Source organism: Phragmites australis, chromosome 18, assembly GCF_958298935.1.
Source record: "Phragmites australis chromosome 18, lpPhrAust1.1, whole genome shotgun sequence".
NCBI classification, from domain to species: Eukaryota; Viridiplantae; Streptophyta; class Magnoliopsida; order Poales; family Poaceae; genus Phragmites; species Phragmites australis.
The window spans coordinates 2,876,353-2,946,210 of NC_084938.1; the positions used below are offsets into that span (position 1 = coordinate 2,876,353).

Genomic DNA, 69,858 nt, shown 5'->3' on the forward strand with positions numbered 1-69,858 from the left:
CACTCTACTAGATATGATATCACACCCTCTATTTTGCCTCGCCCTTCGTACCTGAGTCCTCGCACACCACATGTAGCAGGTGTTCTCTTGTACGCCATCGGTCAATGGTTGCCGTCCTCCCGCCATCTCCCTTATCCTCTTTCTTCATAATCCGATCGGCGCCCTTGAGCTCGCTGCCCCGATCGTGCCCGTGTGCTCAGGTGAGGCCCTCCTACTGCTCAGACACCCGCTGCTCTACCCCTACACCACCACAAACTGCCACCACCGCTCCTCTACCCCCTGACACCACGTACTGCTTGAGACTTGCCAGCCGCCACTATTGTGTCCTGCCATCGTCCGCAGCCTACCCTGCTCCAGATCCAGGAGCAACGGCGCTAGGCACCTAGGTGTCTCCCTGCCCTAGTTGTCACGGACTACGACTCTAAAGGTGAGGTAGGCGCGGGCAGTGGCTGGTGGAATGGTAGGACCGGCGGCACCATGAAGGGAAGAGGAGCGGAGATGGTATTGTCTTCACGAATATCACCCATGGTGAATCATCTGCTAGGTAATAGTTTAATTGTATAGTTGTGATTGTTGATGGTGTAATTCACTTATGGAGCTTGTTCTTCGACTATCTTTGCAAATAAAGGAGGACGATGAAGAACATTAATATCATTATGATACTTCGGTAAACCAAACAAAGCGTGCCAAATCTAAAGATCTCGTGAAGCAACGGCTTCTAGAATAATTATGGGCTTATGCACATAGCTAGTATAGATTCCTTGTCATACTACACAACAAATTTTCCACTTTCAATGCATGCAATCTATGCTCCATAGCATACAACGAAAACCTCTTGCTTCTCCCACTTCAAGTGACCTAGCAGTATCAAGATTATTTGGAGATCTCAGATACTTATCTCCAAAGACTTCCACAACAACTTATACAAACCTTTTAACACTCTTTATAGCAGTACTTTCTCCAATCCGAATAAATTCATCTGTAGCATCTGCTGGTACTCCATAAATTAACATACGAAATGCAATAATAATCTTCTGCAAAGGAGATAACCCAAGAATCCCAATATTATTTCTTTTTTGCACAAAATAGCTATCATGCTCTACCACTATACGAAGAAACAGAGAACAGACCATTCTAAATTTGCACAGAAATAATAATAAAATGAGACGAAAGGATAAAAAATAAGAGCGAACAAAAACATATTCACTAATTACAAACCCAAAAGATAGCTAGGCCTAGGTGGGAGCCTCTAAAAAGTAGAATTGATATAGTCTCGTATGTCCGGCTTCTCTACCGCGATAAATTACTCGATATCTTGGCACGTAATCGCCATGGCGTCGAGCATTCAAGCATTGATCTTCATCCTGCACTTGAAATGCTATAGCAACAATGAGTTTGTCGTCGTCGAATGAGATCGATGACGAATCCATAAGAATTTGCTTGACGATGTTGCAACGCCTCATTGTGATGTTAGAGATAAGATAAAGATATGTAGAAGAGGACATTGAGAGAGCTAGGAGAGGAGACATAACTCAGGAATGTCAAACAGACTTGCATATAAAGACATTAAAAAATAGCCGTTGAAAAAAATATCAGTTATATAACCGTTATAAAAATATAGTCGTTATGAATATATTATTAGTTATAGAATATTATTAAAAATATGGGAGAATATAGAGGGTAAAAATATGAATATAAAGTTAGAATGATGGAGTAATATAGAAAAAAAATCTTTACAGATGATAATTTATATAGAGATATAGATAATATATTGGTGTTGCTCTAAGCTGCTACACAATCCTACTGGCTTATCTTGCTACATGATGGAGAAGCTGCGCTAAACGGATCTACATTCTGCAATTAAGTTCAAGGGCGGAACTAAGCCTATGATAAAGTGGGTTTCAGTTCAGGGCGTAATAATTTCGTCCAGATATATTTAAGAGAGTATTATATAGAGATATAGATAATATATTGGTGTTGCTCTAAGCTGCTACACAATCCTACTGGCTTATCTTGCTACATGATGGAGAAGCTGCGCTAAACGGATCTACATTCTGCAATTAAGTTCAAGGGCGGAACTAAGCCTATGATAAAGTGGGTTTCAGTTCAGGGCGTAATAATTTCGTCCAGATATATTTAAGAGAGTAAAAGCCTAATTTAAGTGATATTTTGATATTTATTTAAGAGTAATAATTTCGTCCATTTTTATTCTTATATCTCGAAAATTAAAAAATATTAGACTATGTACAATAAAATTTATATTTTTATTTATAATTATATAATTAATTTTTGAGTTAATTTTTTTAGAGTTAGATCATATCACTTTACACTAATAAAAAATTTTATAACTATTTTAAATTTTAAGAGTAATAGAACACTTTCATTTTTTATGTTTAAACTTTATTTTTTAAAACTAGGTGCCTGCCGCTTTTTCAGGGGCTAGCTTAATTTTGCAATCTTTTTTAAATGGGTGTTTATTTTTATATATTTTTATTTTCGAAATATAAAAATAAAAAATTCTCCGGAATCGCTATCCAGGCCCATTAGTTCGGCCCATTTACTCCGCGTCGGGGCACGGCGACATCTCGGCCGTCCAAGCTAGGGCTCGCGGTGCGCGTCCCCGTTATAACTTGCCAACCCAACCCTACAACCCCTTCCCTCCATCACGCGCACCCGCCCACGTCCTCTTCGTCCTCCTCCCGCCGCCGCCCCCTCCACAGGTATGGTATTCCGAGCGACGGGTGAACGGCCCGCTCGTTTGTCTGTTCGTTCCGCTGATCAGTCGACGCGTGCAGATAGATCTTGCGACGCGTCTCTCCCCGGAGCTCGTAGCTGTAGGCTGTGTGGGTGGGTGGGTGGGGGTTGCTTTTGATGAGTATTTGCGCGTGTAGGTGAACTTGGCCACGCGTTCTTGATACTGCTGGCATTAGATTGCGCTGCGCTGCTCTAGATGATTTTGCGATGGTTGTTTGGCTTTGCTGATGCGATGTGATTGCGCTGTTGCGTAGGTAAGAAGCAGAGGAGGCCGAAATGGTGAAGCACAACAACGTTATCCCCAATGGCCACTTCAAGAAGCACTGGCAGAACTATGTCAAGACCTGGTTCAACCAGCCCGCCCGCAAGCAGAGGCGCCGCATCGGTGAGCTCGTCGCCCCTCCCCCCTTTTCCTTCATGAGAGTTCATGCTTCAGTACAGCCTTTTAGGCTGCTCATTGTCAACGTTAGATCTCTGCTATGCTCTCGAATGCAGCGCATATGCTCATGCTTTCGTTGTTTGTAGTTTGTAGAAGTGCTCTAGTGGTAGGTTGATGAGCTTATGTTAAAGCTAACAATTTGTTCATTAGAAATCCCACTATATACGTTTTCATTGTGTCAAATCAAGAGCCCAACGAATTGTTTGTACAAAAACTCGTGTAACTGATTTTAGGATAGCCGTTATGCGTGCTTCCCAAGTGTCTGTGTTGTGTCTACTGCATTTTTGGTTCTCCGGTGTACACGAAGCGCCAATCATGCTTTAGTGACGTGCTAATAGGGTTTGCTCTGCATCTGTTTGATTCTTGAAACACATTCAACCTATAGGAATAGGGTTCTGTCAATGTTACTGGTACCCATGGTTAACATAAATATATTTCATTATAAATGCTGCTTTACTGCACAGTTGCGATGAAGGTTTGTATTTGCTATTGTTATCTGCCATTCTTTTCCTTGTGTGTTTCCTTGTGTTTTGCTTGCTGACAATTTCTAAAACAACCCTGGGATGTCCTCTGTACAGCTCGTCAAAAGAAGGCTGTGAAGATCTTCCCACGCCCAACTGCTGGCCCCCTTCGCCCCGTTGTGCAGTGCCAGTCTCTGAAGTACAACATGAAGTCAAGGGCTGGGAGAGGCTTTACCCTTGAGGAACTGAAGGTGATGCATTGCTTCATTGTTCCATGCAACTTCCTCAGATCTTCTAATTAGCTTTCAGTGACATATCATTTTTAATAATCTAATTTGGTACAAGGAATGAATTTGCACTCAATACAATATGCATGATTTGTACTTATTTTGTATTGATTGCTGGCATACATGCTTGTTGCCTTCTGTTGAATTTTGAATGTTTCTTATCATATGACAGCAAGTTTACTTATGTTAGCCAAATTTTGTGGTAGTGGCTTGAAATTTCTATTTCATTCTAACAAAATCATCTGCTTAGAAACTTGATGGTCTTGGTAATGTTATCATGTTGTAATTGCAGGCAGCAGGCATTCCAAAGAAGCTTGCTCCAACCATTGGCATTTCTGTGGATCACCGCCGCAAGAACAAATCACTTGAGGGATTGCAGGCTAATGTCCAGAGGCTTAAGACATACAAGGCCAAGCTGGTTATCTTCCCAAGGCGTGCTCGCAAGGTCAAGGTACGACTAGAGTTCTTTGCTTGAATGTATTATCTTTTGATGATCTCTTGTTTATAACCTTAATCATTGATCATGTTCCTTGCAGGCTGGTGACTCTACTCTGGAGGAGCTTGCCACCGCCACCCAGGTCCAGGGTGACTACATGCCTATTACTCGTGGTGAGAAGCGCTCGATTGAGGTTGTGAAGGTGACTGATGAGATGAAGGAATACAAGGCCTACGGTAAGCTTCGCCTGGAGAGGATGAACAAGAAGCACCAAGGTGCTCGCAAGAAGAAGGCTGCTGAGGCGGAGAAGGAAGAGAAGAAGTGAAGCGACCAGACATAGTACCTGTTTTGTTCTATTCAGTCACTAGTGGATGCTATCATCAAGGACTAGTTCTAAATTCTGTTTTGATGCTGGAAATAGAGACCAGCTGGTCGTTTTGGTGGCCTCATACCCCTTCTGTTTGATACCTGACCCTTTTATGTGCTTGCGAGATTACTGTGCTTCCACGAGGTTGCTTAAATTTCATTAGCCAAGACGTACTGTTGATTTACGGGCTACACTTTCTCTATTTCAATTTTAGGCGATGTCACTGCTCAGTAGTACTGCGGATTAGAATTAGCTGTTGAAGCCTACAAAATCTTGTTTTATGAATTGCGTACGTTTATAATTTGCCAAATTTATGTTGATTTATAATTTATGTAAATTCGACTTGGCATTGGAAATAATGTTTTTCCCCGGTTGATTGTTTTGGTGGTTGCTTGCTTTGTCTGGAAAAATGATGGTCACTGTAGTCTGATGGAGTCTGGCACTGCCGACGCCTCCCTCCGTGGGCTACAGTGGAGTTGCTGTGGCATGCGTGTCTGGACTCTGGAGGGGAGGCACTGAGCTTGGGAGGTGTCCGATCTGGATCAGACCGGTGGAGACTGTTTTGGGTAGAGATACAGTAGATCAGAGATTGAGAGAATCAAAGAACGTTCATCTTGATAGATGTTTTGTGTATATATATATATGTATATAGTGAATGGATGGCTAAATATTCGTTCGACAGTTGGTTGTCTCTCAATAGGTGTCTTTCTATTTATTAACTACTAATTAGATGATTAATTGATAACATACTTATTAAAAAAAGAATATTTGTTCGTAACACTCTCTTATCAATTATTTTGTATGTAAATTTTTCGTTGCAAAACTCTTTTAAAATCCTATGAAAAAAAATACAAGGAGAAATAGGCCGGGAGGGGGAGGGCAATGGGCCCGGAGAAATTCAGAAAACAGCACAGCACCCTTTGGGAGCGGTGTTGAGGAAATAGCACCCCAGAGTGAGGTATTCATGAAACAACACTGGAAGCATCAATCCAATTCACAATATAGCATTCCTCCTTTCCCCCTCTTCTATTTTTTCAACGTTTCCCCAAAAGCGAAGGTAGATTGTATGTGCTTCCAGTGCCAAAACCGTTGATAGAGTGCATCAGCATGGCTGGGGAGAGATAGAGTATGGCCAATGGTCTTGGGATGGAGGATCTGGAGGCAAAGGGAACTCAGAGTTCATGGTGACTACCATGGGAATGGGAGGGAGTGAAAGAGAGTGGTGGTTCCCACCACATGCTTGATGATTGTGTCATTACATCACCTAAAAACTAGCCCATGTGCCAAAACCATTGCCACATAAACACCACCTCGTAGCAAAACCAACTTTGAATAGAATGGTGAGGTACTTTGGCCGGTTTTGATAGTTGAAGGTTTTTGTGTGTTTAGTTTTGTTGTTTAGGATTGGAAACTGGATTTTTGGCAATAGTTCAAGGTGTAAAATGGACTTCTTCGCTCTTACTAGTCATTCAAGTATGCAAAAGTTTGTCATGGACTCTTTATAGCTAGCCGATATGAAGATGCTCGACCCTACCATCATAGCTGTTTGACTAACTGAACGACAGCATATCAGATCGACATAAATTTTCTTTCGTTACAAGATGATTAATAAACCATGATAGCACAACTAGATATCATTTTTTATTTGTATGTACATGTTATTATAATAGTGTGCAAGCCTGGTGGTGTAAAAAAGTTAGCTTTGCTTGAGCTCAACCAAGGCCTGTTTGAGTGAACTATATTGTTTGCATTTTAGACTAAAGATAAAGACTTAAATCATTTTATTTTAACTAATAAACCCTAAATCTAGCATATATATAGGAGTTGGAGCTCTGCCAAATATACATAACTAGCACATGTTTGAAGCTGCACGATCATTGTTTTCAGATTCATGTTGGGGGAGACAATTGCATGCTTGCAATCTACTGTTGTGCCTTGTGGATTGCCGCTAGCATACATGAAAAGAATTGCAATGACGTGGGTTGCCTTGCGGCTCTTACGTATGACGGATTCAGAGCTAAAAAGTAGGTGACTCTTTCTTCTTCTTACTTTTTTTTCTCTCTCTCTTTTTTTTTCTACTTTTCTTCTTTTTTCTCCTCTTCTTCTCTTCTTCTTCCATGCCTAAAAATTATAGGGATCCACCGCTATGTACTTGTTGATGTTGCATGAATGTAAACAGTGCTAAGCAAAAGGTAGTCCCTCCGATCGAAAATATAAGTCCAACTTATATTTGGTGTCTATAATTAGTAAATCACGATCTTACGAATACGTGAATAAAACAGGGATACTTCGTCCCATCAAATTATGCACCAGAAAATAAAGATTTACATAGATTTAGACCTTCCAAAGAATAATAATCTTACGTCATGTGTTCTTGTATTGATCTTCGATATAGATTACAAGAAGATTTTGGCTAGATGAACTTATATTTTAGGTCGAAGAAGTAAGTACCTTAGTCAAACTTTGTATATTTTGATTAACAATTAGTCAAATTATAAGTACGCTTAACATATAAAAATTCTATGACTATATTCATATGTCAAAATGCATTGACACTATATTATTTTTAGCCATAATTGATATATTATGTGAAAAAATAATAGTCAAAATCTAATTTTAAAGACTTCATAATAAAATATGTCATGTGCTTTTGAACTAAGGGAGTACTTATTAAGAATAAGTAGCGAACAACACACACATTTTACATTGGAATGTGGAATAAAAGCCTAGTATATAAGGATGTAAATTTTCTATTTTCTGAAATATTGGATCGATCCAAAATTAAAAAAAAATAAACTAAAAAATCACTCTCGCCCAATTAAGTTTTTTAAAAATAAACTAAGTGCTGACACAGAAGTACCTATTAAATATCCACTTACATCCCTACTTAATACCTTTAGACGGAGAAAGAGAGTACTAATACATTCTCTGATTTCTATAGCATCCGAATAATATGACTAATTCGGCCGGACTGTTTGTTTGATGTCCTTGAGTTTTTATATTAATTTCTCTCTCTCTCTTTCTTTCGTGGAAAGGGAGCCTGCCGCTTTCTACCTGTGATCCTTTGTCCACTTGCCTACACTGCTAGCATAACCACTTTACATATTGAAAATGAGACGGTTCTCTTTCTTTCTTTTTTTATGAAAGTAGAGCCTTACGCTTTCTGTCTGTGGTCCTTTTACACCCTTTGGATATTTTTTTTGGTTTTTTCTTAAAAAAGTTAGAAACTATTTAAAGAGCTAGTTTTTGATCTTGTTTTTTTTTAGCTTTGGGTTAGATGAGAAAATGGCTATGGTTAAAATAAACTTAGGTCTGAAAAGTAGGCTGGAAATAGTTTTTTTTTAATTTTTAATATGCTAAAAAGCTAAAAAAATTTTGTAAAAAATCAACAACCAAAATTCATCAGCTACAACCGCTAACTTAGATGGAATTTTTTTAATTCAAAAACTTTAAAACCACGACCTTCAAAAGTAGCTTTGTCCACTTGATAGGGCTAGTAGCATAACCACTTCGCATATTGAAAAAGGGGCAAATCACTTCTCCATCCTCATTCCTCACCCCGTAGCAGCATCGAGTTCTCATGAGATGAGAAAAATGGCTGCTTAGCTGTTCAGCAGACTGGACCTCACCAAGGCTTTTCTTTCTTCCTTTGCAGCGATCCGGTGCAGCTAGGTGAAAACAAGACCCTTTTTCTCACTATACCGCTGTTTGGTTCCACCTTGTTTTTGTCAGGCATGTGTAAATACTGAGATCAAATATGGTTTTGAGTACAGTGGAGTAAATAGATTTTGTTTTTAAAAAATATCTGCAAGTAGTCCCAAGTTTGCTCAAACAGCTGCTGAAATTCTGCGTACCGTGCTAGCAAGACGGATAGTATGAGTATTTGCTTTCTTACAGGTTCCGCATCCATGGACGGGTTCGGCAACGACTTCTTCAGTCCTCGGAACGCCGACGACGTGTTTCCTGAGTTATTTGGCTCGCGTTCAGGTGAGGCTCAGAAACCGATAAAATTGAATCTTTGGGTGTTTGAATGAGTTATACCTAGGGATGGCAACAGATATGATACCGTGGATGATATCTAAAAATTTAGTATGTCTTATTTCTATAATTTTAGTGGTACATGTTGGACAATAGAAGTGATATTCTTTGGATCTTTCGAGATATCCAATAAAATGGTAACTAATGATCTTATGGTCTAATTTTTGATGCATAGATTAAATATCTTAGCTTCAGTAGGGCAACCCTACATAGGTAAATATTTTAAGCTCGGTTCCCTCTCAATCCATCATAAGATGTCTTAGGTACTAATTTACTAGGAACCTAATTAAATACGTGCGAGACTGTCTTTAATGCTTCTATCCACAAATTAATTGGCAAACTGGAATTATAATCATACTCCATACCATACCCATAAGTATATGGTTACATCTTTCAACTACTCCATTTTGTTTAGACTTGCCAGGTGTTGAGTATTGAGCAATTATACCATTTTATCAAATGAATAAAGCAAAGTGACCAGGAATTTATCTATAAGGTGCATGTCCCCCATAATATTCTCCTCATCGATCTAATCTTACTACTTAATCTTTAAAATTATGCTAATTTTCTACTTCTACTTTAAGATCTTAAATTTATCAAACGATTCAGATCAATCACGAATTGGAAAAAATTTATCCATAATGAGAAAAATCATCAGTGAATATGATAAATAAGTCATGTCCATCCACAAATCGTAATAGGGAAAGGTCAACAGATATTAGTGTGGATTAATTCTAAAATCATGTGCTGTGGGTGGCTCTTTGTTAATTTGTCTCACATATTTTCCCTTGATTCTAAAGTCAGAGAAGTTAAGGGGATGGAGTATTTGTTCCCTAATGAGATATTCCATTTCCATTCTCGAAACCACCGCTTCAGTCCTCGGTTTGCTGGATCCGGATCCCCTGACTTCAGCGGGATGAAGTCACGAGTGAACAGTAATTCGTGAGTAGATGAACAGTTCTCTGACGTCGATTTACTGTAACATAAATACTGTAGCAACAGTTCCGTTAATTTAATGTACACATTTTTACTGTTCCGTTATACTGTAGCAGTGCATCTGATCCATCCATCTGTGATCCAACGGTCTACAGGCATTCGAAGTCACCTGACTTCACCAGTGGGTGAAGTCAGTGGATCCGATTCCCGGTTTGCTGGGTTCTTTGGCTCCCGTTCAGGTGAGGCTCAGAAACCAATAAAATTGATTTTTTTGGTGTTCCAATGTGTTATGCCTAGGGATGGCAACCGATATCATACCATGGATAAAAGCTATTTAAACTTGTATTCGAGAGCTGATTCTTGAACTCGCAACCACATTCATAATCCATCATAGGTAAAAGCTAGCACAAGCATTATATAGTATCAAATAATTTGATCTCACATATTAGATATTTGGAACGGATACGAATATGACTATTTTATGTCTGTTTTTCTCTACCCATTGAGTTTAATATCAAACCTACGTCTAGACCAACGGGTAAAAAATGTATCCTAAACCGCACCTGTTAGAGTTAAAGTGTGCCTATTGTCATCACTACTTATGCCTTCCGAGTCCACTAAAATTGAAGAAATTCAGACATACAGTCCAGGTCACACAATATTTGTTTCTTGCCACATCAGCACGGGGATCAAATTGGACCAAATGTATAAGTTCAAACTTCAAAGACCTGACCGGCCCTTTTAAAGTTGGAGGACCAAACTGAGCAAACCAAGAAAGTTGAGGGATCAAAGTGATCACTAACATACGTATGCGAGTGTGTCTGACCTGGTGGTAGCAATGCGTGTCTCTACCTTGCGGACAGGTTCCTCGTCGTCCAGTATTTTTGGCACAAAGCCACCGGCCGTGGAAACAAAGCTGCCCTGCAAACTTGAAGATCTATATGCCGGTGCAACGCGCAAGATGAAGATATCCAGGAGCATTGTGAAGCCTAACGGGTAAGCATGTTTACAGTCAAGGTTTCAAAATTCGATTCGACCGATTGCCGACGGGTGATTTCTTCGATATTCACGGTTTTTGACAGTAATTTGGTAGAAATCGATTGAATTTCGTCAAGTTTTTATTTTTTTAAATTTGAATTTAATAAAAAATCGGTCGATTTCTGAATACGAACTGTAGCGAGTTGATCGGTAACTATGAATATCGAGTGATTACCGACACATTTTGAAACCCTCGTTACATTTCATAGCCCCATAGGTAGATTCTTCTTGGAGCAAAATTTCTTGTCCGCCTGTAAGGCTGGAACCCCCTCTACGTGGAAATCAATTTTTACTTCCTTCTCGTCCTCTTAACAACCTCAATAAAAAAAAAATTCCCAAGTCCAAATCAAACTTTCAACTTCGATCTCTCGGAAAGGTTTAGATCGAATTGGAAGTGTTCAGCTTGATTTCAAAAATGTACAACACAAATCGAGTTAACCTCGTTTCCACGTGTGTTCAAGGAGTTCATAAACACTAAATGGAGATTTTAGGAAAATTTGATTATATATCCTAAATTTGATCATTCTTTAGATCATTCTTAAGTTAACCTCGTTTCCACGTGTGTTCAAGGAGTTCATATGTCTGAAGTTAGATCATTCTTAGATCATATGACTCAAGTAAACTAGTTTGTAACAAAATTACAAACTAATCTCAGTGAGACATATGATTAAAAAATAATTAACTTCGAATATATTATCAAATGTTGATCAATTTTAAGATATATAATTAATTTTTCCTAGATTTTAAGAGCAACATGCATTCAACGATTTCCTTTCCGCCTAACTTGCTTTTTTCCCCCTTTCTAACCTGCTGGATTTTAAACAGGCAACTAGGGACCGAAACAGAGGTTTTAACAATCAACATAAAGCCTGGCTGGAAGAAGGGGACCAAGATCACATTCCCGGACAAGGGCAATAAGCAGCCGAACCAGCTCCCTGCCGACATCGTCTTTATCATCGATGAGGAGCCCCATGATGTGTACACAAGAGAAGGCAATGATCTCCTGGTCTACAAGAAGATCGACTTGGTGGATGCCTTGGCAGGAACCACTGTTAATCTGAAGACCCTCGATGGGCGTGACCTGGCGATTCAGATCATCGATGTGGTGACGCCTGGGCATGAGCTTGTGATCGCAAAGGAAGGGATGCCTTTTTCCAAGGAGAATGGGAGAAGAGGCAATCTGAGGATCCAGTTCGACGTCAATTTCCCCAAGAGGTTATCGGCAGAGCAGCGGCGCAACATTAGGAAGGATCTTGGAGGTCAACCTCAGCAGCAGTGAGCACATTTCAAAACAAATTCGCAGACTAATTCAGATGTTCTCCTCGTTCGCTCTCTTAAGCTGGCTTGTATGTGTAATTATTTTTGCTATGTGTTTGGTCTGCGATCTTCCCCTCTGTTGGATAAATAGCAATTCCAAAGTCTACATGTGTAATAGGGGAATGCTGTCTTTCTCTCATCCTTCCCCCCCCAAAGATTAAAACAGTTATGCTATTGTATGAAAAGATTGGGTTCCTGAAGTTTATCAAATGCTTGCTATGTTCTAAAATTTGTTTTGATGCTGGAAGTAGAAACCAGGCGATCGTTTTGGTGTCCTCATCATACCCCTTCACTTTGACAGTCATTGGATTCTATCCTGCTATGCGTTTCTGAATTTTTTTGGTCTTACACGAGGTTGCTTGAAATTAGGAGCTCTGCATATCAGAAATTCAGAATTTATATCACGCTTACCTGAATCTTATAGTGATCACACATAGTGCCGGTTTACAAATTGTATCTACGTATCGTATTCAAGTCCTTTTGCTAGGAATTAATCTTTATTTTACGCTTGATTGGTTATTGTTTTAATGTTGGCATAATTACTTTTGTCAAGGAAAATTAAAGGATGGTTGCTGAAGGCCGGCCCTTATCGAGTATGGGCAATGGAATCTTTCGCTGTCGCTAGATCATTGCATTCCAATTTCCACGCACTTAGAAATTGTAGTATGGGGTCGCTGGCATCTGATCTGATCTTTGCAGAGATGTGTGATGAGATTCGATGCCCACTATTACCATCATATTTTGCAACCACTTAGAAAAAAAAGATGGATGGATGGATTTTCTGCCGTTCTTTTCGTCCTCTGACCGGTGTCACTTGAGCATATGCTAGTACCAATGTAAGCATTGTACTCCGGAGTTTGCTCCTGGCTCTACTTATGCTGGTAACAGAAATGTAAGTGGGTATTAATAGATAGTTTTAGATCACCACTCTAGGTCTCTTTGGAACAAAGAAAAAATGTAGGAACTTCTTAGGATTCGAATCCTATAAAAAAAATTCCTATGGAGCCCTTTAGAACAAAGGATTGAACCTCTAGAAATCCTATAAAATTCTTATGAAATGTTTATTCCATAGAAAATTTGGAAGATTTCTAACATGAAGTCCAATCTCTTGGAAAAATTACTTTTGTGTCTTTCTCTCTCTTTTGATTCCTGTATTTTTCCTACACTCCATTCAAATGGTCATTCCTGCAGTTTTTCTGTGTCTTTCATTCCATAGGATTCCAAACGCTAGACAACTCTAATCATTTGTTTTTCCTGTTCCTGTGTTTTGAGAATTCCGCGGTTTAAAAAGACCCTTATTTCATTTATCTTTCCAGCTTACGTAGGTAAAGTGTACTTTTAGTTTAATCGAATGAGTTTTAAATCAATTCAATAACTAAAAAATATAAAACTTGCATCCCTGGCTGGCAGCAGAAGTAGCTAGCTTTGTACAAGCTATTACAGTGCGTGTTCGTGATGGTGCGTCTGACGTGTAAAGAGTAACTGGTTTTATAGTACTTAGTTACTCCTATCGTTTCAGCTCAAACCAACAACATGTAAATGCTTGAAAAGATGGAAAACTCCATTCTGGAGGTAGCTTGAGTGAGCGGCACTATTCAGCCTGATCCGACTGGGAAAACAGCTGCGTGTTTGCAAGCTGCTGCTGGTTTGATGAATGCTGCAGCCAATCCTTTCCTTGCCCGCCATGTGCATGACCTGTTTGGATCTTACTTCTGCAACGCTCCAAATTGGAGGCTTGTTGCTGCCCTCCAAGCTCCAAATTTTCTTTGCTTTTCTTTGAAATGAAACCCTGAATGCTCCATGGCCAAACAGTTAGCTACCATCGGAATCTTGCACTGTACTAACTTACTCCCAATGCTTCCTCTTGTCCTTGTCAAAATTGTACATTTCTTCGGTTAAAAAATATTTGTTGCTCACTCGCAAAAAGATATTTCAAACTTACTGGCAAATAAATATTTGCAACAGGCCACGGAAGACGGAAAAACTGTGTAAAAGCTCTTCTTCCATCAGCAGGTCTGAATGAATAACAATTTGCATTCACTTCATTTTAGCATCTGCTTTTGTGTGTGTGTGGGCACTAAGATCCGATCTGGTTTTTTTTTTTTGTGTATTAGTTTTCTGATGGCTGTTTTGGCAGCTTTCTTTGTCAAAACTCCACATTAGTCCTGACCTAATATCTGGTTTTAAGCATTGATGAATAAAATCGGTCGATCAGCTGATTAATCGGTGATATTAGCCTGTTATCGGTTTTAAAATTGACTGACCGATTAATCGGTCTGACAACTCGATTAATCGAGTTGACTGGGTGATTAGTCCACTGACTCAATCGCAAAACAACTCGTCTAGCTTTACACCACAGCTCAGCTCCAAGTAGTCAGATCTGGAAGGACACTGCGCACCATTTGGTGCACCACACCACCTCCAGCAGCAGGCCGCCCAACAGAGCCCCTCCATAAGCCGGCACCCCTCCAGAGAATGATTGCTGCTATTTTTTTTAATTTATTGTTTATATTTCAAGCACATTTATTTTACAAATCAAGCATTCGTCATCAAAACTACAATATCAAACTATCAAGCTAACATCTTGATGTCCTGATCAATTCTTAGCATCTTATACATGTTTACACAAATACTTTATACCAACTAATTAATAGTCAATTAATTTAGTTAATATCTAATTAACCGATTAACCCTACTCCTCCGATCGATCGAGCAACTATCGATCACCGATTTTTTGAACGTTGTTTTTAAGCCACATGTTGTGATGGGAGTTTTCTTGCAATGATTTGCGAGGGCCTCCCTGCAAAACTCCCCCTACGAAGGGGGTTTGGTGCTGCACAATTCCAGTTCCGCGCTATATAATGGGATCTAAATGTCCAATCTTGTCACTCACTCCTGATCGGACTCATCGTTGAAACCAAGAAAAGAAAGGAGAAGACGATCCTAAACCCCCAAAGGCATGGGTCTGAAGGTACACGAATCACTCGCTTAGAATCCCTCAATTCTGGCATTTGGTTCTGTCTCTCCTGTTCCTCTGGAGTGTCGGAATGTGCGGGCGTTAGATTTCCTCGTGTACGGACCTAGGGTCGGGATCCGGTGCCGCGTGGTCTGTATTCCCGTCCAGATTTGTGTGATTAGCCAAGATCTGGTAGATGGAGAGTGTTGATTCGCTGCGACACTTCGAATTGTAGGTTATTGCTGTTCATGCTAACAGGAGATCTAATGCATTTGGACAGTCTTTAGCACTCCTTGTGATTTTAAGATGTAAGATGGAGAATCCACTGTAAGTTTTTAGCACTTTGGGATATCTGGATGTTGCTTCGTTCTATGATTCTGTCGAAAAACTGGGTTAGAAGTCTCATGAGTCTTCGAACAGGTTGGCATTGTTTCCAAGGAGGTAGATGTTGAATGGTTGGAATTTGTAAAACGATTTTATTTGAAAGATTGATCTTGTAAAACGGTTGAGTGTAACATTGCTCAGAGGAATAACGACTGATTTGCAAGCGATGTCTCTGTTGCAGGAGGATTTCGAGGAGTACGCCGAGAAGGCGAAGACCTTGCCCGAGAACATTAGCAATGAGAACAAGCTTATCCTCTATGGACTCTACAAGCAAGCCACTGTTGGAGATGTGAATACCTGTATGTATATTTGACTATTTGTTAATGGCTGGCAGCTACTTTTGTTTTCTTTAGTTCTTTTTGCCGGGTGTATGATTTTTTTTAGTTCGCACATTTTGAGGGTGCAATTTAAACGGATGATTCAGTACTGTGTCTAACTTGGGATCTTAGGTATCATCATGAAAAATTCTCTAAAAGTTTAGCAATTAGTTACTTGAGAGATCCAAACCTTGGAAAAAATGCACTGTTGAAACTGGCAGACACAAGAACATAAAAATGAGGAATTAATCTAGCAAGCAAACTGACAACAATTAAGAAGATGATAAACCTATATTTGCCGGTAGTGCTCTTTTCACCTTTTTTCCCCTTTGTTTGTACTTCGAATTTTAACCATGGCCCTTGGAGATACTATTTAGGTAGGATATATCTTGCAAAGCAACAAAAGGCTTTGCAAGATAGTAGATTGCCCAAGCATGCACCTCCTCAATTGTGTTCTTCAGATTCTTTTGTGTTCAGTGGGAGTACCAAATAGTATGGATGTATTGGATACTCATCCAACCTTGTAGAGTTCAACTAAGATTAGAAATACAGTATTCTCTGGCCTATGTTGCGATAACTATTTAGTGAGGATATTTGCTTCAGCTGGCTTCTAATGAACATTCAAGTTCCTAGCGCTATTGTGAGTAGCTGAGTATGAACATTTATCTGTTTTTTTCCCATGCAAAAGAAGCAACCACCGATAATATTTGTGCTAAATCAGCCCTCGGATTCTTCAGTTTCATTCTCAAAAACTTATAATCGTACTGTTCCTTTCAACCTTTTGATTCTCTTTATACCAATATACGGCCACGCAGCCGATGCCTCACTCATAATTCATAACGATGCTCTGCCCATGTAGCATTGAAAGCACTTCTAGTCAATTATCTGTTTGAATGTAATCCACCTGCCATTAACTCTGCATGTCTGTTGTCATTGTGTGCTTTTGTGTTTACAATAGTACTTTTCCACCACCACTATGCTTACAAGTTTCTTAATAATCTTCTGAAGCTCGGCCTGGCATATTCAACCAGAGGGACAGGGCCAAATGGGATGCATGGAAGGCTGTTGAAGGTTCATATACTTACCCGGTCCTTGTATTTTGGACAACTTAATTTTCTTAACTACCGCTGTATTTACGAGGACACATATATTATTACAGTACAATTGCTTGGTTGCATTATACTTGTCTAAAACTTCTGCAATATTTGCAGGCAAATCAAAGGAAGAGGCAATGAGTGACTATATCACCAAGGTGAAGCAGCTCCAGGAGGAGGCTGCTGCAGGCGACTCTTAGGTCTTACAAGTTGAACCAAACAGCTATTGTCAGCTGGACTCTATGCTACCTGATCATGAGAACTAGATCATTAAATCAACTGGGGATGTGAACCATGTACCTGTTCATGTATTGTTTACCTAAGGTATCCATTTATCTATGAAGACTTTAGTCTTTTAAATTGTGATCTGTCTTCGTAATGTTGAGTTGCATAAAACACTGGTTTGCAGACTAGTTAATTATAAAGGCTCTGTTTGGATCTCTAAATTGTCAAAATCAATATCCAGGTGGAAATGGAAATGGGCTGCAATTTAATTGTTTTGTTTGGTTAGTGAGGAAATTGTTGAAATGGAAATGAGATAAAATCAATTCCAAATATTATTTGGCTACCAACTTTGAGAAAATTGAATCTGCACACTCCAGATCCAGATCTAAGACCCTTAGGCGATGGGCGACTTTGACCGCCGCCTCCAAGCTTGTACCCTTCCCCACCTCCTCTGCCACCTAGGTGTCGCCTCTGCCTCCTCCCTGCTGCCGGCCTCTTGGCCTTGCCGTCGCCGCCGACGCAGAGCTTGGCTCGGTAGTAGAAGGCGTCGCCAACAAGGATGTCAGGGATATGGTCGGCAATACGAACATCACGGTGGAGCCAGTGGTCGGCAGAGAGCATTCTGCTGGAGGTGGGGTCGTCATTGGGGGACGGCGTGAGCACCTGGCTTTGGGACTTGGGGCCGGAGTTAGAGAAGAAAGAGGTGGTGTTTGACGGCGAGGTCGTGGGTGGAAGGGGTGGAGCTTTGAATCGTGCAGAGCCTGGGCCAAGTGTTATCCAATTCCGTAGAAATCGACTTCCGATTTCGATTCTGATTCTGAGAACATCCAAACAGCTGAAATTGACAAAACTAAATTCCAATTCCGATTCTGAGGTCCTAATTCTGGGATCCAAACGGGGTAGGAGAAATCTAAGCAGGGAAAACAACGGTAGGTAAGTCTGCAAAGGAAAAATGACAATATCAAAACTATTTATTAAAAAAAGACAAGAAGCTTAATCTGATGATATATTAGGTTAATAGCACTGCAGCGCTCATATACTTTTTGTAGTAATGTTATTTTTTGTTCCATCTGGCATGCCCGGAGAACAACATGTTCAGAAGTATTCATATCCCCAGACTTTCCCGCCTGAGAAGACGTTGAGACACAGCACGCATGCAACCAGCAGAACACCTGGTATCCACCAGCTGGTACCCTCGTCGGAGAACATGGCGCACAGCACCAGGCACAGCAGCAGCAGCATGTAGAACCCCAACCCGGTACCGCCCCACTCACCGCCACCAGCGATGCCGACACCGCCGCTGTAGTACCCGCGGTCAGGCCGGTAGTAGTATATGCCGGCGACGTACGCCGCCAGCAGCAGCAGGAGCGCGGCCACCATGATGTTCTGGATCAGGAACATGACCACCACCAGCGCCAGCGGCACGAGGACCACCTCGCTCCGGTTGCCGACGACCGCGGCGGCGAGCAGCAGCAGCCCGGCGCCGAGGACCAGGAGGGCGGCGTTGTCCGTCACGGTCTCTTTCACCTCGGTCACCTGTTCGTACCACCCCATCAGGGTCTCGCTGCAGATGACCCACCCCAGCGCCACCACGATGAGGAGCGGCACCACCGGGGACGGCCCCCGGCTCGCCGCCCACGCCGGCGACGGGCCCGCGCTCCCCCGGTAGCTCATGATCACCTCTTGTTTCAGTAAGCTCCTTATGCTACTACTGAATATCTGAAGATTTTCTGTTGTGATTTTTAAAGCACAACCAAGCAGTACTCTCAGTAAGTAATGGCAGACTAGTTGTAGCAAATGGCAATGCAGGTTTGACAAGTTTCTGATACATGTGGATGTTGTTCATCTTGTTCCAACTAATTTTAACTATCTGCTTTTTGCTGATGCCTACTGTCTTGGAGTGTAGCTGAGACAGGGGCCAACTGTTAATCGGTAGATGAACTGATCCTAGAGAAAGGTGACATTGAAAACAAGGACTTGCAGGTCAGGTCATTCTCATGCTTGGGTCACATTCTCTGATTAGACTTGGGTTCAATGGGGAAAATATTTTCTATTGCCTCCATTTAGACTTAAAGCCGGTTAAGTGGCTGAAAATGATGGCTGATATCATGAACTGTACCAGGGATCATTCAACCACAGACTGATCAAACCATAGTGGTAGTAGTTATGGACATCAGTACAGTTGATCTTATAGTAATAGATATTAGAGAAGGTGGTGGCAAAGCTTATGTAATCGGTCACACGCGAAAAATACATCAATTCAGATTGCGCACAAAGTTCAGTGAATTCTAGCAAATCATTTGCTACAAGTCACGAAAAAGATGCTTCTGTATGGTTCTAGAATGTGTGCATGACAAGGTGTTGTATATCTTTGGAGTTCGGATCGGAACTTGAATGGCAGGGACTTTTTGCAAGAAAACACAACATACTGTTGAGAGCAACATGACAATGGAAGCATTTCTGAGAAGTGCATTGCTATTCAGTAGCAAAATTGAATAATGGTTAAAGAAAAGAGGGATTGATTGATGCCCAGGCATATAGCAGGGAAATTAGACTAGTCATTAGGCTCAAACATAATATATTTCCTTTCCCTTTGATATATATCACTCAGATTCAGAATGTTTTGTGAGGTAGAGTACAGGTACAGCAGCAGTTAGCTGAGCTTCTTGACGCACCGCAAAAATGTGTCTGAAGAGACGAACAGCCTATTGCAGGCCATATACAAGCAAGGCCCCTACTCCGGCAATGCCGATTACCAAACTGATGATCACTGCAATAGGCGGCAGAGCGCCACCGATAGCCTTTCCGGTTTTCGCGTCGTACCTTGCAAATCGCTTCTTTGGCGCATTGCATTGAGGACAGCCGTACTCATCAGGCTGAAAACATATATAAAATGGATAAAAGTCATCAGAACAACTCTGAAACACAGTACTTACACCAATTGTACAATCTGAACACCGTTTCTGTAAAGGATTTAGGGAGAGCTGTGCATATCTAGTTATCTTACCTGTTCGTCAAAAGGCTTGGGTAGGAAGTATATGTATCCACAATCAAGGCAGACGTGTGTTGCTCTCTCCTAGAAAAAGGGGATTTCCATGTTATAACATTCGGATTGAGGCTTCAAGGTGGAAAAGGCAGATGAGTAGAAGCAATGGAAGCACTCTGAAGCAGCCATGGCTATGCTGATCTTGCCTTTTGTGCATCAGTTAACTTCCGTCCAAATCGAGGTGGCGCTGGCCTTTTCGGTAGGCGCTTCACATCGACGTCGGTACCTCCCCTGAGATAACTCAAAATGAGCTTTGGGGGAAGATACATACATGAATAGTTCACAATACAATCCACAGCAATCAGTTCCTTCAAGTTCAGCATCAGAAATTGCAAATTGCATATGCAATCGTGATGCTAACCATGTAGACAGGATAATCTGAGGGAAAAAAGTGCTTAGCTGCTCACTACAAAGTAGACAGAGTCTGGCTTTGCCTGGATGGCTGTCTTGGTGAACCCCAGCTTATCTGCAGGCCACAGCTCATCTCCAAAGAAGCTACTTGTGTACAGCACTTGGTCACCGGCTTTCAGACCTGCTTTTGCTGCATTTCCTCCAGACTCCACAGACTATTCCAATGACAAACCAATAATCTCTAGTTAGAAACTGGAACCTTTCTGAATTTCCAGTTTCAGCCAATCGTACTTAACATGTTGTTTAAACAGAAGCAATTAGCAACTAGATCTTCAGTTTCAAATCGTTTCTAAAATTTTGATCACATTTTTTTTATGAAGCATAGTGACTCTTGGAAACATCGATTCAATTCTGGAATACCCATTCCTGGATGCCGAGAGACAAGAACGGGAGGCATGCGTGGAATGGAAGCAAGTAAAGGCAAGAGAAGAGTGTGAGCTGGTACTGACAGTGACGACGACACCACCACCGGGCTTCTGGCCCAAGGCCAGTCCGAGCGGCTTGTCGACCTCCACCTCGATGTTCTTCGCGGTGGTCCTCGCGTTCACCTGCAGCAGCTTCCGCCGCCCGGTGCCTCTCCGGTGGCCGGCAGTGGCCGCCCACCTCCTGTCCACCAGCGACAGCCCATGGAAGGCGGTCCTCTGCTCCACAACAGCATCAACTCATCAACAATAGCGATGATCACAGCAAGAATGGACGCATGCTAATGGCGTTGAGCACTCACGGTTGACGATGAGAGGATGAAAGGAGGTGGCTGCTGCTGAGCTCTGACAATGGAGCTGTGCTTGGAGAGGGAGGGGGCAGCCACAGAGGAGAGCGTGGCCGCCGCCTTTTGGTGTTTTTTTGCTTTTTTAAATGCGCCTCTCGAATGCAAAAAGCGACCGGATGGTTCGCTTTTGAACCGCGAAGGCGTCCCCCTCCTCAAGATGTTTTGGTGCCATTTTTTAGGCTCAGCACTAGTTTACAGGTTGCAGTATCTATTTCAGAAATGAATACAGATACATATATTTATATTCGTATTTTGGCGGATATGAATATCGGGTAATTCGGATATCTGCTATCTATTTTTCACCCCTACTTAGGGACTTGCTCAATCATCGAGACTTGATGAGAGGATGGCGCGGGTAGTGGTGGCCTTGGGGTGGTCACCGCGGCTCCGAGTTTTGGGAAAGGATATTCCCGTGTAAAATGCCTGACGCGCCCACAATTGTAACACTGGCCGTCGGGGTCACATGTCACACTTCCTTGAGAACCGACTGGTCTTGGAGGCTGCCCTTGCAAAGAAAGATGGGCGTCACACTATTCACATTGGCCGAGAAGCAGTCGAAGATGACATGTGTGATGTAGGAGGTTGACTATCCATCCGTGTACATTGAGAGCTCCCACCCATGGAAGGCAACATAACCCTTTTGCGTTCTCCTCCTCCTGGTGGTTCTTTAGCTTGAACTCAACAGTAAGGGAGGTGCTCACCAATTTGTTGAAGTCGGCGAACTCATGAACTGTCAAGCGATCTTGCATCTTGGAAGAGAGGCTATTCACAAAGCGGTATTGCTTCTGCTCGTCGGTGTTGACCTCATCCGGTGCATACTATGCAAGATGGTTAAACACGTGCACATACTCCATCACTGACTTCCCTCCCTGCTTGAGGTTCAGAAACTTCCGCCTCTTGATCTCCATTATCCCCTTGGAAATATGATAACCACAGAAGGCTTGGCAGAACTCCACCCAAGATACCCGGTGGTTGGCGACGTGCATGGCCAGAAGGTTGGACCACCATGTCCCAGCAGCACCCTAAAGTTGATGGGCAACGAAAAGATCCTTCTTGTGGTCCTCACACCGGAGAAGCACGAGCTTTTGCTCGATGGTTCAGAGCCAATGGTCGACATTGAGAGGATCTTCAGCCCGTGTGAAAGTGGGTGGCTGAGTCCTAAGGAAATCTAAGAAGTCGTCTCAGTGTCTGGCTCCTCCTCCTCCGTGAGGGGCCATGTTACATACGCGAGCTTCGAGGAGCGACGCTTGAGCTTGATGGTTTTACTCAATTTGCATTAACACATCCGCCATACTGGGCCATGGAGGCGGTACAGGGTTATTCTCATTGGAACCCTTAGGAAGATCTTTCAGACTTTGGCGGGTTTTCATCCTATTAGAGACGACAAAAAGAAAAATGGTGAAAAGTTAAACTCCGACTTGATGGAAATGGCACCAATCGAACCAAGGAAAATGATGCACACTAGAGCACCATAGTATAAGGAGAATGCAGGACCAAAAATGTAGTGCAACATATGCGAGAACGTAGCCTAGTTCACAACTCACAACGAATTATGCGCAAGTGTTAGCAGTTAGACTATCGCTTGGCGGTTAGACCGCATGTAATGTGGCGGTCAGACCGCTGTGAGTCTAGCACAAGCAGCAGTCTGCGCCACCGCTTTCCACACACGACGAACCCTTCCAACTATAAGAGTGATTTGATTCGTCAACCACGACCTTCACTTCGATACGTCTCTAAATACAATACACTTAGGGGCATAATATAGCAAATTTAGGCATATTAGTAAGAGGAGGTATGAAAGAAGCTTTAGTGGGTTACTTTAGTGGATTTAACATCTTACTAACACACATCTTAATCATTTTTATGCTACTTCATTAAACCAAGCTCTAATACCATGCTGCGAGGAACTAACCAAATAACATTTCAATTAATCATCGAGACGATCATTTGCTTAATCAAGACCACGATGATTAACCGAAATATCATCCTGGTAGTCCTGACAAATATTTTGTGCCCAAGATCAGAACACATGCCTTTCTAACGTATAACATCACAACAAAGCTTAAAAAAGCAAGTAATTAAATTATATTACAAGTTCTAAAGTATTTAACCATTTACAATAATTTACATCAAAAGGAAGCTAGGAGGATAAAGAACAGATCATCTCCTAACCAAAACTAGAAACTACGCAGTGAAAGATTTACACCTATGAACCAACAAAAGCTAGGTGAAACCATAAGTGCCCTTAGGCTCCACCCAAAAGCCTCGCCACATGAGTAATTTGCACTACTCATTCCCGTCATCTACATCGGCGGACGTGAAGTAGCAAAACACGAGCTCCTCCTCACCCGTAGAACTTAAAAGAGCAGCATGAGTACAAAAGTACTCGCAAGACTTAATCCACAATAGGTACCTATAATAGCCTGACTCCAAGGATTATGCATTGAGCCATTAGTAAGGAGTAGGCCACAAGGTTAAGTAAATTCGCATGCCTAAGCAACCTTAACACCTATGTATGAGTACCTAAACTTAACCACATATACCTTTCTACTCTGTAACCATTGACTTGCATATAAACATAAATGGAACCATCTCATGAACATAACTGAAAAAATAAACCATCTCAAACCCATCTCATCCAACCATACCATACAACCCACATTCGCAACTCTACGATTGCTGCAAATGGACATAAGCATACTCATGACTGAGAGCGTGACAATTTGGATTATTCTTATACCCTGCAGGGGGCTACAACTTTACCCACATGACTCGAAGATCATTGACTTGAGTGAACACATAGACCCACCCAAGGGGGTACTCATGCCAACCATTTGAATCAAGTATCGCTTGGTGCGGAGCCCATTTAGGTTAACTCCCAGAGCAACCACAAATGTATCTACAGGCCTGCCTAGTCACACCGTCGATGTGTAAGCCCAAATGATCATAGCTACAGAGATATTCAACTTATCTTACCATTAGATCAACATGTGGTTAGTATGAAAAGTACTAGAGCCAACTGCAACAATGACCAATGCTTAAACGATGTAAGCTGTTTATGGCATCCGGGTTCCTCTCCTGAACTACACCGAGGAACTCCTCCAGTGTAGAAGATACACCAATCACTGCCCACATCTCGCCTTGTTCTCACATCCCATACAACCCACATCATTGTTATTGTGTTTGTAAACAACAAGTAAGCTCTAAGCTCGTGAACAATAGTTGCATCATCTCTTAACTTCTACCAAGGACCTATACATTGATAAGAATTTCGAATAACTCTTAAGTTAGACACTAATAATGTTATCAAGGCAACAAGAATACGGATAATCAACAACTCAAGGTAGAGGTAATACAATTCATCAAGATACGTTCTACCCATCAAAACCTGATAATGGACCCACTACTCATGCAAACATACATAAAGCGTATTTTATTAAGTTATACACTACGAGATCCAAAATAGTAGGTTGAGTATGCTTAGATACTTGCCTTGCTTCTCTAGAGGTTGCCTGATACTCTTGGCGCAACACTCACAAAATTCTGGGGGTCTGGTGTCACCCTCAACCACTTGGACCAGCGGCGTAACACACTCTAATTGAATCAAGAATGCATTGTATAAACAAATGAATGATGAGAAAGTGTGCACATGATGCATGCTTGGATAACAATAGAGCATCATGTTTCAAAAATATTTGCAAAAAATCGTCAAAATATTAGGGTTTCAAAGTTTGAAATCCTGAACACGGTAACCTAAATACATACAACCTTGAATGGCTGGCGGTTAGATCGACGTGGAGGTGGCGGTCTGACCGTCGGGCTACATAAGGTTTTGGCGCCTAGCGGTCAAACCGACGGTATGTCGGCGGTCAGACTACTGACTCTGTTGGCGCCACTTTGCGAGGCCACCAAAGCATTCGACCACGAAGGGTACCAAAATGCTCTATTAGACCGGTGGAGTGCTTCTAAAGTGATTTGAATAGCATTCACTAAGCTAAACTCAAAATACCCCATAGATAAGCCCTAGGCTAGAGTTAAGCTTGGGTCTAAATGACTTGGGGATCGACTCGAGCTTGGAGATTACCTTAGTGTAGGGAAACTTTCTATTAGAGGGGTTCACTCCAAGGAAATTCTGGTTTGGAGATTGGACTCTGGGGCGGTGTAGGGACTTAAGGTGGATGAACACGCATAGGAACTCCTTCGACGAAGAGGATGAAGGGGAGGAGCTCAAGGAAGCCTTCGGAGAGCTCGACGAAGTTCCCTCTGTCGATCTCCGGTCGTCATGGACGTCAAGGTGGTCTCTCCCTCTCTCCTGGTGTGGGTGAAGGGTGAGCGAGAGTGAGTGTGAGAGAGTTGGCCGGTCTCCTTAAATGGAGCATATGCACTATGGTGGTCAGATCACGGGAAGGGTCAGTCAGGCCACGGGAAGCCCACGTGGCTACCCCCTGGCAGTCAGACCACGGGGAATCCCGATCAGACCGCGAAAGGGATCCTTTGCTGAGTTTTTCTAAATTTGCCCCTCTCTCTATTCTTCTTCTTCCCCAAAATATTTAGGGCTTTCCTAAGGAGCTCTAGACTATCTCCAAATTATTTTTAAAACATTTTATAACTTAAGTTATCAAATGAATACGCATAAACATAATGCCATACTAATTATGAATACTTAATCATGTGATTAGCATGTTGGGATGTGACAATACCTCTTTTGCGTTAATTGTTTTCATGCTTGGAACTTTGTTGCATCATATTTAGTTGTTGCTGCAAATATATTCTTTTGTTGCATTGTATCTTCTTGGCAATGTTATATAAAAATTCTATTGTAGACGGTGTACCGATTTGTTACGTCTTTTCTTAGATCAAGGTAATGTTATTTTGCACAAATATGAAATTCACCTGTTGCATCCTCCTCTCTCACATGATCTATCCCTATTTGTTGCACTCATTTTTCAATTTGTTCTAGTCAGTCTTTAATTCGTTGAATCATCGGCTCTACAAATGTTGCGAGTATTGTCGATGGTTGGTCCTTGATAATATATCCGAGTATGACAGACGATAGGTACATGATCAGCGTTTTCAGTGGCTATTGGTGAGTATATGTGTCAAAGGAACTCAAGAACACCAATGTTTATTTAGGTTTAAGCCTCCCTCAAGATAATAACCCTATGTGCTGTGAATTTTCTTGTAAGTTGAATAATGAACTTGTACTTCTTTACATGCCCGATCCTCCCCTTTTATATAGTAGCAGGCGAAATTTACAAACAAGCATATTGTGCCAAAATACGGAGTCTGCCTTATACCTGATAAAGACAGATACTCCTAGTTCATCATTATAGGTAATGGGCACACTCGTCCCAGCTTGTTTGTCTTGCACGTCATGTCCCATTCGTCAACCACCATCACGCCTATTGCGCGCTCATCACTCCCGCCTGTCAGACTGTTCTGTAGCATTAAATGCTACATAATGGGTCACACTATCTATGTGCCGACCCACAACTACGCTCCCCTAAAAGGTGACTATGAAAGGAAAATATATAGGTGGATGATATTAAATACGATTATATTAGTTAGATAAGTACACGCCCCCTTATTGGTCGCGGGATTTCCATCTGCAATCAACGGACTGGTCACGCGAGCCCCATTCGATCACATAGGGGTCATGATTTTAAAAATATCAACTGCTAAATGGTATTTGCTGACCTAAACCCTCGTAACAGTGGATCACTTATTCTTTACCACGACAAGTATTATTTCCCAGTGTCACTATTTATATCTTGAAATGTTGCATCTTTTTATCATCCTAAATTTGTTTGTTTTGGGACTTGTGATTTCTTATGTATCAAATAAATTTGTCCAAAATATTTAGCATCAAAGCACAAAATCTTTTGGGTAGAAAATAAATGGTTTCCATGCTATATTACCGGCCTCCAGCCAGGTTTTCTTCACACAACAAAAACAAAGGAAGAAATAAAAACCCAGCGGTTCTCCTCTGTTCCTCCCTGCCTCCGCTCCTCTGGCCGCGGACTCGCATTCCAATCCACTCAGGCCGCTCCCGATTCTACCAAAAAAATCCCCAAATCCAAGTCTCTCCTTTCCCAATCCCTCCTTCCATATGATTCAATCCCCGAATCAGCTTCCCATGCCCCTCCAGCGATCTCACACAGCAAGAATTGCTCATGGTGCGTGATAAAACCCCCCTAAGTCCTCCAAAATTTCGGCTGATCGCGTCCGGCGCCGCGAAGTCCCGTGAAATCTCTGTAGGTTCGTGTTAAAGATTCGATTTTGTTCAGGCCCTTTCGGTCCTATGCAGATCCGTACGGTCTTCCTGCTGATTCCGCCGTTCCGGGGGCAGCAAGCTCGTTCTTGCTGTTCGTGGATTGGTGTCTCCTTCCGTGGGGAGTTTTTGCAGGTGTACAAGTGTGTGTTGCATCTGATTGATCGGTGGAGAGCAAGCAACTGCTGGCAGGCGAGGAGACCGCCGAGGGCAGCCGGAGCAGGAGGCGGATGGATCTAAACCTGTACCTCGGCCTCCCTCCGTTGCCACGGCCTCCTGGCCGGCTCGACGCCGCGCTGGATTGCCCGGCGTCGTTGCCGAATTCGGACGGCTCTGCGCCGGATGCCCCAAGAACGAATGAGCCGGCCTCGGCGGCGGCCTACTCGCCGTCGAATGCGCTCTCCACCCCGGAGGAGCAATCGATGCTAGATCCTATAGTTTATGCGTGGCTCGACGGCCACAGCACTGATAGTGAAGAGGGCACTGATGCTGTTGAGCCGGCTGTGGTGCTTGGCGCGCCCATGGGCGGTGACAATGTCTCACCACCGCCGCCTGCTCCTCCTGGTTTGGGAAGGGATAATCTTGCACCGTGGGTGGAAAGGTTTGTGCACCCTGGTCGGGTGGCTGTGGCTGGTGGAATGGAGATGGTCAGCACGAGCTTATTGAGGGGGTCCATTCAAGGGGCAATTGAGATTGAATCAATGACTCCCGAGTTCCGCATTCAGAGGTTGATCCAGGTCAGCCAGCAGCACAGCGGTATGAGGTCAGGGTTGGCGAACCACAGCCAACGGGCAGCTAGTCCGGAAGCGGATAGGCTGGTCTGGGCCATCCGACGCTCCCATAGCTCCCTAGATGTGGCAAGGCGGCAAAAGCTGGATGGCGATGACAAGGTGGGAGGTAGGGGTGCTGTTAAGAAGGATGGGTGCTGTGGATGCAACTCCAGCTTTGAGTGCAATATCTGCCTCGACGCGGCTAAAGAGCCCGTGGTTACACCATGCGGTCACCTCTTCTGCTGGCCATGCTTGTACCAGTGGCTTCATGAGCATTCAGCCCAGTCTGAGTGCCCTGTTTGCAGGGGTGAGGTGCTTGAAGTGAATGTCACTCCGATTTATGGAAGAGGCGGCGATGAGCGGGATCCCTCCAGCCTTGATATGCCTCCCAGGCCGCGTGCAAACAGAATGGAGAGCCTGAGGCAGCAGCTGCAAATGGCAGACACGAGAAGTATTGCAACAGTGGTGAGGCAGTTGATAGAAAATCAGGGTATAGTGAGAGGCCAACCAAACCCATCTGGAGGGGTTGAGGTGAATTTAGTTCCTGCAAGCCGATCAAGGGCTAGGGCTCGGAGACAGCAAAGGCAAGATAGCAATGTCTCACCTTCCATGCGTGCAATAATTGTGAATATGGGCAATGTTGCCCCTGAGAGCAGCAATCAGGTCCCATTGCCGCCATCTAGTGTTGATAATGCTGCACTGGCAGTTCCTGCAGCACCTCAGCAGTCATCATCTGTGGAGCAACCTTCGACTTCAAGCACCACAGCTGTTATAGTGGGGAATCCAGGGTCAAGTAGGAGGTCAAGGCCTTCAGGATCCACGACCCCAAGAAGAACAAGGAGGAGGCAGCAGTAGGTACCAGAGTGCTGTCATTCTCTCCAATAAAACCTATAGACCATATCCGAATGCTAGTTGTTACCTTGATTAGGTTCAGAAACACCTCAAGGTTATAATGTAGGAACGTACATGCCATCGCTTGTTTCCTCCGTTCTCTTACATATCGTGTATGTACCTCCATGGCAAAGGAATCGAAATGTCAGTTTCAGTGTCCATGGTGAATGCTGTTGTTCTGTATGCTGGCCTGCTGGGATAAAATTTTCTGATATTGCATCCATTTCTGGTACAGTGAGATTACGAAGTGTTTAGAGTTGTGATTGTGTCCATTATACCATTATGATCTTCCTGTTACTGAGATTATGTAGTTGGGTGGGCATTCGTTTGCTCAGCTACGGTTCTTGATTATTCCAAGTATCTCTTTTTCCAAGTAAAAAGTATCCAGAGTCTGGCAGTCCTTGTTTCTGATCTGAAGTGCCAGTGCCATTGTGAGTGAGGCAATAAAAAATTGAAGCATATGAGTAGTGTAACCCAACAGTGGCACACGCAGATTTGCTCTGACAAGGTGGATCAAGTCTATCATTAAAAAACCCAACTTACTAATATATGGCATTGCAAAAACATGTTATGATGTCTTGTGCCACAGTGAATTAATACATGCCGCTGCAGAAGATGGAGATTTATACATGTATAATGCTGCAGAACATGAGTACATGACAGCTCCTGTTGCTTTTGTCACTGCAATTAGCTATTTTTGTACTAGCATTCTATATATCACACAACCAGGTTAACATGTATTGCAGTAAGATGCCAGCAGTTGTCTATGTTTATGCTAAAAAAAAGGCAGTCATTTAGTTTGAGCCGAATCTTTCAAGCAGCCTCTCCATATCACTAACCAGCTCTATTTTGCAAATGAAAACAATCAAGTTGGTGCAAACGCATCGGTATCTCTTATTTACATTTCAGCTGAACATTCAGAAAGATCACAACATAAATCCCCATGATAATATTGATGGACAATTCTTTGTGACCTCCGAACTGTTGTAACATTTCTGGACTTTTGCACAGGGAAAATGTCAGACTGCTGATATGCAACTAGCTCCTTGAGTCAGATGTGCTCAGGTTTGCCTATCATAGAGGTGCAGAATAGCACTTGACTCCTTAGTTTGGCTTCGTCAAAATGGATAGTGCTTCTACTGTTTTCTCATCTGTACATCAAGAAGCTAAAATACAGTGTGGTGCAGTGTGGTGATATGCTGACTATTTTCCTTCTTGGTTGGGAGTATTTGTCCTGGACCCAATGTAATTTTGATTTGCCTCTTCCCTATTCTGAAATCAAATGTGGAATTGTGGATCTCCTGCAATGTCCACTAGGGGGAAAAAAGTTGGATTACAATAGTATTCTGGTTCATGGTTCTTTTCCAACATACAGATGAATAAGTAGATCATTTTACATACCTTACACACGGAGGAAACAACATTTTCAATATTTGGATCGTGCAAGTTTTACAACAGGAAAACTGTTCAGGATAGCAAAACCTGCACCTCACCATTAGGATTGTGCACATGTAGATATTACTATGCAACAAATCCACTACCAAATGACAACTGGGCGCAACATGTGATTTTACAAGTTCTCTACTGATCTTTGTATGGTTCAGTTCAGCACGGTTTCATTTTTCCCTTTTAATCCCTGAACTCCTTACAACAGCAGACGGTTTGTGTACAGATAGCATTATATCTTGAACTGCTCTATCAATCTCAGAAGGCTATATGTCTCCGCATCAGGCATTGCCCCTCTCAAAATCATTGCCCTTACCAAATCCGGCTCATGAACTTTTGCCTTCACGTAAGCTTTTAGAAGGGTATTATACACAAAGGAATTCCTACAATACTTTGATTCATTCAGTTCTTCATAAACCATCTTTGCATTTTCCAGGTCACCAATTTCTGCAAAATTTTCAAGCAACATATGTGTAGTCTCCAACCATGGTGTTGAACTTCTCACCTTCTTCGTGACAACTTCTTTCTTTCCCATATCCATTGTTTTCAAAGCTTCTTTAACAAGACCTGACTTCAAGCAACCCAATGCTAAGTGTCGATAAGTGATAGCATTCGGCTGACAACCGTTTGCCCTCATTTCTTTGAACACGGCGGATGCTTTATCCATGAGGCCATGCCTGCAATAAACTGATAAAATTGAATTGAAGTGTTCTGTAAGGCTTAAATTCCTTGAAGATTTGATCTCCAGCCATATCTCTTCTGCCTGTTCAATGAAGCCAACCTTTCCAAATGCTTCAATTGCTAGTATGAAACTTTTAGATCGAACATGGGGGAGCCCTTGCATGATCTCCCATGTTCTCTTTAGTTCCTTTTCCTTCCCAAGGTATCCGTACAAGATGAGAAGAATTTCCAGTGTAGACCAGTTAGTACCTGTCATGGAATTCTCGATAGCTTCTACATATGTCTGGGAAACAGTATATAGCCTCGCTACGGCATGTGCGATTGCTAGAATGCCATAAGTGATCTCATTGGGCTCAATCTTTGCTCTTTTCATATCATTGAACACCCTTGCTACTCCATCAATGTTGTGCTCATTGGCCTGTATTTTCAATATGATATTGTAAGTTGATGTGTGAGGGGTCACACGATCTGCTTTCATCTGAGAAAGGACCTTGGATACAGTTTTCCTGCTCCCAGGTGAAGAATGGAGGATGATCAGTCGGTTGTAAACGTATGGAGAAATCGGCAGGGACAATTCCCTCATCTTCCTCATGTAAGCGTATGAATGCTTAATCAGACCCATATCCAAAGCAGCCATGACAAGGTTGTTGTAGAGCAGCTCTTTCTGGTATTGCTGGGGCACGCGGAGGAAGAGGCTTTCGGCTTCAGAAATGCCATGTACTTTAGCTGTGAACTCCAGGAAATATGAGTAATCAAGCTCACTCAGCTTGTAGGGCCTCTCTCTCATGATCCATTCCATGACCTGTAGCAAGAAAAAAATTGCAAAAAATCAGTGTCACTTCCTGAACAAATACTAGAAGGTAGGGGGCACCTTATACCCACATTTAATTATCACTACTCGTACATTGTTCAAGATTAAACGAAGAGACGCTAATTCCATGGTGATGAGTTAAGTAATCATGCAACTAAAAGGTAGAAACTAAATTACCATTCAAACAACGCCAAAATTTGCTCATCTCTACACAGATAACCAATAGATATGCAAGGAAGTTTTAGAGTCTGTTTGTTTCAGCTGGAGATTGTAAAAAACAGCCTGTAGATTGTGGATTATAAAAAGATGGATGGTACAATTTGCATAAGCTGGTGGAAGAGAGATTGCTGGATTGTTATAATTTAGGAGCTGAATTGTTATACTCTGGAGGTTGGATTGTTAAAAGCTGGATTGCATAATCTGCCCGTTTGTTTCAGCCTTGTAGGGCCTTAAGCCTTTCCACCACATTCGTGCCCAAGTATAGAAATCACTGGAACATCAGAAGAATACTCATCAAAGGGAGGAGGACAAGAAAGCTGCATAGTTTATCTCACTGCTCAGATTAACTCGCATCAATCACCAAGGCAAACTCTCATGGGAGGATGAGGGAATCTAAGACAAGACCGGGAATGCGATAAACGGGCAGGAGGAAGAAGGGGAGAGGGGCCACCTGGAGGGCTGTGCGGTGGAGGCGGTGGCGTCGGAGGCGGTTGACGGCGTGGAATACGTGGCCGCGGTGCACAGCGCGGCCGTCGGCCATCCAACCCCGCATGGCCGCGCCCACCGACGCCGCCCGCTCCAGCCGCCGCGCCAGCGAGCCCTCCTGCTCCGGCTCATAGTGGGGCCACTCCAGTACAGGAGGACGCGGCGGCGGAGGCGCGAGGGCGTCGCTTCCGGAGCTGGTGAAGAAGCCTGTGGCGGCGACAGGGAGCGGCGGCCGCCGGCGCCGGAGCAGCGTCCGCACCAGCAGCATCGCGGGCTCGTGGAGCGTCTTGGCCTGCAGCCCTGACGCTTCACGCGTCTCGGAGCCGTCGGATCGGAAATCGACGCTCCGGTACGCACCCAAGAAGTCTATCGCGGCCGTCAGAAACACTGCTGTCGCTTGATCTGGGCCGTCCAACGAAATCTACCTTTCACTCTTGGGTGATGCCTACTTACAATCTGTTCAGCACACAGATGAAATACAGTGATGCTACGATGGAGCCCTAAATTTGCTGGCACTGAAATGCTCGTGACACGATACAAGAATGCATGACCTGGAATCAGGGCTAACCAAACCTGGCGAACCGATGGAATCAGATCCATCATCCAATGAGAAATGGCAAACATTCAGCCATCTTAGCAAACCACATTGTGTCGCTAAATGTGTCGAATCTTAAATGACAAATTTAAGCACATCGAATTGAAACATTTGAAGCCCTGAACAATGCAATACCTGAATGATTTGCTGAATTTCACCCAGTCTCCCATCATTGGCCGTGTAAATATCACCAATTCACCATGTAACGTGCCACCATATCTTACGCTACAAATACCTGTCCCAAAGGACAGAAATAAAATGCATCTTGCAAGGCCAAAAGCTTTACAAAAGATTCCAATAGCTCCAGTACAGAGTCCAGAATAAACCAAGAGGCGACTAAGGAGCTAGAAGCGCACCTCTTGGGGGCACTGCAGTGTCAATTAACGAAGAGAGACAATAGGATGATCACAACAATCAGTGTAACCACTCAAAGGGGATATTGTAAGTATTCACCGCATGGATAAGTGATACAGGTAAGGCACAATGCGAATATGGTAAGTAACACACCTGATGCTACAACAATATTCACCAGTTGAGAAAATGTCACTCCAGTGATCTTTCGCTAATGGCTCTTGGACTTACTTTCAACCTGGTGCAATTTGATTAAGATACATAAACATTCTCCCTCAGAAAAAAAAAAGATAAAGAAATATTCAGAAGCAGCATCAGACCAGTAGGAGTAGAACACAGATGCTCTAGTAATTTACCCGTCAAGTATTGTTGTTGATAGTGGTAGGTACACCTTTCCGAATGGAGAGGCCAATGTCACGGTTAAAAGCTTTGCAGCAAATACCTTCTTTAAACATGATTCCTGAAAATATAACAAGACATTATAAGCAAGCTAGCTAGTGTTCTCAACCTCTGAAAAAGATTCTATTCATCACTTTATCTACTGATTTGTAATTTACGTCATACATACAGCTTGCAATAGAGGACAGACAATTCACTGTTACATTTCTGCAATAGTACTGAGAACCGACTGTCGCATGCCAGCAAAAGTTCTTCCAGAAATAAGAAAAGCCATTGGAAAACCGGTGACAATGTCCAGCGTGAATTTGAAATGAAAGGATAACCTCCATACTATTTACAACAGTCCATACTATTTACAACAGTAGCTAAACTCAGTGTGATTTTTTTAAATGTGTTGTTATTTAACTATTTCAAAAGGTGTTGTGCCTAATACTTGACAATAACTGTCTTTCTACATGTCAGTAAGCAACTCTTCAGAATACCCACCATTTTTTCATGGGCAGCTCTATGGACAGAGCAGCTAACATCAGTTTTCATAGCTAAAACATAACTGCAAGTAAATTGTTATAGGTACAGGTAACTCTATGCATAGAGCAATTAACATCAATCATAGAAGGCACAAGACATTACATAAGTAATGAACAACTGCAGAATAAATTGTGATAGATACAGGTAAGTCTATGCACAGAGCAACTAACATCATATAAGGAAGGTACAGGACATTACATAGCTAATGCACGACTGCAAACTAAATTGTGATAGATACAGGTAATTCTGTGCATAGAGCAATTAACATCCATTATGGAAGGCATAAGGTCATATATACCTAGCTCATAATTGCAAAGTACATATACACATATACTTGTGCAAAAGGTGACGGCAACAGATCCAATCATGAATTTCCCAAGGAATGCTTAAACTTAACCAGGTAGCAAAGTTGCAAAAGGGCATCTCTAATGGAGCGTCCACATCATCTAGAGAGAACATAAGAGATAGTCTCCCTTAATGCATTGCCTCTAACTTGTCTATACATCTCTTTTTCCTATATTCTTGTGCCTAAGCCATGTTCCTCCTCTCTTCTTTAAATCGCCAAAAAAAATTGTGACAAGGCTTAAAGATAGCTGAGGTATAGCATTACACATGCCCTAAGCTCCCAAGCAGGACCCGTAAGAACAACTGAATCCAATCTTCTCTGAACCTACGTAGAGAAGTCACGAAACATGACTGGTGGCATTGACTCCCCACCTTGTCAAATCTTAGTGCCCAAAATCTGAATTGCATGTCGATTTGTCACCCAAGTAACTGACCTAATTGATCAAAATGAGTACGATAAATAGAATGGATTTACACGACATGCACCCAGCTACTCCCAGGCATCTTACTCAAACCCCTTTCTGCCATTATCTTCCTTAACCTCTTAACCTTGTCCCATTCTTTTGCTTGTGCATATATGTTGCCCAACAGAATGTAATATCCACTATCTTCAGGCGCCAGTTCAAAGCACTTGGAAGCAACAACTTCCCCGAGCTCAACATTGTTGTGCAACCTGCAAGCAAGAAGCAAGGCACCCCAAACACTAGCATGTGGCCGCACTGGCATCTCCATGATCAGCTTGAATGCTTCATCCAACTTTCCGCTACGCCCAAGAAGATCAACCATAATGGTGTAGTGTTCCACAGAAGGAGTGATCCTATATTTGCTTGACATGGAAGCGAAGCAAGCACGGGCTTCTTCCATCAGTCCCGCATGATTGTATGCAGACAACAACCCCACAAAGGTCACTGCATTAGGATCAATCTTCGCGTTGGACATCTCCTTGAACAAGCCAAAAGCTTCGTTTAACTTTCCATGCATCCCGCAGCCCACTATCATTGCGCTGTAAGACACCACATCCCTCGTCCTCAAGCCTCTGAACAAGTCGAATGCCCTATCCATCCGCCCGCTCTTGGTGTACAAATCAACCAGAGCGGTGAGCAGGTGATCATCCAGTTCAACCCCCACAGACTCCATAAAGGTCTCTACCCATAAGCCGAACCTCAAGTCCCCCAGCTGTGAGCAAGCCGAGATGACAGAAGACAAAGTCTTCTCGTTGGGCAGCACCCAAACATGCGGCTTCAGCATCCGGTTAAAAATGCCAAGTGCCTCCCGCGCGCAGCCATTCTGCGCATAGCACGCAATCATCGCATTCCATGCATAAAGATCCTTGCTTTCCATCCGTTCAAACAGGTCGGCAGCGGCATGGACTTCCCCGGCCTTAGCGTACCCAGAGATCATCGTGATCCAGGAGACGTTGTTCCTGACAGGCATCTGGTCAAACAGCTCCCTAGCTCGGTCTAGGTAGCCCTGCGCTATGAACCCGCACACGAGGGCATTCCAGGACGCGGCATTTCTCTCGGGCATTTGGTCGAACATCTCGATGGCCCGGTCGAGGTGGCTGGCCTTGGCGAGGCCGGCGACCATGGTGTTCCACGACACAACGTCCCGCACGGCCATTCGGTCGAACAGGGAGCGCGCGGCAGGGATGTCCCCCGTACGGAGGAGCGAGGCGAGGCGCGAGTTGGATGCGACGAGCAGGGAGTAGCGCGGGGGCGCTCCGGCGGGCGCCCCGTCGAGCAGTTGGTGGCGCGCGGGGTGGAGGCGGGAGTAGAGGTGCGCGAGCGCGGCGTGCGGGTACGGGTGGGAGAGGAGGCCGAGGCGGAGGAGGTGCGCGTGGAGGGAGGCGGCCGCGGGGATGGCGGCGTGCGCGGGGAGGCGGGGCACGGACTTGAGGACGGCGGCGAGAGCGAAGGGGCAAGGGCGGTGGGACGAGCGTAGGGACGAGAGGTAGAGCGCTATGGCGCGGTGGGGGCGGCCTTGGTCAGCCGCGGCGCGGATGGCGAGCGTCCACGGCGAGTCGCAGCCCGCGGCGGCTGTGGCAGCCGGGGCACGCATAGCCAGCGACACGGCGTCGTCCGTGCCGCTGCCTAGCCCGCACAAGCGTCGCTTCTTGTCATTGCGGACGCTCGGGGGTGGTGAGGCGAGGAGGGCGGCTTCCTTTCCGGCACGAACGGAGATGGCCGACGACGAGGTGTACGCGCCGGGGAAGACGGGTTGCGGTGTGCAGTTGTGCACTGGATCGATGGTGGCAGTGGAACATGCTCTGGTTCGACCAGGTTTTCTTTGATTCGGTTGGGCCATCCTCGATCGTATTTATTTGATTCATTCTCTTTCTAATTTTTCTTCTTATTTTTATTTTCTTTATTTTTATTCTATCTCTGACTGCTTCCTTTTGAGGAGATTTATAAAAAAAATAAAAGAGAATTTCAGAGTAAAAGAAATAGATATGAGATCTCTTCATAATGGGAACCACGAAAAAAAAAACAGAACCCTAAACAAACACTCCCCTACCACACTTGCCTACAACAAAGATGAGCTTGGATTTCATGTCAACTTGTCAAGCGTCAGTTCCCCTCGACTTTGGTAAAAGCATGGTGCCCGGCTATTGATGTGCGGATCCAGAAAATCACGTCACTTATGTCACGAAACAGTAATCCTGCTAAAATCGTGGTATCATCTTATCACTGGTTGACCGAGCAGTAATCTAGAAAATCGTGTTACTGATATTATTAAGATATTTGATCAAGATCATTGGTGTCACAGGACACCAATGCTTACACTATGGATCTGTACCCAATGAAAAGTGAATGTAGAGATTTCTTGGGCCAAAAATGTAGATTTGGATAACCAATTTAACTACTTTTCTCTTTTACCATAATTGAGGGATTTACATTTTATATCGTAAAATAATGTCCTATCTTGTTGTAGCACGCTTGTATGCTCTCCTCTTGTTAACACCCTTCTGTCTTTTTGCTAAAAAGTACATTGAAATAACCTAATGATGGTATATAGTCTAGGGCTTTATAGGCATAAATTTCTAGATTTCCTAGGAATGTCTGTCCAATATCGAACCAGAAATCAGCTATTCCATACAAATTCTTACTATCAGATGAGAAAATACTCCAAATATTCCTACCAATTGAACCTATAAACCCAGACTTCTAACCTTGACCATTTCATACAACACATTTCACTCACCATCGTTGGCTCGTTGATCAGGGATTCGGAATTTGAGGGCGCATCCAAGTCAGGGTGATGTGGCCATGCGGCACGGAAGTGAGGCAATGTGAAGGATCAAGATGGCCAAGAGGGGATAGGGTGAATTAGGCTCTAATTTATATATTTACGTTCTTGTGATTTCTTTTACTATGGTTGTTTTGCTAAAATATAGATAGTGCTTAATTGAGCTTACATGTTTTCACCTAGAAATTAGTGTATATTTAGGTTAAAGTTGTTATTTTCTTTGCAATAGTTTCTGTGTGTCGTCACAAGTGCGTGCATGTTGGTGTGGGTTGGCGTGTGTGGGACCCTAAGGGCATGTGAGTGTCAAGGGAACCACATGTAATGTTCACTCATGACTTTGTTCCTTCAAGTCAGAGGATCCGTTTTCCAAGGTTACCTAGGTGGGTATTCTCCTTTGTGAGAGCATGCTCGGTAGGATGAATTAGGTTCTAAAACTTTTCTACCTCTAAAGACTATTGCAAAGAAAATAACAACCTTAAACTAAGAATACACTAATTTCTAGGTGAAAACATGCAAGCTCAATCAAACACTATCTATATTCTAGCAAAATAGCCATAGTAAAAGAAGTCGCAAGAATGTAAATGTAGAAATTAAATATTAGAAGTAAATTGCTCAAAGTAAAGAGAAGGTATAGGGAGACTCGGTTTTTTCCGAGGTATTGTTGAATATAGTTACATGTACAACAAAAATACCGCAAACACATAGTTCAATTTTAGTACTTTCACCTAAAGTATTTCAAGGTTATCGTATCTACAGAGATCAGCAAATAAACTAGATAGGTGTTTACTTTAAACTAATAAACTAATACTATTGATGAAAGCAATTGCATAGAAGACTAAGGTTGTTGATGGTATAAAACATAAAGATTAAATTACAGATAGATCTCCAAATCTTAGCTAGATATACAATAAGTACTATCTTGATAGCAAATAGTTATGATTTGTAGCATAAAGATATAAATACATAATATAAGATATGCTTCCTTAAATTCTATAATTCCCTTTGATTATCACCTACTAAGCTCTATTAGTTTGTTGAATATGAACTTGAAAATAACCAGAGTATGGCCAGTTTACCTAGCTCAGCTCATGCCTTAACTACCATGCTAATTTTGAATAATAGATCTAATCACCTACCAGCTAGTCGTCTAATCGCGAACTAGACAAAGGATAAAGAACACACACGATAATAAGAACCAAAAAGGAATACAATATCATAGATCTTTAATATAAAAGCTATTGATACTTCATAAAGCATAATATAAAATCACAATCATAGCATACTTTGATGGTGGCAGTTCCAGCTCTGAACCCCTATCTAAATAGAGTCTCAAGGTCTAATTAGATCGTCTAAACTAGTCTAGATAACTAAAGCTAAAGTTAAAGACGTTTTGCCAAGATCGGCTCCAAACTTGGGATCCATAGTGTGTAAGAATAATTCGAAATGCCGCGCTCTCAGTCATGAGCATGCTTCTGTCTATTTTCATCAGTCATATAGTACCAATGTGGGATGCTGGTATGGTATGTTAAAAAATGGTTGGTGATGGCTATTGATGAGATAAGATGGTTCTGTTTATATATATGTTTGTGTTATGGATTTCAGGATAGAAGGATATATGTGGTTAAATGTAGGTGCTCACACTTTTGTGTCGAAATTGCTTTTTCATATGAATCTACTTAACCTTGTGACTGATTCCTTGCTAACTTATCCAATTATAATCCTTGGAGTCAGGTTATTATATGTACTCATTATGGATACCTTTGTACTCACACTGTTTTTACAGGTGTTACAGGTGAGGAGGAGCTAGTGTTTGGTTACTTCACGCCAGCCGATGTAGGTAACAGGTAGGAGTAGTGCAAACTACTCGAGTGACAAGATTTGTGCTTCAGGGCAAATGGCTTCACCTGTCTTTTGTTGTTCATAAATTTTGTTTTTTTGTTGCGTAATATCTCTAGGTGGCTAGGAGGTAAGACAGTTCATTTATCCACCTAGTGCTCATATGTTGTAAATTGTTGTAAATAATAATCCTCTAAAGACTTGTAATATAATTTCATTACTCGCTCTTTATTAAACTTTGTTATGATGACATATGTTGAAAATGTGTGTGTTCCGATCTTAACGTAAAACACATACCGGGACTACCGGGATAGTATTCTGATTAATCATTATGATCGTAATTATATAAATAATCGACTCAATGATTAATTAGAATATTATTTGAACAGTTTCTCACAGTACACCGTATCATACGATGACCTGATCACCGTATCATACGGTGACACTACTTAAAACTCACTCTCCTCTGACCAAAAACTGCACATTCATCTTATTATACGGTGTTCACACCGTACCATACAGTAACTCTAAAATATCAGGGACTTGTTCATTTCATTCCAAACTTAGTCATGTCTTCAATCTTTTATTTTCTAGGCTTCATTTGAGCTATCTAGTGTTAGATTTGACTAGTATGCATCACAACTATCTCTCTAGCCCAAACTAGGTCAAGATAATATCCCCAAATTCCCTTAATGGTACGACCAAAAGAAAAACAATGGACTTATCTACTCTACGTGTAATCCATCTCTTTGCGACACATAGAACTAAATAGCCCTTAATCTTCGTGTATATCATTTGCCGATAACCATGAAAATCAATATAAGGACGAGAACACCCAAGAATCATCATGGCGACCTAACTTTCAATTTATCCTACAAAACACATGTTAGTCACAATTACGTTGTCATTAATCATCAAAACTCAAATTAGAGGTCTAGATGTTTACACACTGAACTAGCGCGTCGAATAGGGTGCAGTGCATCAGCAAAGCACCCCATATGACTCAGAAAGCAATTCTTTTTTACCTCTCATATTCATTCAAATTTTATTCCTAATGTCAATACAAAGTAGGAAAACTTCATCCCTTGGCTTCTAATCGGTACTCTATATGAACCTTTTTTAGTTTTATTTCCTATCTGTTCAATCATGATAGTTAAAACATGATAGCTTGAGCATATGTTTAATGATTATTTATGTTTGATGTTTAATTATGTCACATCCAATATTTTAATAGTAAAAGTTTATCTTGGGTCCTCGAATTCCTGGCTGCACCACTTTGAACAGATCATGTCATCATCCTTTTACCATTCTAGAGAGGCTTCTTTGATGTTACATCACACCGTGATATTGTCACTTGCATGTAAAATCTATTGAGAGTTAGCCTATATGTCAGTGACCATATCGCAATGACTTAACATCAGAGAATCTCAGTTCTTACGGTACCACCGCCATGCCACCCACCGCCCCTCCCTTCCTCTGTAGTATTTCAGTGAACCAAAGCCCTAACTTATTGGATCACTACCAGACCAAAATGGAGGTAGGCTGGAGCATGAACCATGGCACAAAACAAAAGTGAGAAATTGGTCTGATTTTGCAGAAAAAAATTAGCCGAGGTAGCGCTCCGCATCGTCCCACGCGCCGCATTGCACGAGGCCCTCTAGAGGTGCCTCGCGTCGAAGTAGAACCCCAACTCCTGCTCCAAACGGAGAGGAGAGGAGGAGCGTCAAGAACCCCGAGTCACCAGCTCCAAAACCCCGCCATTTCGATCGTCTCACCTGCAAGCCGTCTCCTTGAACCCTCGCCCGTGTAGGTCCTGCAGGACGAGGAGCTGCAGCTCTCTTCCCAATGGGCAATGGTGATGTGTGCTGCTTCTCAACCGGGTCGGAGCTGTGAGTCTCCATGGTCTCCCGTTTAGGGAATTTCGGTGCCTTTTTTTCCTTCTTTCGTGTAAATATAAAGAGTAAGATTACCTACATATCAATATAAATATGGAATAGTTGTATTTCCTTCCATCATAAATACATATCATTTTAGAAAAGTTTTGACCAATCTTTTAAAACTTTAATTAATAATAGTTTTTAAAATATTTAGTTTCGAAACCTTGTATAGATTGTCTTAAAAAAAGATTTTCATAATATCACAAAATTAATAAATTTATAAATACATTCTAATAGAAAATACTCTCTCTGATTGTAAATATAGGTCGTTTTAGCCTCCTCAACTATTCTCTAAATATAAGTTATTCTTGAACTTCTATATACTTTTTTCTCTTTCATTCTCTTCTTACCCTTATTCAATAAATGTTACCACTCTCACAAATAAATAAGTTATCTTTTCCAATGTAGAATAAATAAAAAAACAACAAGATTATTTGATCTACTTTCTTAATCCTTGTGCACAAGTCTAAAACGACCTACATTTGCAATTGGAAGGAGTAATAATCAAAGTTATGCATTAAAGATTATACCGTATCTAAAACGACATGTATTTACGATTGGATGGAGTATTAAGATTATCTACATACTAGTATAAATGTCTTTTATGGTGACCGAACTTCATTTTCACTAATATTACTAGCCCTTCGATTGTCTATATCTAGTGGCTCATAATAATTTTATATTTTGCTATTATTGGATAATTTAAAACGTTGATATTTAAAGTTTAACACTAAAAATTTGCAAATTCGTCAACAACCATACCAAGAAGCTTTCAACAAATTTAAATTTTGGACAACTTCGACGAACCCCATATCATCTGACAATACTTACGTATTTATCTCTTATCATCTTACATTTACGTCTCCAATACTCACACATCTCTCATGTTATATATCACCTGACAATACATATTTATATCTTACCATCTCACAATTACATCTCTCATACCAAACAAATACAACATTACTATCTCATATTTTATATCAAAGAGATTATAATATAAACATAAAAAAATAATCATATAAATTATATCGTGTATCTTTCATACCATAAGTTCCTGAACACAACCCAACCCTCGTGCTCCTACCATGCTTTAAATCGTGCCAAAACATCATATCGTGACCATGCTGAGCCGTGCCAAAACATCATGTTATGGACAACCTGGCAGCCTAGGAATAGCACGGCAAGTCCCAGCTCTAGGTACATCGATGAAACACCAGCAAAGCTTTTCAGCAATCTCATGAAACCTACAATTTTGAAATGGCACAGAACTAACACGATAAATCAAACCATTTTGAACCATGATCAACAGACATTCAGCAAACAGACCCAACATGGTGGAATTGATCATCACAGGTCAAACAAAATATCACCATCCAACATGCCACCATACCTTTAGAAATAAACAACAATCTAAGGTACCACTAAACTCAGAGCAGGAAAAGCTTTACAAAAGAGGAAGATGCCAGCGAAGCCATCTCCCGCAGATGCGGCGGCGGCACCAGGTGCGGTCAGGATTTTTGGGGACAGAAAAGAACTAAAAACTAACTTAGCGATGTCATCATCAATCACCACCTGTGCTGCTGCCACGAGCAAGGAGACGCTGTGGACTTGATACATATAACCTCATCTCATAAATCTAACTGTTTCTTCTTTCTCCCTATCTCCTACGGTCCTACCAATCTTTGCACTAATGAATTTCAGTGCAGATGTCCGAGTCACCTCGTCTGCTGATCAGATGCCTGGTTGCTAGCTGCTGATGGCCCTGTTGATATCACTTGGTGCGCTCCATTGTCCTGAGGCGGCGCTGTTCCCCACTTTGGGTCGGCGTCTAATGGCTCCACCACATGAACTTTACCATCGCTCATGCCGAGTGCTATCTGGTTTGGCTCCATGGGATGAGCAGCAACAACCATGGGGTAAACACGTCCAGCACTGTTCGATAAGATGGACCAAGTGAGAAACAGCAAGTAGGATATTGGTCACTTGAAACGAGGTGTAGTGGATACAACTAATACCTAAAATTAGTGTAGGAAATCCATACGTACCAAGACAATATTGAAGGCGGAATATAAGCCGAAGGTGCAATCCTGCAACGCAACCTAAGAGACTCCGCTTCAAAGACTCCAATAGCACCATCGCAGAATGCAGTGTAAACCAAGAGACCATCACATGAGTATATTGCACTCGAGATTGGAGCTGGGAGTGCATCTCTTGGGAACCACTGCATACATTCAAATATCAAAAGAAAATTAATGGGATGATCACAACACACTGTTCCAATTTGTGAGCCCTAAATATTTATTACATCGTACAAGTGTGCAAACTTTAATTTATTACCACTGATACATGCAAAGGGGTCATGCATATACATGCAAAGGGGTCATGCATCTGGTAATAAAGCTCGGTTTTGAAATCATTTGTAAGTTGTCAACAATAATACACATTCATGGAACATGTGAATATCCATGATGATACAAAGTAAGAAATAGCTGGACTAGAAAAGAGGAAAAATCAATGAACCAAATGTTATTCACCGTAGTAAAATCAGCATAGCCAGAACAATGAACCAAATGTAATTCACCGTAGGAAAATCAGCATAGCCAGAACAGTGCTAGATTAGCAAATGTTGAGAGGACTAACCGAGCGTAAACATTCGAGATTCGCATCATAGATTGCCAATTGAGTCTCATGAACTACCAAAAGATGTGTGTGGTCATTGTGGAACTGCACCCTTGTATCACCAACCAAAGCACCAGAACGGTTTGCTGGGGGTTGAATATATCTTGATTTCTTCTTCTCCCAACCATCAATGCTCCAAACACATAGCTGCAATATTTTATGCCAGAAATCAACTATACAGAAACAGATAAGCGATTCATTCTTGTTCAAATGACTGCAAACAAAATTTTTGCAAAGTAGGCTAGTGGAACCAACATACAAGTGCAGAGCTTATAACATTTAATTCGATAATCATTTCAATTTGATACCGTAAAATCCTTATAATCATACCTGAGCATCAGCACCTGATGATACTAGCACATTCAATGATTGAGAAAAGGCCAGCCCACTAATCTTTTTCTGATGGCCCTTAAGCTTACTTTTCACCTGATGTAATTTGATTAAGACACATCAAAACTAATACAATAAATGTGTACTGAAGGGTAACAAAGACTTTAGAAAGTTTATGATTCAACATAATAAGAATCATCCGTTAATGAGACAACAAATTCCCAAATCTATAGTACTTGAAGGTTAGCTAGAAGGATACCGCGGAGTGCTCGTATTTTGTATTTGATCAAAACGTAACAAAAGAAATATGAAAAATAGCATTTACAAGGTCTACCAAGATCTAATACAACTATTAAAAAAATATTACTCCTTAGTACGTTTGTTTAAATAAAAAAATGATGCTTTGGACAGTCTCGAATAGATCGCTTTGGCAATAAATTCCCATAATAATGTCAGCAAAAATATATAAGCAGTAAAAGTAACAAATTTTATAGTAACACTTTCACATGTGACATGATCAACCAAGTTGTGTATGTCTTAGCAATCAAATTAAAAGTTTGGCCACTAAATTAGATGTCAATAATTTTGAACGAAGAGTAGCAAGCATACTTCATTTCAAATGAGGAAAAAGAGACAATAACGCACATCATCAATGCGGACATTGTAGATTTGAATGGTAGAATCCTCCATTCCAATAGCAATAATATTATTGTCTTGTGGGTGGAACGCGAGGAAAGTTGCAGCAGGTGGAGGCGCCATGAAAGTTGTCATGACCTGTGAGTGACCCCACATCCATTCTGAAAAGTTAGAAACTGGCAGCAGCGCAATTATGGAATACTGCTTTTATCTTAAGTTACCAGCATACTACAGCTAGCATTATAACTCATAGGTGACAAGTTATTGTGATGGGCACTAAAAAGGACATATACCTTGAATGTCATCATATTGAACAATGAGACTTTGCCACCAGATGCAGACATAACATAAGAGTCATTTTTGGACAATGCTATGCAGGCAGTTGCTTCTTCTGGGTTGCCGTCGTTAGTGTCATTTGTCATCAGAATCCCATTTGCTGGTTGCCACAATTGAGGTGCAACCGATGCAGTAGACTAACAGAATTTAAAAATAATAGATTCAGAAAGCAAGCAAAAAAGATTGCAATCAAAGTTGAAGCAAGTAAAATTCTCTGGTCTAACCTTGCCATTAGGATTTCTTTCACTTCGTTGCCATTTCCACAACTTATGAACAGCATTGGAGCCGAGAGCCAACAGTGCAATCCCATTATTGGTATACAACAAACGGACAACCTGTGGAACAAAGAAATAAACATGTCCCTCGTCAAAACTTCCCATTGCCCAGAACATAAACATACTTGCTTACACTGCCTAACATAACGTCAAATCACACCAATACAACCTTACGCAACAGTCTGACAGATCATTGTGATATAACCACATGTAAATATCAAATAAATAAATTTACTTATTCCTGCATTAACATAAAGATCAGCTCATTCATTTCAGATTGATTATGCACGATTAACATTCATAACTCGATCATAATATACTGATACAAAAAAATATGTAAGCAAATATAGATTAACGTACTTTGCTCGGGTTCGTGTCTGTGTCTTGCAAATGCAGTGCTCGAAGATGTCCAGAATCAACGATGTCTGCCAACTTCCAGGTCTTAGTTTTTTCAGATTCATCGGTTATTCTTGGTTTAACATCCGGAGTTCTGCTAGCATCCATAGGTGCCTGCGATTCATTTATCTTTAGCAACCTACATATTGGACAGCAAGAGCAGACAGCAAAAGCAGATGGAACTCACCAAGCCACTCGTCGAGACTGCAGGCAAGATCCGATCAGATCGCTCTGTATTCACTGCTATAGGGCTGGAGGCATTCGAAACAGGACCAAGGGCAACAATTGGAGGCTGCATTAAAAACAAAAGTGAGTATATGGTAATAACAGACCTTGTTAATATCAAATGTCCCAGCCAGAACTGAAAGAAAAAAGAAGGTAGCTAAGTGGGGAAGTTAGCAGTCAAACAAAAGAGTTGACTCAGAACCCTTTCTAGTGCATCTTCCTACTGAACAAGAAGCAAAAGAGCAACTATCATAGCTTTTGTCCGCCATAAATGTGGTAAAAATTGCCAAGTAATTATGTCTATGACAGGTAGAGAGCATGTAACCAAGAAATAGTAGCTCACAACAACTCTAGCAGCAGAAAACAAAATACTAAGCCTCAGATTGGCATGTTTGTCTGGGTTGTGGCAAAGTGTAACAAAATTTTCAGCATGAAACAGAAGAACAAAAACAAATACCAGAAAGCAAAGAAGCTAAATAGAACCAAATCATGTAATATTTGATGAAAAGTTTATGTATCACTACCTTGGTATTTATTTGTTGAGGAGGTCCTCTAGAGCCCTCAAATGCTCTGCTCTCAAGCATCCTAAGCAAGCGCTGTCCATCAGTGTTGGCAAGTATTTTTATTCCATTCTCACTTGTTGTGACAGCGAGTAATGAGCCTTCTCTATTGAATCTCAAACGAGGGCTTGCCTGCAAATTATCGGTGAAAGAATGATAAGCAAAAATATTCACTATGGTCAGTTCATAATTTATTAAAAAAACCTATACTAACTGGCAATCCACCGTCGCAATCTGCCGTTGTTAGTATGTTGATGTTATCCATATCCCAGAATTTAACAAGGAATTCATCTCCAGCAGCCAAGAAGCGGTTTCTGGTTGTGTCAAACTGAACAACACCATGTGATCGTTTCCTGAAGCCATTGTATGTCCTCTTAATAGCCCCTTCAGTTTCATTCCACTCAACCAAGTGGGAATCACCTTCTTTACTAGTACCACAGGAGAAGAGCCTGCGAGAAAATTTCATAATTGAACTACTGAAATGGGTGAAAACTGAAAATGAATCAAGATGCCACTAATTTTGTTACTCTTCAACAGTTATTATACTCCATATAACAATTCCCACATCTCACCTTGTTCCATCAGCACTGTAAGCCATGGTAGTACACCAATGTCCAGGAGCATCATAGTCAACTCTTGAGCCCAAGCAATCATACAACCATGCCTTGATTTTTCCATCAATGGCAGTAGAGAAGATAAACTACAGAGCAAGTCAGCAAGCAAAAATTAAAAAATTCATACAACAGATGGCAACAAGTAACTGTAACATAATGTATAATAGAACCTCGGAATTTCAAACATTACAGCAAATGAACATGAAAAGTAGCTGATGGTAAACAGGAATACAAATGTCTTTTATCACAGAAGTGGCAATAATTTGCAAAATAGCCAGAATAGCGACACGATGCCAGTACAAAATAAATAGATGAGTATCTCAAGAATATCAGCATTAAAGACATCCCGAGGGTACCTGAATGGACTCCTTGTAGTGAGGGCATACAGAAAACACTGGAGCTTCATGGCCTTCAAATGTGTACTGCTTTTGTCCTGTTTGAGCATCCCACACCTGTCAAATAAAATGTGCCAACAATGATCAAGATGTTACTGTTTATTCTGAGAAAAAACTATTTATCATACAAGTACCCTCACCTTAATGAGTTTGTCATCGCCACATGTAATAATTGATAGCGTCTTGTTGGGGTGAGAGAAGGCTATGTCATTAACCCCACCAATGTGCGCATCAATCTGTTCCATTTGCAATAGTTAGAGACCTTTAAGGAAGTTGGTAATACTCTCATTCCTCAATCCATAAGCAATATACATGTACCTCTGCTTGCTGCCTTAATTCTCCATTTGGCACAAATGTGTAAGTCTGAACAATATGCTTTGAAAAAGCAACACCTGGGAACCAAATCATGCTTACATGAGACAGGAAGAAATCAACATCTCCGTTTAAAAAGATCCAAACAAAAATAGAACACCCCCAAGTGTGCCATAATAACCAAATGTTTTTTTTCTAAAACAATGGCATGCCCAAATGTGAATGGTAGCACTGAAATGAACCACTCCCATACCTAGAATAGTTCCATCAGGGCTCCATAGGCATCTATTGACAGATATCGCAGCATCTTTCATTAGTGCGGCCTGCACATAGAACAGCAAAAAAAAAATGTGCATGAGAACACACCACGTCAATGTACCAAGCTGCTACTTCTAGCAGCACAAAATGTAGCAATAACGCAATAACTGAAGTAGTCACCTGCAAAGGCAAGGTGCAGGAACCAATATCCCAAACTTTGAATGTCTTGTGAGCTATCTTGTCTCGGGAACCAACTTCCCATATCCCAATGTCACCAACATTTGTTCCAACTGTGTACATCATAAAACTGTAAATATAATGGGCAAATTACCAAAGTACAGTTGAACAACCAAGGAACATGTTTTTAGCAAGTACCTAAAAGAATGGTTTGTTGAACAGGATGGAAATCCAGGCTCATAACACTAGAACCTTGATTAAGGGTACGAACCACTTGTTTGGGAAGGTCTTCTTGAGTATAAATATTGGCAGGATGGCTTGCACCAGAGAATGATACCTGTCATAGTTGTCAATGAATCATAACTTATTCGATCATGCGAAATGCAGAAAGAGTAGGAGGACAAACACAAATGTCTCAGTTCATCCAATACCTCATCTGGTTGTCCTACACGCATTCTTTTCATGAGATGTTCCGAATCTGCAGACTGGTAATCAATGCCAGGTGCACTTGTGGGGGTTCTTGGATGCTTTAGAAATGCAGCTGCAAGCAAACTTAAAGCTCAAAAAAAGGATAAACACTACCACAGGTGACGACCACCATTTAGCTGAATTACTTCCAACGTACCTGTGTTTGGAGCCTGAACAAGACCAGGTGGTCCTTGTGCAACCGCGGCATGTGGCAAAGAGGGGTTGGCATTTGTCATCCAACCTGCAATTGTGTTTGGAGATGGTGACACCACAGGCTGAAATGGCTGCAAGATTGAAGCGTCATGAGTAATCTATGGTCAGCATAAGTGAAACGATGTACTTAAGTCAATACTTACAGCATGAGCACCCATTGGCGGAAATCCAGATGACTTAGGGATAGGTCCAACTAGGGGACCATTGGAAGGTGGAGGAGCTCTTGCTCCGTTGGCAGGAGCAGCACAAGAGTGATCAGTGAAGAGTGTCTTGATGTCAGGGTTTGGTCTGGGGTTCTTGCAAAGCTGATGTTGCCAGTTCAGACTGAAAGGCATAAGAAAGAAACAAAACTAAATTAGCATCACCTTTTACAAACATATAATGCCTTTCTGGAAGCACTTTTAGACTTGTACGTCATAACAAACAGAAAAATTCCAAATATCACATGTATGGATACGACCTTACAGTAAGAAAAAGGATGGTATATAGGCCCAAACCACACGGAACAATCTCAAAAGCAAAAACTATATCAAAAATATTATGTAGTACTGGAAGAACAAGGAGCAGTAAAAAATTCCAACAGTTGAAGAGCCAGGCATTGACTACATTTAGGAAATAGGCAGAAACGTGCACTTCATTAGTACAACTCAATTTCAGTAAAATGACAAACAATAATTATTGTATTTTAGACAGTGAAACAGCCATCCCTCTTAATACCCAAGTGTTGGCTGGGGTTGTGCATTGGAAAATCAAAAACCATAAAGTGGTTAGGTGCTAGAACTTAACATTATGCTCCCTTCTGCCTTATTCATCCATCATTATTTGGGGAAGATATTGAAACATGTTATTTAGCATCAAAATAACCAGAAAGGAAACAAAGAACAGAAATAGTAAACCTCAACATATAGCAGCTACGTCACAGAACTCTTAAAATAACTTTCATGTGCATGTGCAAGCTTAATGCTACCATAAAATGTACACAAATTTATACCAGGTCTTGCTGGTAAGAATTCCTATTTGGTAAAGAAAGAATACCATAGAACTTTTATTTACAAATTGCATCCCAGATAATTTAAAACAGTGTAATATGTGTGGCTAAAAGCATATCAAATTTAAATCAACCAAACACCTTTGATTGATCAATGTGCGAAGTCTAGAAGCTTTAAATGGTGGGAAATTCAGCTTGTCCCGGAATAATGGGTTCGCTTCAATGAGCTTCTTGAGCTCCAGGAGCATGATATTCCGGGCTGACTTTGTGTCCCCATACTTGGACAGCTGCTCATTTTGCCTGTTCATCATCAATACACAATCATATCCACATCGGCCCAATGCACCAAACATTTTGCTTCTGAACACATTACCATACCTAAAATTCTCCAAGGTCAGCAGCTGTGTTATCTCCTTGAACAGCTCCTCGTTGAAGGAAGCGAACACCTTGAGATCCTTCACGAGAATCTCCACCGCCTTGGCCCTATCATGCCTGCGAAACCAACAACATATTCAGCAAAAATCACCTTTGACAACGACACAGGACCAAGACTAGCTTTAACATGAGCTACCTATCAAGGGCCTCGAGATACTTCTGCTTGCGGATCTCAAAGAAGATCTTCATGGAGTAGCGGTTGTCCTCCACCTTGGTGAAGCCGCTGAGGTACCTCTCCACCTCATCCCACTCGCCGCCCTGAACAAGGTCCTCGAAGTGCTTCATGTTGAAATAGAACCCTGACTCCTGCTCCAACCTGCATGAGCAACCGAGAATCATCAAAAATCCCAGCTCACCAACACACCCCAAGGCTCCAAAACCCCATTTTTGATCAACCCGAACACTCACTTGTGCACCGTCTCCTTGAACTTCTCCTCGTCGAGGAACTGCAGGATGAGGAACACCAGCTCCCTGCTCAGCGACGACATGGCTCCACCGATTCCAGCCTGCGCCTCCAGCTCTCAAAACCCAGCTAAACCTCCGGCCTTCCCGGCAGATCCCCTCCCAAATCCCCCAAAAACCCGCTTCAAAAACCACAGCAAACACCGACGGCAAGCTCAAAACCCCAGCGAGCCAGCCCAGAGCCCAAACCTACGGAACCAGCCAGCGAGCTCACGTCCGGGGCACGGTCCTCGCCGTGCTCATCCCACAGGGATCTCCGCCGATTCCGGCAGCGCGACCGCCGATCTGCAGCTGCCGGCGCCGGCGGCTCGAATCCGGCCGTCAGAAGACACCTCAGGGACCTCCTCCTCAACCGCGCCGCCGCTGGCTAGGATTTGGCCGCGCCGCGGCCGTCTTCTCCTCTCCCTCCCCTTCGCTCCAGCCGCCGGGTTTCTCTTCTCTCCCCCTCAACTTTCTCTCTCCGAAAACTTCTCTCACCCTAAATTTTTCCACCCTTTTGGTTTTTTTGGCAGCATTTTATAACCACCTTGCCCAGTCCCCCCATTTATAGCAACCCAGACAACCCTCGAATGACGGTAACGCCCACGAAGGGTCCACCCTATTCACGCAACTGCCACTGACGGAGCACGGTGCCAGGGGCAGGACCGTAATTCCCGCGTGGGGGGCAGAAGCGGAAATCGAACGGTCGCGCGGTCGCCTACGATCCGGGGAGGGGTGTTTCGGTCATTCCGTGCCGGTGTTAGGGGGCGTCTGGGGTGCGTGCGGGGCCCACGCGGGATGTGGACCCGACGAAGGGTGGAATGGTCATTTGCGCGGCGGCTACTGTAGATTTTCCCTGCTGCCACGTCATCCTTCCTCGTACCCATTAACTCATTTTTCTTGCCCTTTTTTTTTCTTTCTCTTGCGAATGCCAACGGGACGGGTTCGTGGTAGGCGCACCCAGTACACCAACCCAACTTTTCATGTACTCGGTTTGATTATGATGGGATGGAATAGAAGTGTGAGCTTTTGTATGAGAATAATTTATCGGATAATAAAAAGCAAACTGAGATATATATAGAGTATTTTCATATTAACAGTTTTTCTTCTATACGTCTTTCTCATCAAAAGATATTCTCCCTTTCTAAATAAAACTTTTAAGTTTATATGTTAATAAATGCATAATAGCATATAAATTATTCTCATGTTTCGCAATAAATGTATTTGTCTAAAAGTGTCCTCCGTACCATGGAACTGAGCATAATAGCATATATATAATTACAAAGACATATGTGCTTTACATAATAGGATTTTAAAAATCTTTGCCAAAAGAGAAAAAGGAGAGGGAAAAAAGCATGTTAGGTTTGGTCAAAAAAAACTGAACGGATTGGAAATTCTCAAAAAGAAAAGGCATGTGAGATGATGCCTGGGGTACGCCTAGCATGGTGGGGGCTCGGTCGCAATAATTCTCGATTTCCAGGGACGTCGCTTTCCAGTGCGCGAGTAGCGGTCGAGCCTTTAATCCGATAAGCCAGTGAGCATATCACTTCCGGTTATATAAGTCAGCTGGCTTATCACACAACTGGCAACGCAACTGGCTCCAAATTTATTCTCTCTTTTCGGACAGCAAAAAAAGCGGGAAAAATTCCCCACACTAGACCACACCGACACGAGATCCTCCCCTCCACGTCGCACGTGCCACTCGCTGTCCGACACGTGGCGTGTATGCTGACCACCGGGGTAACGTGCCGCCCTGCCTTGACGCGACCGTGAGGGTGGGGCCCGACGGGCGGATAACTCCGGCGCTGCCACGGGAGGGATCGAGACGGCGGAGGGGCAGCGTCGGGAATGGAGGTCCGCCGTCCGCGCGCCTGTTCGGGAGGGGCTTCGCGCGATCGCGGCCGTCCCTATCGCGGCGGCAGTGGCCGTCCGAGCAAAAATGACACCGAGTGAGAAGTTGGACGTTAGGAGAGAGAGAGAGAGCGCATGTGTGGTCGCAGTCACGCCACGGAAGTTAGGTAGTGTTCGGTGAGAGTGAAGTGAGATGAGAGGATTATATGGGCACATATGCTTGTTTAGTACGTGGAATATAATCAGGATTATTTTATTATTTTGAGTTTATCGTTAGTGTTATGTTTAAAATGGAATTACGTTTAAAGTGAAACAGTTGTGTTTTATTATTTTTGGAATAGCTTCATCTCAAATCTTTGAAAAATATTTTCTAATTTCGTACTATTTCATCTTACTGCTCTCCATCTAAACAGCTAAAAACGAAATAGATCTGCTCCGTCCTATGAACCAAACACTAACTAAGAGAGAGTATACGTACAGAAGGGAGATGCTGAATGTGATGGGTGCTAAGGATATGTTTAGTTGGTAGAATTTGCTTTAGTCTGATTCGATAGATATGTATAATCTTAAAAAGGTATTGGTTTGTTTGCTTGCATCAACTGTTGTCGTATGGTCCTGTAGGTGTAAATATACGGTTTTACTCTAGTCTAAGAGATGCAACCTGGCTCAACGAATATAGGCTCCTACACCTACCTATACAAACGGGTCCACTTGTCAGTGTCATAAAATCATCTTCGTACGAGTAACTAATCGCAATGTTAACTCTTACATTTACTCATATAATCTCATATTCAACCAATTAAATAAAAATTCTTCTCAACTTACTCGAAAAAATAACCAACTAAAAAACCTTCTTTTTAACTAATATATTTCTATTCAACCTAAGAAAAAGCTACAGCATACTAAAACCTAACCTAGCCACCAAACACATCCTAAGTGTTGGGTACACCATAATGGGTGGTTCGTCCGATACATAGGTGGGGCACCACCATCATGTGCGTGCTAGTACTCGTACGTGTGCGGAGCGCAGCGGGCCAGCCAACACGGGATAGTACTACTAATTACTACTCCCACACACACAAATGGACAACATCTCACACACGGCAGCCCTCACACCGAATTTCCTCTTTGCAAATATATGTAACGGATATTTAAAGAGTAAAGAAATTAAGCTATTTTACTCCACCTGTAACTCTAGGTTCCTGAGCTAAATATTCATTCAGGGAAAATTCAGGATTTATCATCTTTATAGGGTGGGTGGTAAATTTTTTGCCATACTATCTTATATGTCAGTGACTAAGATAATCTTATGTGTCATTAACTCAGAAGAATAGACGTTTCTTTAGGGCGGCAAAAAATAATAATTAATCCTCCTTCAGAGACTGTTGCAGTGCTGATATTCCACGGAAAGTTCACTAAAAATGAATATATTTTAAAAAAATTGAAATCAATGTGTGAGTATGTCCTACAATTGTAGGTGTGTTTCTAAGCGTGCATTGCAGTGGTGTGTGTTTCCGCGCACCTTTGTTGTAATAAGAAAGAAAAAAAGAACGCTAGCTTCTTCATCGACGAAATCTTGTTTACTGCACACCGTAAGTTCATGTTGCGGTACCAGGATCAGCAGTGGATCAAGGGATAGGCACTCCTACAGATACCATATATATATATAACGTCTCATTAATATCGATTTAATAATAATCGATACTGAAAATATATCAGAATAATGACTGACGAGATAAGAAACGTCACTGATAACGATAGTATCAGTACTGGTTATAGGCATAAACCGACACTAGTAATCAGTATCAGTGCCAATTCTAGTCACAAATCGTCACTGATAATTGCTACTATCACAGCTCATCTTAAAAAATTCATAACTTTTTCACGCGAAGTCAGATGGAAAAAACTTTATATGAAAACTATAGCTCTTTATGAGATCTATAACTTTGTAGTTGAAAACTTTTTAATTTGAGATCATTTAAATGCCTAAATAATTATAATAAAGTTGCAGCAGTGGTCGATAACAGTTCACATTAAAAAATTCATAACTTTTTCATACGAAGTCAGATGGGGAAAAACTTCATATAAAAATTATAGCTCTAGAAGAGGTCTACAACTTTATAGTTGATCACTTTTTTTATTTAAAACAATATAGCTACACAAATAAATCAATAAAGACTATCGAAGGAACCACATATAAGACCACAGGCTAAAGTGTTAGATATAGTGTAAAACTAGCATAAATCATTAAAAAAGACACACATATGGTCGCAAAGTTAAAAATTGTAAATTCAAAAAAAAATTATCGTGAGTTTTGTAACTCTGATTGATGAAACGTTTGCGCGGTACTAACTTTCGGATGTGGCAATATGTCTCCAAAAATTCCCAGCACATCAGAGAATGTCATTTTTTTGACAAAAAGCTTTAGAAGTCTTCGTTAGCTTCGAAAGTAGACATCAAATGTTAAAATCGGACTCCATATATAAAAGTTATGATAGTTTTACTGAACACTGCACGGATTAGACATAAATTTGAAATACAGAATCGGATAGAGACAAACTTTATATAAACATCGTAGAGCTCGACGAGATAACTTTGTAGTTAACAATTTTTTCATTTGAGATCATTTAGATATCCAAATAACCATTCAAATATTTGGTCAGAAATGTCAAAAGGATTCATTTTCTTACTATACTCACGAATGTATGATATCTGAGATTGTTAGATGAGTCATATATGAGTATAAGTTATGAGGTCTTGAGTTCGAATCTTAGTTACCGCATGTAAAATCTTATATTCATTGGGCCTAGTTTGATAGTTGGTTAGTAACCAATTAGACCCTATATAGCCCTGACACGATACCCTTCACGAGTAAATACGCAACAATCTAAACAAGGAAACAATAAAGGATGGGCGAGTTGGAAGCAATTTCCCACCTGCAGCCCTCCACCACAATTGGTTTGTTCTTTCAATAGCACCAACGTCGATTGGCTGATTGTTTCTCGCAATAGGTATAAAGAAGGAATTCCATGTGTTATTAGGAAGTGAAATGAGCGTCACTTTTAAATCAATTGTACTTTCTTTGGATTAGACATGTTCAAGATAAGCAAAATATCTTATCTTAACTCTTCAAGAATAATACTAATCAAGAGCTAATCTCTTGCTTAACAAGGCTAACTAGCCTAGCATGCCTTTTGCCAAGCTAGCTATCAGGACAATAGATCCCACAACGAGTGTTATCTAGCTATTCTATCTTCCAAGAATTAATTATTTTGTAACTGAACAAATTTCACAAACTATTCGCCAATTATTGGAGGTGATAGTCTCCAAATCTCCAATGGATGTTTGTCAATTGTTGGTAGGACAGATCCTATCTTGTCCTGTCCTGCCATTACAAAGAAACTCCTCGTTTTTTCTCCAAGAAAACCTATGCATGGAAATCAAACTAATAAAAGTAGTTGAATTTATTTATTCGTCTAGTTGAAAGCTCGAATGCTAGTGGTAGTACTCTCCAATCATAAGTATTTTAATGTTTTAGATAAGATCTGATAAAAAATTAAAACTTGACTATAAATAACTTTTAAAATATTTTGGTTTAAAAGCATATGTAAATTTAGCTTAAAAATACTTTATGCCTTATAAATTTATTAGATTATATAAATATAATATTATAAAAAATAATGATTATATTAGAGACCGTCAATTTCGTCAACGTGACGAACTACTGGACTGGACGTTTTTTCTCTCTCTCTCTCTCTCTCCTCTATTTTGCAATTCCCAAGAACACCAGTGGACAGCGAAAGGATGGAGGTGACACGAGTGGAGCTGATGCATGTCGATTTGTCTGGCTCCCAGTTTTTTACTGTGCCATGTTGCTGCTTTTTACAGAGAGGAGAGAGAAAGGATCAATGTCAAAGAAAGTGATATGGCTTGTTGTAGTTTAATTGTGAAGACAATTTATAAGTTGAAATAAACAGGTAAATTGTGTAATATAGTTTTTAATAATCTAATTTTTAAGATAGGATTAATTTAATAATCTATTTTATCAGCTTATCTAAATTGTGTAATCAAGTTTTTTATAACTCATAATTTATAAATTATTTATTACCGTCTCTAGTTAAAATAAACAGGTTCTAATAATAGTATAATGACTAGCTCCTTCCTTATAAAGACCTAACCGCCTACACCATCATGCGTGCTTGGTTCTGTTTTGGGTTTACATACACTATTTTTGAGTTTACGTATTGCTGCTCTCTTTAAACTTGAAATTTTCCTCTCTTTTTTTTAAACGAAGTGACCAGTAATTTTTGCATATGGTTGAACAAAAAAACAACATGCTAAAAGTGATGCTAAAATTAGCGAGCTAAAGGAGGCGATAGCCATAAAGGTGACTGACTCTACATTGCGAGTAAGTAATATGAATGGCCTAGGGCAGTCGGAATAAAACAGAGTACCATTGGGGAACAGAATGAGCTTCATAGTTACAGTTTAGCTTAAAGATGATACTTTCTCGACGAGGAGTGAAGATGTTACGTGCACAATATGGTGTAGACGATGGCAACGACATATAGGATTTTTTTACATTTTGATCTTTTTTAACATATTCTATCTATAGGTTCTTGTGAAAATAATTTATAAAGATACTCACTTTTGTATGGCGTCATAATATTTAGCGTCATGCTATATTTTGCACCGCTCTACCGATCTTCTATTTTAGTTCTGAAAGGTCATATGTGGTACCATAATGTTAATTGTCCTGACGTCGTGTTATTAAACACGGCGCCAAATGTCGCGGTGTCGTAAAATATTTAAATTTTTTCAGCATGGTTTCCTATATACTATAAGTAGAAAAAGTTACAAAAGGGCTAAATTCTAAAAACATCCACAACGGCATGTGCACCTAGCTAAGTACTTTTGAGCAGTGAATCGAATCACTTGTGACACTGTCTCTCTCCTCCGTCCTTTCCCTTTCTCTCTCCACCGGTCGCTTTCTTGCTTGTCTGTCCTGCTCAGAGGACAGGACAGGGGCGAGTCAGGGTCGGACAGTACCGCGGGGCGAAATGACGGGGCTAACCCGGGCCCCAATCTGCGCGCCGGGGCAGGACCGTCCCGTCACGTGGCCCGAGGAACGTGGCCCGACGTCCTTCGCGTGGGGGGACCACCCGCACCACCTCCCGCGGTATCTCGCGATCCGATGACCTGCGGCTCGCGCCTTCCCCTGCCTTTTCTCCCTCGTCCACGGGAGGGAGGTGAGGGGCGCGAGATGTCGCGAGATATCGGGACGTACGTGGGGTGTGATGAAAGGGGGAGTCTTTTTAAAGGCTTGGGGTTGTACGCATCTTTCATTTCATGTCCGCGGAGAAAGGGGTAAGAGAGAGAAAGCTGAGAGAGAGAGGGGATGGGTGGAGAGAGAGAGAGTCTGAGGGTGGAGAGAGAAAGAGGAGTGCCAGCTAACGGGTCAAAAGTTTCTGGCTCCGAGCGTTCGCATCATCTGGACCTAGAGTTCTAAGTCCCCAATTGATTTGTCGGATCTCTATCCATCTTGTCCTGTTTGGGGTAAAATATGGCGAGACACCGGTCATGACGGTAAGACGGAGTGGGGTGGGGCGGGGCAAATTCTATTTCCTGTTAGATATACGTTACATGTCTATTTAACAGATTTATTAAAAGTTTATTATTTTTAATGAAATTTTTAGTTAACTAATATATATGTAATTTTTGTTACGGTAGTAAACTAATTTATGTATGGAACTATTGTCAGATTATGTTAGATCTCGTGAATCTTAAATTTATTTTTATTAATTTGTATATTATGGTAGTTATTATTTTCTAATTAAATTTAATTTATAGTTTTTAATAATTTTAATCAAAATAAAGCAGGACGGATCTAGGTCAAATTCGAGGCCTCGTAAGGTGGGATGAGGCAATAAAAAATTTCATCAGGAACGGAGTGAGAATGGATGGAGGCAAAACTCATCCCACCCGCTCCATCCAGATCTTTATCTGGACTCTTCCTTTTTTAGCCGTTGCGATAGCCTTGCCGGATCAGATGACCTTAGGTGTGCTTTCAGCTTTCTTCAGCTGTTTTTTTTAACAGGTTCGATGTATATTAGTAAAAGTTGGAAATTACATCGCACCCATTACGTAGAGGACCTTGAAGAAAAAGAAAATTACAAAGAAGCCCTTGTGAGGTCCTCCTGTTCTTCGTCCTCATCCCCTAATACAACGTCTGCTCACCGGAGACAAAGAAAATGAGATCACCATTAGCATCAACTTTTTGGAACGCCGCAAAAGATAACATGCCAGACCCTTCGTCGACATGATTTTGCAACACTGAACGATCATCAGCTACCAAGGAGATCAAGACCGGCGCATCCATCTTCACACTTGAAGAAATCGGAAGCCCGTCTACCGTCGGAGGATTGAGACTCACCGACACTTTCCTAACTAGAGTGTGGTATGAAGCGTGATCACCACATGTGCCTCCAAAGATATCGAGGAACGCTATGCTCCTCCCTTTTGAGTGATGTATTTTAGTAAAAAGTCATTGCTCCTTTGGTGGTAAAGTCGCTCCCTACTCAGGAGTATTTGTGGTTATGCCATGTGATCTTTTCTGTTGACCTATCATCGTTAGGGGCTACTTGATTATAAAGGTAGTCTAAGATCTGATTCATCCAAACCATACCTGAATCGAGTAGGGTGACCACATGATGGCCACCTGAGATCGATGACACTAAAGGAGGTGTTGCATCTAGTGCTCTGTTTTCAAGCAGAGTATTCTTTCCATGTTGGCTCGAGACCGTGGTGGGTGGTCGTATGAATCTTTTTTCAAATACTCCGACCGGGACATATGCGCAAGAAGAGACTAGACGGACCAGCTCATTGGCTAAAAAGTTGTTCTTGCGAGGGACGTGCTAGACTTCAAAACCAAAGGAGCGTCGCTCTTGCTTTCTCACTTCAGAGAGGTATGTCACCATCGTCTGATCCGAGAATAGAAAACCCTTCACACCTGGTTTACGGCAAGTAGCGAGCCACTCATTGCTAATGGCGCGTCTTACCCTTCATGCGGATGCTGCTTGTATTTCAAATGAGAGGCCATCATACTCCGCAACAATGTTTGGTGGCGTGAAAATTTAATTGAAATGTGTATCTGAAAGTATCCCAGGCGTGTGGGGTCAAGATTGCTCTAGCCCCCAGTACAGTCAATGTGCATGGCCTATCGACATGTGTGGTCGTGTGCATGTTTGTCTTCGATGGCAGAAAACCTTTACTACTCGACGACCAATACCGTTCCTATGATCTGTTAGGATCCTGGAAATGGGGCGACGACTCCTCATCTAGTCGCGAAGTGGTTAGTACAGGATGAGAAAAAAGGGTCACCTGTTGGGATCCTGGAAGGCTGCCTCCATTCCTAGTATCTGTTAGAAATGATGTTCTTTCTATTAGAAACTTGAAGAGTGAAAGACCTTTTTTCGTATGCTCGAGATAACCTATCCAAAAGGATATACACCAAATTAGTTTCAGGGTACCCTCTTACCTGCTTAGGGATTTTTCCTGACTGATGGCTCCGGATCAGCTGTAGAGGTCGTGTGGGTACAGGGAGTCACACAGGTCAAAGGGTTGGTTGTCCCGATGCGACGGGGGTCTCTGAGTGCTCCCTGTTACCGAGGGAGGATGGGATCTTTCCTGCCGTAGTTCTTAGCGATCTTGGCCATCACTAGTCCTACCGACGGACGTGGTGCTTGCTGTTGCAGTTTGGCATCATGTCACGAGGGGGGAGCCCTCGACATTCGTGCAACATAACGAATTTGGTGATGCGTTGCCAAAGACCGCATTTTCTATGGCAGTACCTACGAGCGACGGTATAGTGGTTGGGGCTATGTCAGAGCGCCCCCGTGTTTGGCACCGATCTGGTTCCCCACTGGGCATGTGGTTTGAGGATCCTCGCGAGTACCCGGAACACAGGAGCCTCCACTGCCCCTCGTTACATGAACTATCATGCAAACTTTTTATTGGGCCACGGAGCCTTTGAACTCCGATTCGATATCCCATACCTAGTGCATATCAAGCTCATCTCATCCCGCGGTGATCAGGGTCATTAGAACGGGACTCAGCGGTTGTCATGGATCCGACCATAGGTAGTCCAATCTAATCTCCAACACTTACCAAAACGTCGAAACATGCTCTCTATCTAGCACGCCAACTGTCAAGGGTTAATTCATGACAATGATTCTAGGGTGTATTGATCGAAGGGCGTATGGACGGCGCTTGCGGTATATGTGTGTTTGTGATGAACTAAAAAATACGGTGTTATCCAGGTTCAGGCCTCTCGAAGGATAACAACCCTGTGTCATATATACTTTTGTTATCAGTGTTTGTGAATTGATTATCCATCATCTTACAAACTAGGTCCTTTTTTTTAATATATAATAGAGATAAAGAGACCTTACAAGTGAGTCCTTTTCTGCTGATCCATACCTTAGCTAAATCTCTCACCTTTAGGCTATTTAAAATGAGTGGCATACATGTCCCTTTTTGCTCTGATGAAGCAGCTGAGCCCATCTCATTCACTGGACACCTCCACACCTACGTCACTCCGGTCAGTCGATGCACCTCGTTCCATCACCGGTCTCGCACGCACACATGTGAAGTAGTCTGACACGCTTGCGAATCCGTCCCGTAACGTTTAATGCTACGGGACAGAGCATGACACCATTACACCGGCTATGACCTGTCTATCGAGGAGGAGTGCTTACGAAAGAAAAAAACTTAAGTGAAATATATTTAATGAGAATAGACTAGTTAGATATGTACCTATCCTGCCATCAGTGAATGTTAGTCTTACAAATTTCTTATGTGGTAAGAATCTTAATCACAAAGATACAAAATAATCACGTGGTGAGACTTAGAAAAAAAATATCTTTTGCCCAATGATATTGGCCTATGTGAGCCTTTAAAATAAGAGCACCGACACGTCTAAAGTTAAAACAAACTTATTCGTAACCGGTGGAACAGAACACATTATGACTTGATGACACCTGAAACAACCATGTAAAGTAGATCATACTTGCAAGATGCTATCGTGTGCTCGATGGCAATCTGCTACGTACCTCAGCCATGCACAGTCCCGTGAAGAGGCGCCGGCCACATGGCGTGCACATCAGTGGTTGGACGCATAGGATTCTCGCAAGACAGCAAGAGAGAGACGGGACACGAAATACAGATTAAAAAATGCAAAAGAATACTACCTCCAATTTAAAGTAAATATTATTTTAAACTACACATAGTTAACTGTTTTAAATTTTAGCTATAAATTATTTTTTATATTGAATTTTGATGTTTAAAAATAACATATGTAAATTTGTCTCAAAAAGTATTTTTTATAACAATAGACTTTTATTATATTTTATTAATATATTATAATAAAACAAATAATCAAAATTATATTTTAAGAATCATACCATATCTAAAATGATATTTATTTCGGAATAAAGAATAGGGTTTTAGGTTTAGGTGCAGACGGTCCTGACAACTGCTTTCATTTTCTTTATTCGGAGCTCCTTTCCCTGTCCCTCCTCCTCTTCCAGCGCCACGAGTTACACGACATGAAGATATATCGCGATATATCGGAGGTTTGCTTCTCTCCCCGGGAACTCAGCATTGGTTGTTCCCAGGTCACCACCCTGCCAGGAGGTGTCAGTGATAACGTGAGCTCCAGGACTCTAAGTCCCATCCCACCCACCTCTCTCTCTCCAATAAATTCATAATTTACTTAAAAAATTAATATTTTAATTATGATGTTATTTATTTCAATAAAATATTAGATTAATTATGGATCAAATGATAAATAAGCGAAGCCCTCCTTATGATGGAAAGAATCAATCTCTCTCCTCTCATTATTTATTTATTTATTATTATTTTTTTCTCTCTTAAGAGAATTTTGATATAGTAGCGTATTTATGATATACACACAAATCCAGTTTCAAATTTAAATGTGTGATTTAGATATCTCGTGGTCGGATAACTCAAATGATATATGTATTAAGCTCGATGGTTTGTCTCGTGACCTAGACGTTTCGCAACCTGGATGAGCAAATTTTGCAATGGGATAAAATTACATGGCACTGGAGGTGAAGCGTGAACATCCAGAGAATCTCAAAGGGTTTGCCTTTCCTTTGAAAGATGGAGAAACACGATAGAATTATTATTGATATTTCAGATGTGTATTGTGACTCAACTATGGTCACAGGGTAATTGGTGAGGGGTCGTCATCGGAAATCAAGCCAACATATATATATATATATATATATATCAATATATGGCGCTTTCAATCGGAAATTAAATTGAATTGAAAGAAGAACAATCAAGGTTGATGCACTTCTCGATCTAGGATTGGACCTTTGATATTGACCATTCTCCTTACTTTTGTCTCATACCCCATAAGAAGAGATCTATGAAAAAAAACCTATTGACGATCAAATGAAATAGTTTAGGTATGGTTATGTTTTTGGACGCTTGACTAGCCGAATTATTAAAGGACGTGATCAATTAGTTCGGTTTGTTGATTAGGTAGATAATTAGCTGAAAAGGGAATAAATTAGAAGCATCTTGGCTGATTAGTCAACTAATTAACATAGAGAAAAGAAAAGGAGACGAGAATACATTGTAGGGTCAGCATCTCCATAAATTGATTTTATGGCATGATTAGCATCGTAGTCGGAATATTTTATTGTTTCTATGACTTAATCAAGGTTAGAATAAATGGGATGCCGCGGTCGAGCGCTGGGCCCGAAACCCGGTCTGAGTCCCGTGGTTCATTCCGATCATCAACAATTTTTAAATCATATACCAGGCTCAATTACAAAGTACTTCCGCAACAATTAGATCATCAGTAAACTTGTTTCTGATTGTTCATATTTTTTTTAATAAATTTTCACTAAATTTTTATAATATTTTATTACTCAGAAATATGGAAACACTATAATCTTATCCGGACGCCACTCCTCGAAGACTAAGTTTACTCGGACTCTAAATTGAGTTCTAGTCGTGGTCGTGATCGAAATCATGATTGTGATCGAATCGCAGGACAACACATTAATAAAACGAGCATAACCCTCTCGTAGAAAGTCCGTTTATGCGATTTTGGACATTCTGAAAAGATTACACTACACCAAAACATCTCATTAGTGTCGGTTCAAAATTGCCATCAGTGATGGGTTTTGAACCGACACTGATTACTCGACACTGATAGTTACTCACTATCAGTATCTGGTATAGAACTGGCACTGAAAATCACTATCAGTGCTGGTTGGTGGCTAAGAAAGACGTTAGTTAACGTATGTGTGTTGATTGTAGAGCCATCAATAATACTGCTATAAGATATTGTCACTCTATCCCTAGTTTCAATAATATGCTTGATGAGTTGAGTGATTCTATAATTTTTATTAAAATTAACTTGTGAAGTGGATACCACCAAATTAGGATGAAATTTGGAGACGAATGAAAAACTGCTTTTAAAACCAAAATTGGTTTGTATGAGTGGTTAGTAATGTCTTTTGGATTAACTAATGTATATAGTACTTTCATACGATTGATGAACGAAGTTTTACATATTTTCATTAAAAGATTTATGGTGGTATACTTTGATGATATCTTGATTTATAGTAATTCACATGAGTCACACTTTGATCATCTGCGTACTATTTTTAATGATTTGAGAGATACACGTTTGTTCGGTAACCTTAAAAAATGTATATTTTGCACGAATCAAGTCTCTTTTTTGGCTATGTTGTTACTCCACAGGGAATAGATGTGGATGGAGTAAAAATCGAAGCTATAAAGAACTGGTCAACTACTGAAACTGTTATACAAGTGAGAAGTTTTCATGGTCTTACGGGTTTTTATCGGTGGAGGCTTATTGCGGTGAACTATAAATGAAACTAGAGTCAGGATCGGCCTTTGCTTCCGAAAAGAAAGGGTTCACGGCACGATAGACGAAGTCCTGTCGTCCTATAAATACTAGAGAGCTATAGCTGATTGAATTAACCAAAACGATATAAAATCAATCTCTTATCATGTTTTTTACTTTTTTTTTTCTCTCATTTACCTTACTTTTTCTAACCTCCATGGTTGTTGCTCTTGATCTTCAAGATCTAGGGCAAGCCACCGATCGATCGTGTCTCAACGGAGTCCCTCTTAAATGTGATTTGCTGATAAAAATCCGTCACCGCAATATCAGACTGGACTTCTCATGTGCTGCTTGTTGAGTTAGTTATCTTTTACCGATTTGCTCATAAATCGGTCGTTTGTTGCCGCGAAAGTGTAATAGTTATCCCCGCTGTTGTACGTCCTGTGGTGCCGTTGCAAATTTGCACATAAGATGCTTAGTATTTGGCGTGACATGTTTCGCGTAAAAAAAAACCCTACACGTGTCACTCAATTCTCGTTTTTCTTTTCAAAATATCAATCATTTTTGGTTTATTTACTTCCTTATATATAAGTGAACCTTCCATCCATATACATTTTCTGTCCAGCCGCAATCCATAGCACTGGCATCCCATCATTTCCATACTGTTGGTGGGGGTGTAAATGGAGAGTGGGAAAGAAACAGGTGACAAGGTGATAGATATGATCTTGATAATTTTCTATATATTTCTTCCAGAGTTGATCTTTGTATATTTTATTCCAGAGTTGTACGGATTATAATGTAACAGTTTCAAAGTAGGCTGTCACTATAACCTAGGGCCGTCTCTATATAGGATTTAGACATATATCTATATAAGAAGAAAAAAAGAAACAAACCGGAAGTACCTTGTTTTGACCAAACAACAATCCATGTATACCTTGATTTTTGTATAGAAGGACACATTTGTCAACTCATTCTCTTAGGTTTAACATGAGCTCCAATAATTTGTTGACGAGAACAACACAAACCATCATGATATATATCACAGTTTAATTTGTTTCTTTCACGACACCACAACCTCCTGAACTTCTTCTGAATTACTTAGCTAGACCGTTGTTTTCTTTAATTACATTTCGTCTTCTCTTAATCTGTGCAGAATTTCCACTTGATAAATAAGATAATCTGGAGACTAGTAAACAAAATGCATGTTAACAAAAAAATGTTAGTGTCACTGTCAGAGCAGCATCTTCTTCTCCGATGCGTGGTTCATTTATCGGACGTCCTTTTCTAGTCTGCTGAAAAATATAGCTGAAACACACTTCTGTTTTACATTTTTATTTTTGAATTACACACAAGCCGTGTCTTGTCAAATATGAGTACTAGTTCCTCTCTCGTACGTCATCTGATATTGCAGTTTTATTTTAAAACAAATAAAAGTCAGGTATTTGTTTTGACTGACTTGTACGGTCCAACTGGTAATTACCTTGTCTCTTGTGTGCTTATTTCAGGTTTAACCCAGGTTTGATTTTTCATGCCCGACGTACGTAAGCATGGTGAGTAAGACCATGATTGATTTTGTTACAGTTAATTTGTTGCTTCTCAGAAGAACATTGATGCATGTGATTAGTTCTTATCTGAGATAAAAAGTTGTTAGTGCTAATACCTAAAGCAGTGAACCAGATTTGTATATAAATGTATGAAGAGACTGGGATAATCTTATTCTTTTATGTAAAAAAAATGTATGCAAATGTGTGATGTCGTTTTTGAAGATTCAGTCACATATTTTAAACCTTAGCTACTAAATGTAAGAAAGCATTAATTATCTTCGTAATCATGTCACCCTCAGAAGTCATAATATCTGTATTGTAAACACCCTATGTTTTTCACATTTAGAGTTTAGCAAAAACCACACCTTTTTAGTAAATTTCCTAGTTAATTAAAGCCACTTTAAAATCCGGGATATATATATAAGCATATGTATATATGCATATTAACTATTCATATATATATATATGTACCGGTATATATATTTATGAATAGTTAAATATACAAGTTCACATGTTTTAACGTAATACTAACGCGTTCAGCGTGAATGACAATTTCATCATACTATTGTAATGAAAATTAGCAGTGAAAGTTGCATCTCCAGACCATACATATATATAAGGCTGGACGTAAAGCTCGCAGCTCGCGAGCTAGCTCAGCTCGTGTCTGGCTCGGCTCGGCTCGGTTGTAAATTTTAGCGAGCTGAGTCAGGTTTTTTGCTCGTTTCATTTAATGAGCTGGCTCGAGCCAGCTCGCGACCTGCTCACGAGCAAACCGAGCCAGCCCAAATCACAGGAGCCAGGACATCGCAGCCTCGCAGGCCCAGGCGGCCCACAGCCAAACCCAAGCCACCGCTCAACTGCTCTGCTCAAGCCAACACAGAGGATAAGGAATCAATCTCTCTCTCTCCACTCACGAGCGCACGCAGGCTGGCACACAAACAGCAGCGGCTAGGGTTAGGGTCCCTAGCTCCCTTTCGCCGCCGCCCGTCAACGCCGGCCATCTCAACTCTTCGCCGGATCGCCGTTGCACGCCTGACGCCTCTACCTCGTTGTCTTCCCCGTCATGGAGCGGCCAAGAAGATCCGAATCGAGGAACAAGCCTGGTGGAAAGAGGGCGCTGCTGCCGTCCTCGTCGGCTCCGGCAGCGCCGGCGAAGCTTGGCCGCGATGCATCGCCAGCTCCTTCTTCTGCTGCCTCTGTGTCCGTGGTGAGCTTCCAATTCCATCTATCCATCGCATTCACTTCCCCTATTTGTGCGCCTGCGCGGCGGGTGAGTGTGTGGAGTGTGGATGTCGCAGGATCTCGTCTCACCCGTCGATCGAGTCACGCCACAGAACCGGCCTCCGTCGCCCGTCGCTCTGCCATCATCTGTCCCGATGTGGATGTCATAAATTTATCTGACATTTATTTATTTAGTGCTTGAGATGGTTATCTGAAGTTCTGAACTGAAAGGAAAGTTATTGTATCCATCGATTGTTGCTGTTTAAATCCAAGGCTATTCATGTTCTATGTTTGTTGGTTTGTTGGGTGGAAGGTTCTGAATACGATGGTCAATGGTTATGTTTTGTACAAGCCTTCATTTCTCACACTTTATATACACTGATCGATGTTCCCCATGCTCTGTGCTGAATCTGGTAGTGCTTATGTGGTGATATGACACATCTTGTAGACCAATGTAATCTAGGAAATAGCAACCAATACACTAGGAAATCTTACTGGTGCTCCAAGTTTTGGGCTTGATAAGGAGTGGGATGTTTGGTCCAACAAAACTGAAAAGTACAGGTAGCTAGAATAGAATTCTCTTGCATTGATAAAATCTGTTCATTCATCTAGTACTAGGCACTGATTTAACTGAAATTAAGGCCACCATATATGCATTTACATATGAAATTGTTCAATCTAGCGATTACTTGATCAATCACTGATTTTTGTGAGTTATTTTTGCAGGTTTTGTTGGATGAGGGATCGGAGGGGGGTGGGGGGGAGGAGGAGGAGGAGGAGGAGTTCAGCTATGACATGAATGATGTTTTATCTGAAAGCTTACCTTCAGCTGATGGTGGAAGTCAAGATATGGATGGAGATGAGGTGTCAAAGGATGATAGTGTGTCTGGGTCTCCGAAGGCAAAGAGAGGACGTAAAAGGCTGAAGACTGGTGTTGGGTTATCTCCTTCCAAGAAGGTGACTAGAGTTAAACGAGCTACTTGTTGGAGATATTTTAAGGTGGTCAATGTTCCATCCAAGAAGGAGAGAGGGGTTATGGTGACAAAGGCAAAGTGCAAGTTTTGTCATAAAGGCTATGTGTATAAACCAGGGGGGCCAACTTCACAACTGAACCGGCACCTAAAGAAATGTCCAGCATATTTGAACAAATTAGCGAAGCTGAAAGCTCACGGTACGCTCAACTTTAATCCAGATGAGGGAGGATCACTTGTTGTTAATCCATCTGAATATGATCATGAGCATACCCGACAATTAATTGCTAAGATGATAATTGTCCATGAGTATTCTTTTAGGATGGTAGAGCATAAATAGTTTAATGTCTTGATGAAATGGATGAATAATAACTATGAATGGATTGGTAGGAAGACTATAAGGAATGAATGCATGAGAGTTTATGAATCTGAAAAGGATCTCCTCATTAAGAGTCTTAGAGATGTTGAATCGATAAGTTTAACTACTGATTTATGGACATCAAATCAGAACCTTCAGTATATGTGTTTGGTAGCA

At 41.5% G+C, this 69,858-nt stretch overlaps 8 protein-coding genes across 20 annotated transcripts; 4 read left to right on the forward strand and 4 right to left on the reverse strand.

The window, feature by feature from the left end:
* Positions 1–2,612: 2,612 nt before the first annotated feature.
* Positions 2,613–4,928, forward strand: LOC133899282 (large ribosomal subunit protein eL13y-like). Its single transcript, XM_062340260.1, has 5 exons — positions 2,613–2,720; positions 3,009–3,139; positions 3,772–3,905; positions 4,234–4,392; positions 4,478–4,928. Exons 2-5 carry the CDS (start codon positions 3,031–3,033, stop codon positions 4,700–4,702), a joined length of 627 nt encoding a protein of 208 aa, XP_062196244.1. The 5' UTR covers positions 2,613–2,720; positions 3,009–3,030; the 3' UTR covers positions 4,703–4,928.
* A 3,330-nt stretch (positions 4,929–8,258) lies between these two features.
* LOC133899579 (uncharacterized) lies at positions 8,259–12,296 on the forward strand. Of its 7 annotated transcripts, none has more exons than XM_062340575.1 (6): positions 8,259–8,416; positions 8,642–8,731; positions 9,583–9,662; positions 9,927–9,957; positions 10,555–10,714; positions 11,582–12,296. In XM_062340575.1, the coding sequence occupies exons 2-6, from the start codon at positions 8,653–8,655 to the stop codon at positions 12,033–12,035; spliced, it is 804 nt and encodes a 267-aa protein (XP_062196559.1). In that variant the 5' UTR covers positions 8,259–8,416; positions 8,642–8,652; the 3' UTR covers positions 12,036–12,296. The 7 variants fall into 7 exon arrangements, with proteins under 7 accessions (XP_062196559.1, XP_062196562.1, XP_062196560.1 ...); XM_062340578.1 differs by having other exon boundaries at positions 10,582–10,714; XM_062340576.1 differs by lacking the exon at positions 9,583–9,662 and having other exon boundaries at positions 9,832–9,957; positions 10,582–10,714.
* Positions 12,297–14,897: 2,601 nt separating this feature from the next.
* On the forward strand, positions 14,898–17,334 carry LOC133899619 (acyl-CoA-binding domain-containing protein 1). The gene is made up of 4 exons (XM_062340630.1): positions 14,898–15,044; positions 15,595–15,712; positions 16,739–16,801; positions 16,942–17,334. The coding sequence occupies exons 1-4, from the start codon at positions 15,033–15,035 to the stop codon at positions 17,022–17,024; spliced, it is 276 nt and encodes a 91-aa protein (XP_062196614.1). The 5' UTR covers positions 14,898–15,032; the 3' UTR covers positions 17,025–17,334.
* A 707-nt stretch (positions 17,335–18,041) lies between these two features.
* Positions 18,042–19,352, reverse strand: LOC133899618 (uncharacterized). Its single transcript, XM_062340629.1, has one exon. It carries the CDS (start codon positions 18,721–18,723, stop codon positions 18,145–18,147), a length of 579 nt encoding a protein of 192 aa, XP_062196613.1. The 5' UTR covers positions 18,724–19,352; the 3' UTR covers positions 18,042–18,144.
* A 193-nt stretch (positions 19,353–19,545) lies between these two features.
* On the reverse strand, positions 19,546–22,261 carry LOC133899435 (uncharacterized). Its single transcript, XM_062340421.1, has 7 exons — positions 22,125–22,261; positions 21,231–21,369; positions 20,956–21,147; positions 20,496–20,661; positions 20,242–20,324; positions 20,057–20,125; positions 19,546–19,925 (listed from the first exon to the last, which is right to left on the reverse strand). Exons 1-7 carry the CDS (start codon positions 22,259–22,261, stop codon positions 19,755–19,757), a joined length of 957 nt encoding a protein of 318 aa, XP_062196405.1. The 3' UTR covers positions 19,546–19,754.
* Positions 22,262–27,710: 5,449 nt separating this feature from the next.
* On the forward strand, positions 27,711–29,366 carry LOC133899436 (uncharacterized; the record flags this gene model as incomplete). Its single annotated transcript, XM_062340423.1, has 1 exon — positions 27,711–29,366. A coding segment is annotated over one exon (1,461 nt), but the record flags the coding sequence as incomplete, so codon positions are not given.
* A 1,254-nt stretch (positions 29,367–30,620) lies between these two features.
* On the reverse strand, positions 30,621–37,338 carry LOC133899730 (pentatricopeptide repeat-containing protein At1g07590, mitochondrial-like). 7 transcript variants are annotated; one of them, XM_062340783.1, is made up of 6 exons: positions 35,022–37,338; positions 34,153–34,256; positions 33,953–34,034; positions 33,802–33,813; positions 33,581–33,680; positions 33,118–33,306 (listed from the first exon to the last, which is right to left on the reverse strand). In XM_062340783.1, the coding sequence occupies exon 1, from the start codon at positions 37,124–37,126 to the stop codon at positions 35,540–35,542; it is 1,587 nt and encodes a 528-aa protein (XP_062196767.1). In that variant the 5' UTR covers positions 37,127–37,338; the 3' UTR covers positions 33,118–33,306; positions 33,581–33,680; positions 33,802–33,813; positions 33,953–34,034; positions 34,153–34,256; positions 35,022–35,539. The 7 variants fall into 7 exon arrangements, with proteins under 7 accessions (XP_062196768.1, XP_062196767.1, XP_062196766.1 ...); XM_062340782.1 differs by having other exon boundaries at positions 33,118–33,423; XM_062340784.1 differs by adding an exon at positions 30,621–32,136 and having other exon boundaries at positions 32,816–33,423; positions 33,581–34,034; positions 35,022–35,526.
* Positions 37,339–43,402: 6,064 nt separating this feature from the next.
* Positions 43,403–52,372, reverse strand: LOC133898350 (protein TOPLESS-RELATED PROTEIN 2-like). Its single transcript, XM_062339019.1, has 25 exons — positions 51,796–52,372; positions 51,524–51,703; positions 51,331–51,444; positions 51,094–51,252; positions 50,108–50,288; positions 49,909–50,035; positions 49,715–49,824; positions 49,482–49,620; positions 49,287–49,396; positions 49,102–49,171; positions 48,855–48,928; positions 48,677–48,772; positions 48,498–48,593; positions 48,100–48,227; positions 47,742–47,976; positions 47,492–47,659; positions 46,930–47,034; positions 46,707–46,856; positions 46,296–46,406; positions 46,029–46,208; positions 45,745–45,873; positions 45,100–45,195; positions 44,731–44,916; positions 44,136–44,311; positions 43,403–44,022 (listed from the first exon to the last, which is right to left on the reverse strand). The coding sequence occupies exons 1-25, from the start codon at positions 51,873–51,875 to the stop codon at positions 43,806–43,808; spliced, it is 3,417 nt and encodes a 1,138-aa protein (XP_062195003.1). The 5' UTR covers positions 51,876–52,372; the 3' UTR covers positions 43,403–43,805.
* Between the last annotated feature and the right edge of the window lie 17,486 nt (positions 52,373–69,858).

Coding starts and splice junctions, on each gene's coding strand:
- LOC133899282 (XM_062340260.1), top strand. CDS start 3,031: ATGGTGAAGCACAACAACGTTATCCCCAATGGCCACTTCAAGAAGCAC. Junction 3,140..3,771: donor CAAGCAGAGGCGCCGCATCG/GTGAGCTCGTCG, acceptor TCCTCTGTACAG/CTCGTCAAAAGAAGGCTGTG. Junction 4,393..4,477: donor GGCGTGCTCGCAAGGTCAAG/GTACGACTAGAG, acceptor TGTTCCTTGCAG/GCTGGTGACTCTACTCTGGA.
- LOC133899579 (XM_062340575.1), top strand. CDS start 8,653: ATGGACGGGTTCGGCAACGACTTCTTCAGTCCTCGGAACGCCGACGAC. Junction 8,732..9,582: donor GTTATTTGGCTCGCGTTCAG/GTGAGGCTCAGA, acceptor TTGATTCTAAAG/TCAGAGAAGTTAAGGGGATG. Junction 9,958..10,554: donor GTTCTTTGGCTCCCGTTCAG/GTGAGGCTCAGA, acceptor ACCTGGTGGTAG/CAATGCGTGTCTCTACCTTG.
- LOC133899619 (XM_062340630.1), top strand. Junction 15,713..16,738: donor TGTTGGAGATGTGAATACCT/GTATGTATATTT, acceptor AATCTTCTGAAG/CTCGGCCTGGCATATTCAAC. Junction 16,802..16,941: donor TGCATGGAAGGCTGTTGAAG/GTTCATATACTT, acceptor CAATATTTGCAG/GCAAATCAAAGGAAGAGGCA.
- LOC133899618 (XM_062340629.1), bottom strand. CDS start 18,723: ATGAGCTACCGGGGGAGCGCGGGCCCGTCGCCGGCGTGGGCGGCGAGC.
- LOC133899435 (XM_062340421.1), bottom strand. CDS start 22,261: ATGCACGTCGCCAACCACCGGGTATCTTGGGTGGAGTTCTGCCAAGCC. Junction 20,662..20,955: donor GTGGTGGTGTCGTCGTCACT/GTCAGTACCAGC, acceptor TCATTGGAATAG/TCTGTGGAGTCTGGAGGAAA. Junction 20,126..20,241: donor AGTTAACTGATGCACAAAAG/GCAAGATCAGCA, acceptor CCCTTTTTCTAG/GAGAGAGCAACACACGTCTG.
- LOC133899730 (XM_062340781.1), bottom strand. CDS start 37,126: ATGCGTGCCCCGGCTGCCACAGCCGCCGCGGGCTGCGACTCGCCGTGG.
- LOC133898350 (XM_062339019.1), bottom strand. CDS start 51,875: ATGTCGTCGCTGAGCAGGGAGCTGGTGTTCCTCATCCTGCAGTTCCTC. Junction 51,445..51,523: donor TATCTCGAGGCCCTTGATAG/GTAGCTCATGTT, acceptor TTGGTTTCGCAG/GCATGATAGGGCCAAGGCGG. Junction 48,773..48,854: donor AATTAAGGCAGCAAGCAGAG/GTACATGTATAT, acceptor CAAATGGAACAG/ATTGATGCGCACATTGGTGG.